We start from the raw sequence: 72,089 nt of genomic DNA on the forward strand, positions 1-72,089 counted from the left end.
CGGATGCACCGAGCCCGTTGACTCTCTCCTATGCCATCCTTCTTTTTAGCTGCGTCTTTTGCTCGACTTCTTGTGCTCCTAAGTTCCTACACACTTAGACACAAGACATCAAACTATAACATGATATAGCGCCTCATCCCTCGGATGCACCGAGCCCGTTGACTCTCTCCCATGTCATCCTTCTTTTTAGCTGCGTCTTTTGCTCGACTTCTTGTGCTCCTAAGTTCCTGCACACTTAGACACAAGACATCAAACCATGACATGACATAACTTAACTTGGTTGATCACATCGAAACCTCCACGGGGTACTTACAATCTCTCCCTTTTTGATGTAGATCAACCTAAATTAAATTAGGGTAAAACACGACAAAATGAATATGCAAAATAAATATGCAAGTTGTAAAACATTATATATGTAATATTTTAAAAAAATATACATCCCCCTTACACTTAACTTCTAACTCTCCTACTTTGATCATATTAAAAATAGGAGTTTTACTGAATTAAATTGAAATTAAAGTCTAAGGAATACTCGAATAGTGACTAACACTTTTAAAAAAAAATTAAAATTTATTTTTGAAATTCTGATTTTTTTAGAATAAAAAATAAATTTTTTTTTTTATTTGTTGACAAATTCTGAGATTTTTTATAAAGGTTAAATAGACATATTCAAAATAGTAATAAAATTTTCATGAAAAAATAAAATCAATTTAAGCAGTAATAAATTATTTACTATAGAAATATAATTTTTTCTTTAAAATTAGTTTTAAGGTTCAAAAAAATCTTGAGAAATTTTTTGAGATGGTAATAGAGTACGTATTTTTATAGAAAAATTAAATTTTTAAAAATTGAGTGTTCAAAAATTTTTAATATTAAAAAATAATCTTTAGAAAAATAATTTATAGAAAATTAAATATTGATCAACAAATTTCAAAAATATTTTTTTCGATAGAGAATACTATAAGTTTTTATCGAAAAATAAATTTTGTAAAAAGACATCTGTGAAATATTTTTTAATAAAAAAATATAATATTTGAAAACAAAACTATAAAAAATAATACAACGGTAAAAAAATTTAAATTTTTTTTTACAAATGGAAAATGAAATCCTCTTTTTCAAAAAATTAATACCTAGTTAATTTTGATCAGAAATTGTATGAAGAAATTTATTTTAGCACATTAGGTAATTAAAAGACAAATATTAAATCAAATTAAAATTAGAAATATGCACAATTTAAACTAAGCATGATTTTGGAATCCAATATAGGTTCCTTCCAACTGGATTGATCAAATATTTTATAGGAATGTATGTTTTTGTTACTTTTCTTATTTAACTCTTGTGAAATCTATAATATCAATTTTGTCCTTGATAATAACTAAAATTTGAGCATGCAGAATTTTTTTAATTTTCTATTTGTTCCTTTAAATTAGCATTTTCAATTTTCAACTTTTCAAGATCCTCTATCAAGCAAGATTTTACCAAGATTCTTTTTATTTCTAAATTCTCCTTTTTAAAATTTTAATTTTAGTTTTAAATTTACACATTGATTTAGAATTGATTTAATACCATAATATAGTTGATGATGCATATCTCACTTACCATGTCAGATCTGAAGCTTGATACTCCTCCTGCTTCGCTACATTCATCTGATGTTGCTCCTGCTTCATCGATGTTGGCTTCTGAGGTGCTTTATTCTTTGTGACTAGCCATTAGTGCTAATCCGGCATATGCTTCTATTTCTAACTCGGATGATGAGCTTTTGTCCCAAGTGATTTTGAGATTCTTGTGCTTGTTGTGCTTGGGTCCTTTGTTGTTTTCCTTTTTGAGCTCTGGGCAATCCTCCTTTATGTGTCCTTTTTGACACTGGTAGCATCGAACCTTTCTTCTATTTCTTGTATTTTTTATGCTATGCATTTCTTTAAATTTATTAGATTATGTTTTAAACTTCCTTACCATATAAATTTCTTGGTCTGCTTCGAGATCTGAGTTTGACTCAGGTTTGTTCTTATTGGTGGCTCTTAGTGCTAGGTTTTGCCTTGACTCTTTTGTTGTATCTGCACATATGGTTTTATGTAATTCTAAAGTCGAAAATGGTTCCTTTAGGGTACTTACTTCCAGGTCCTTCAATATGTAGTAGACGTCTATTATCGAAGTCCATTTTGGAGTTCTGGAAAAGCATTGAGTGCATAACATACCATGTCCCGATTGGTTACCGTTTCGCTAAGGTTGACCAGTCTGGTGATCAACTCCTTGATCTTCGCATGTAGTTGGCTACATTGTCACCTTTTTCTAGACAAATGTTTGTTAGCTTGTTTTGAAGAATGTCCCATCGTGCGAGCTTCACTTCAGATGTGCCTGCGTGGAGTTCTAGGAATTTCTCCTAGAGATCCTTGTACAATGTGTAGCTTTCAATGTGATTGACTTCTTGAGGCGGTAATACACTTAGTAAGTGATATTCCGCTTTACTATTGGTCACGAAGTTGCTTTGCTCCTTCTTCGTCCAAAGGTACTCTTCTTTCTCCACTCCTTGTTGATCCTTAGGAACTACAAAATCATACTTGATTATTAAAGGTATTTCAAAATTGATTTTTAGGAATACCTCCATTCAGTGTTTCCAGTATGCGAACTCCCCCTCGAACTTTGACGAGATGAGACTTGGTCTGGCCATCGATTTCTTTGCTTCGGTCGACGGTTGGTCCTTCTGAAGCGTCCTTGCTCTGATACCAGTTATTTGTCCCCTGGCGGCTGGCTGGGGGGGGGGAATAACCCTGAAAAATAAATGAATACCCTTCTCGAACTTATAGCTTGATTAAAATAAACACTTGTACAAAAAAATTAAGAAGCAAATTAATTAAAGACAGAGGCATAAAAATTTACTTGGTTTGCAATTAGAGGATTGATAATCCAAGGCAAGTAAGGCTAACTATAAAGATCTCCTTTGCGCGGAGTAGTCTATTACAATGTTGATAGTTCACACAGTAGTAGAACAGAAAAAGAACTTGTTTACAAGTGTTGTTTTTTAACTATTGAAATTAGAGTTGTATCTATAGCGCTGATCCGAGCGCCTAGAAGGGTTCTGGATGCCTGAGTGTGGATAAAATTTTATCCACGATGCAACGGATTGTGACAGCTCGACAAGTGATAGGTTTTGTGGTCCAGACGCCTAGACCAGGTCTGGGCACCCGGACCGGGCTGAACCAGCCCTCGACCATGGTGCAAGCACAGGGCACCCTGGTTAGCCCTGGGGTATGGGCGCCCAGACCAAAGTCAACAGACTTGTTGACTTTTTCATTCGGGCTCTTGCTCTGGCTCCGCTCGCTTAGATAATTTCAACCATCCGGAATAGGGTTCACCCGAATCAATTTTTCGACATTCTCAAGCAACCTTCTGCTCCGGCTTCTCGCCCCTTGGAAATGTCTCGTGCTTCCTTCTCGTCTGCCAACGTACTCTTCTGTAGCGCCTCTTCCCTCAGATTCATCGAGTCCATCGACTCTTTTTCATGCCGTCCTTCTCATTAGCTGTGTCTTTTGCTTGACTTCCTATGCTCCTAAGTTCCTGCATACTTAGACACAAGGTATCAAACCACGACAGAACCTAACTTGACTTGGTTGATCACATCAAAACCTCCACGGAGTACTTACACCTTTTTCATCCGAGGTGCCTCAAACACATTGGAGACGCCTTAGACACTGAAATTCGACAGATTTACTATGGCACCCGATGCACCCTCAATCACAAGTGAGGTGCCTCGGATCTTAAAGATTAACCTCCAAATTGACCTTCTTCGATTTCGCTTGCTTAGGTGATACTCTGGTCATCCGGAATTGAGTTCACCCAAATCCAACTCCGATCTTCCCCTTGAGCAAGCTTCCTCCCCGATTTCTCTTCTCTTGAATGTTACACATGTCCTTCTTGCCCATCGATGCACTCTTCTACAGCACCTTGTCCCTTGGATGCACTAAGCCCATCGACTCGCTTCCCGTGGCATCCTTGTCGCTAGTTGCATCTTCTACTCGACTTCTTGTGTTCTTAAGTTCCTGCACACTTAGACACAATGTATCAAAATTGTAGGACCTAACTTAACCTGGTTGATCATATCAAAAACTAATCCGGGGTACTTACAATCTCTCTCTTTTTAATGTGCATTAACTCATGTTAAGTTAGGCTAAACAAACAATAAAACATTTAAAGAAAATAAATTCGACAATAAGTACAAGAAATAATTTTGTAATAAGTACAAGTAAAATTTTGCAATTATATAATTACCTTCCCCTTAACTTATTCTCTTTATATCTTTGATCACATAAAAAAAAAAAACTATTAGAAAAATGGAAGACTAAGTAAAAAATATTGAAAAATATTCTTGGGAGTTTTAAAAGAGTTTTAGTAATATAACATTCTACCAATATTAATTTTCAAAAGGAATAATTTTTATCAATTACATCTCAGCTTTGGCAAAAATAACTTAAAAATTTTTATTTCAAAAAATGCTATTTTTTTTTTTTTAGTAAATGGCAAACATAAGTATTAGAAACATGACAAAATATTTCACGAATAAAGTATTAATATTTGAACCATAATAAACTTTTTGAATAAAAATAGTTATTTTTAAATTTAAATATTTAAAAATATATTTTTAATTAAAAAAATCTTGTTGATTTTTCTTAATGTGCAAAATATAACGTTCCTTAGTCTAAAAATCATGTTTTTTTAAAAATTTATCTCCGAAATTATTTTAAATTTTAAATTATATTTTTTTTATCAAAAAATTCATTAAAAATCAGATAATTATAAAAAAATCTGTAAAAATTTTATTCTAACAGAAAACCTAACTCTTTATTATAAAAAATAAAATAAAATAAAAATTATTTTTGAAATAATTTTAATTTAAAAAATGATTTTTATTATAAAATTCATAAAAAATAATATTAAGGTAAAAAAATTGAATTTTTTTTATTTTAACAGAAAATAATTTTAGTTTTCAAAGATAAAAAATTCAGGCAAAAATTTGAACATACGATATACAAAACAATTAATTTTATCCAACATATTAATAATTCAAGCAAAATAAATCTAAGCATATAAAATTAATTTTATCATGTAAACATGATTTATGAATTCAAAATAAATTTCTACCTACATAATTTATTAGAAATTTTCTCAAAATACTATCTTTTGATACTTTTATAATTTGACTCGTATGGTTCCTAATATGCCAATTAAGTTCACTATAATGTTTGAATTTTAGAATTGCATAATGTGAGCATGTAAATTTTTAAGACATTCTATATGTTTCTATTGGCGCAGCGTGACCGGTAAGAGGGGGGGGGGGGGGGGGGTTAATTGCCTATTAAGAAATAAAAAGAACTTTTTCTGAACTTTGGATTTCAATCAACAGCAAATTCACAATTATAATAAATAGAAATGAATAACTAATAAAATAAAAGAGACTAATTGATTTACTTGGTTACAACCTAGGTGGTTGTTAATCCAAGGCAAATAAACGCACTAAAAGTCTCATTCTTTGAAGGCGGAGAAGCCTCTTACACTCGTTAAAAGCTTAGAAAGTATGTAGAAAATAAATACAGAAGTTGTTAATTATTTCCTAGGTCCAGGGGTCTTTTTACACCCCCTGGTAAATCTTATCTGAGGCTGGAAGGCGCCTCGAACAAGCTGGAAGGCGCCTCCAGCAAGGTAAGTACGGATAAAATCGTATCCTCTTCCAACGGCAGAATATGTCTGGTTGAAGGCACCTTCTATAGGGCTGGAAGGCGCCTTCGTATTGTTCATCGAAGGTGTCTTCCAGCCATCGAAGGTGCCTTCCAGAGTGAAGGTGTGGAGGCGCGCGGAGACACCTTCAACTCCCTTTGAAGGCACCTCCAGCAGTATTTCCAACCTTCTTTTTGCTCTTCTGCTGCTTCGATCACCTGGGTGATCACAGCCATCCGGGATAGGGCTCACCCGAACCTATTTTTCGGCCTTCTCCTTGAGCAAGCTTCCGCTCCGGCTTCTCGTCCCTTGGAACGTCGTGCATGTTCTTTTCGTCCACCGGTGTACTCTTTCGCAGCACCTCATTCTTCAGATGCACCGAGCTCGTCGGCTCCCTTCCCGTGCCATCCTTTTTGCTAGTTGCGTCTTCCGCTCGACTTTTTGTGTTCCTAAGCTCCTGTACACTTAGATACAAGGATCAAACACAACATGACCTAACTTAACCTGGTTGATCAAATTAAAATAACCACGGGGTTCCAACAGTTTCAAATTCAAATTTTTATTTTTCATTTTGATATTCTTAATTTAAGTTTATATAAAGATTTAGATATTAATTTTATTCCTTCATAAAGTTAGTTAGGAGGAAGAAGGTATACTTAACTTATTATGTTGGTCTCAAAGTTTGACTCTCCCCCTTCATCGTTCCTTTCCTCTGAAGTAGCTCCCCCTTCATCGATGCCCTTCATTTGATGGCTCATCATTAATGCTAGTATGGCGTATTGCTCTGTCTTGGATTCGGATGATGACGTCTCATCTCAAGTTACTTTGAGGTTTCACTATTTCGACTTTCTTGATCCTTTGTGTTTGCCTTTAATTTCGGACAACTTTCTTTTATGTGTCTTTCATCATAACAGTTGTAGCCATGTACTCTTCTCTTGTTTCGTGGATGCTTCTTACCTCAAGACTTGTTGAATTTGTTAGTTTTAAAGAACTTTGAATTTTTTTTTACCACATAAGTTTTTTCATCTTCATTGAGGGATGTATCTAAATCTGGTTCGTCTTTCTTAGCTTTCAGGGCAATGTTGATGTTTGACTTTTCTATATCTTTAAGACTTGTACATCGAGACTCATGAAGTTCAAAAGTTAAAAAACATTCTCTAGCGTACTTACCTCAAGATCCTTGGAGATATAGTAGGAGTCTACTATAGATGTTCATGTCGATGTTATTAGCTAAGCATTTAGGGCATACCTCAGAGAATCTTGATTCGTTACCATTTCTCCGAGGTTAGTCAGTCCGGTAATCAACTCTTTAAGCTTCAAATGTAGTTGAGCAACTGACTCTCCTTTTTCTAATCATAGATTGCTGAGCTTGTTACGAAGCACATCTCTTTTCACCAAGTTGGTCTCTGAGGTCCCTTCATGCAACTCTAGAATTTTCCTAGAGTTCTTTCCCTGAGTTGTAAGGACCGATTCGATTGACATCTTGAGGTGGCAGTACACTAAGGAGGTGGAATTCGACCATACCATTTGCCACGAACTCGGTCTGTTGCTTTTTATTCTAGTGATACTCTTCCTTTTCTTCTCTATTCTCATCTATAGGCACTTCAAAATCATATTTCATAGTTAGTAAAATATCAAAATCAATTTTAAAGTATATCTCTATTTTTTGCTTCCATAGCGCGAACTCTCCCTCAAATGTTGGCAGGTAGATGCTAGATCCAGCCATCATCTTCTTGTTTTAGTTGACGGTTAGTCCTTCTGAGGTCTTGGGCTCTGATACCAATTGTTGGCCCGTGTTGGGCTGACTAGAGGGGATGAATAGCCTGAAAAGAAGTTAGAGATCTCTTGCTTTTCAAACTTAGCAAGGATACAATATTAATTAAACAATCAAAAGGAAATGCATAAAATAAGTAAAAGGATACAAAAATTACTTGGTTACAACCTAGGTGATTGTTAATCTAAGACAGGTGAAAGCGCACTAGAAATTCTCCTTTGTTAAATGTGTAGAGCCTCTTACAGATTTTGGAAGCTCACAAATTAGTTAGGAAATGATTACTATAATTGTTGTTGAATTCCTAGCTCCAGAAGACTTTTTATAGCCTCTAGAAAAAAAGTTACCGTTACTTAGAGGTGTCTCTAAAGCCATCTAGGGCACCTCTAACGTGGATGAAGTTTTATCCACGTTCCAATGGTCGACGAACAACTCTGACTGGTTGGAGGCACCTTCAATGTCATTAGAGGTGCCTCCGCGCCTCTGTTTGAGGCGCCTTCTGTTGGTGCAGAGCGCACTATAATCAAACCTGAGTTTTAATGTTATTAAAAGTTCAAGTTAAGTCATGTTGTGTCCATTACAATAGCTTATTGTTAGGGTTCTCGAGCGTTGCCCTTACACTGTACTACTACATGGGTCTGGTGCACCCTTATCAAGTCCAATTTATGGGTTTGGTCGTCTAGGGCACTAATTTACGTATATTCATATATTATATTACACATACAACATATGTCCACGATGACTAATATATATTATACTAGTGCACAGGTAAATTTTATTTATTTATTTAAGCAACCAGTTATACCAATCAGATTTTATCTTTAGGATTTAAAAATTGTGTTATAGTATTTAATTAAAAAAATTGAAGTTAAATTATTGTTTAGATGCTCAAGGGTTTAGGGTTTAGGGTTTAGGGTTTAGGGTTTAGGGTTTCTGTGCACATCTATTTTTTTTTTGATTTAAAATTTTTTCATACTTAATACTATAATTCAACCTTTAAATTCTAAAGGTAAAATCTTATTAATACAACTGAAAATTTTAAAAAAATTTATAAAGAAAACACCGTGAGTGCACTCATCTGCCCAAATTGGGTGCCAATAATCATACTGTAGTAGCTAGGGTTATAAAAACTATAGAGAATGCTGGTGAGTATTTTCTTAACCGGTTTAAAAAAATGTATTCGATTTGAATTTGAAATTATTAAATTTAAGTTTAACTTAACTATATTTGATAATTTTTTCAAGTTGAATTTAAATTTATAATATTTTAATTAATTGTTAGAGTCACTCATAAATCATAGTCTATTTATTTTTATATAATTTTAATTTGAATATATTCAATTTAAAATTTAAATAATTCTAATTGAATTTAAATTTAAATTATTTTAAATTATAATTTGATTCTCTGGAATATAAAATCGAGCACAAGCTTGAACTTGTTTTGAATCGTCCTCGAATTAAAATTATTTATATTTTTAAATTTTGAATCGATGTAAAAATTATATATATTTTTGAGCTCCAATTTAAATAATATTTTTATACGATTTACACCGGTCGTCGTCGTCGTCTTCTAGTTATTCAATTTTTAGAACGGAATAATTTGAAAGATTTGATCTCACGTCTTTTGTTTTACTGGTCGTAGAGATAAATTTGCACTTTAATTTAAAAGTGCAAATGACTCTATGCAGCCAGCGTTTTAAGTTTGTCATAATTAAAAATTAATTTTATTAATTGTGAAAACATCTAAACGGTTTAGTATGAGAACTTAAAAGGAGGCACGGAACGTCTTTTCGTCAAACAATTAGGCTGCATTTGGTAGGGCATAATCTGCCTGGTAATATAATCCTGATTATATTACAAGGTAGATTATTTTGTTTATTTCACTTTTAAACTTGTAATGTAATATAATCTGGATTACAAAATGTAGTAAAGTTTTGTAATCTGGATTACAAAGCAAATGCTATGTAATCCGATTACATTACGAGGTCACCATCCCACCAAAATTTAAATACCGAATATACCCTTAGTCCACCGTCGGCCCCCGCTCCCCACTGCCGACCGCCGCCGACCACCGCCGGCCGCTGACCACCGCCGGCCGCCGATCACCGACCACCGCTGGTCGCCGACCGTCGGCCGCTATCGGCCGCCGACCTCCGGCCGCCGGCCGGTGCCAGCCGGCGGCGGCGGCGGCCGGTAGCTGCCGCAAGCTCCGGCAGAAGTGCGGCGACCGTCAGTAGAGGTCGTAGGACATTTTTGTCATTTTATAATAATACAAATTACATTCCTGATAAAAAATAATAGATACCAAACAAAAGAATGTAATCATCTTTGTAATCAAATATTACATACATTATATTTCCAAACGTAGTAATGTAATCAAGATTACATTATATTACATTACAAATATGATTACATTACAAGCTAGATTACATTACACCCAATTAAACGTAGCTTTAGTTTCTGATAAGAATTAAGTTTCTGGCTCTTTCTTGGGCTGGAGCCCTTTAATAGCCGGGCCTAGAATGTGCCAATTCTTAGCTTTCTTGCCCCGTAAAGACGGAGGAAGGGCAGGCGGTGTAGTAGGAGGACGACGATGGCGTGTGCAGCGGTGGAGAAAAAGCAATCGGCCGAGGTAGAGGTGGAGGAAGAGATGTGCGCGCCGGTGGCGAAGGTCAGAGGGGGCGGAGGCGAGGGGCTGCGGCAGTACTACGTGCAGCACATCCATGATATCCAGCTCCATCTCAGGCAGAAGACGAACAATCTCCAGCGCCTCGAGGCCCAGAGGAACGATCAAAACTCTCGAGGTTAGGATTCCTAACCCCTCTATGTATGCCTTTGCACCATTTCCACGATGGCCTAATCCTGAGGTGGAACCTACTTTTCGCTACTCGATAGAATTGGCTCCCGATGCAGTTGTACTCTTTTGCTGCTGGAAATTTTAGTTTCTGATTCTTAACGCACATTTTAGCACGGAAAAAGACAGATCTTCTGTTTCTTTCTGCTTTGATCTGATGAAGAGCTTGCTGGTTGCAGTCAGAATGCTCCGAGAAGAGTTGCAGCTGCTTCAGGAGCCTGGTTCGTATGTTGGAGAGGTGGTGAAAGTTATGGGGAAATCGAAGGTCCTTGTCAAGGTAAGTCATTTACTTCATTCATTCTATTATCAATTAACAAGATTGGTTTGCTAGTTTCTTACAAGCAGTAAAGACATCTGTTCCTAACAAATCTTCTTTGTGCACTGTACTATTGCCTAGATCTTCTATCTAATTTCCACAATAGAAATTTGCTTTCGGTGTGGACAATTGTTGAGCCATAGTCAACTGCATGGCAAATTTCAAACTGTCTTATTTGTGTCCTTGTCTTTATTATCATTGAAGTCTTTCCTTCACTAGCATTTACAAATTAGGGATCCTGCATGGTGAGGGAGAGAGATTTATATCTTTATATCTCCATGGAAATATGTGTACATGCTATAGAGGATAAAATATCAGGCACAAATTTACTTCATACATATATATATTCCAACCTTAGATTAATGAAAAGACTGGAGTTGTTATTCTATCCAAGGAAGAATAAAAGACTAGTTAGAAAGTGGAACTACCTTATAGTATCTGGGCTTAGCATCTTATTTGTTGTTACTGTGATTAGCAAATTCCTTGAGTTTTGTGGCATAGCCATTGGGAAATGGCCTTAAGGATTTTCCAATATCTCAACTGTCCAAAAAGGATCTCTTATGATTCCTGCTGTATGTGAATTTATGTGGCTCGAATGTTGTGACTAAATTGGGTAATGGGTTAATGCTCTGATATAATCAAGTAGTCATGCATATTACCTCCAAATCCTTATGGATCATATTATTGAACATATTTGTAACAATTTGGGATTTTATAATATTGTTGAACCAGCTCGAGGAGTGTTAGACCTAGTTGTAAATAGATTTGAGCTCCTCTATGAACATACCAAACTTAGCAGTGTAAATATAAAGTGACAATGAGATAATGTAAATGCATAGTGATACCTTTAAAGATAGCCCAAATAATTTTCCCCATTAACCTTAACTGGTTAATCACATTTAAATTTATTTGGTTCAACCTGTGTTGAGCTTATAAATTTGGATTGGTTTAAATTGGTTTCTGCATAGGAATTTGGTTTATGACAATTTTCACCAACAAATTTTCATTTTATTTCAGTACAGATTGAATGAACACCTATGTATGTACATCAAATCTGTGTTTTGTTGTTTATTGTCTGTTTCATATGCTCATGATACCTATGGAAGACTGGAAATAGAGGTTCACAAACACTGGTTGAACTTGTTGAATCTTCTGTATGTTATAATTCCCTGATATCTGGATGAGTTGCAGGGCCCATGAGGATGACATCATTATCAGGTATCATTAAGTAGATAACCCTTGAAGTTAGGTTTTTTTTTTTTTGTGTGTGTTCTTGGGCGCACCCCCCTCAAGCAGAGACTGTACACCACTTTTCCTGGTTTTAAAAAAAAAAAGTAGTTTTTTTTTACTATTGCATTGGATTTCTCTCCCATAGAGATGAACAAATTTTTGTTTCTTTTATTTTCAACATTTGTCTTGTATCTTCTGTATGTTATAATTCCCTGATATCTGGATGAGTTGCAGGACCCATGAGGCTGACATCATTATCAGGTATCATTAAGTAGATAACCCTTGAAGTTGGGGTTTTTTTTGTGTGTGTGTGTGTTCTTGGGTGCTGCCCCCTCAAGCAGAGACTGTACACCACTTTTCCTGGTTTGTAAAAAACAAAGTTGGTTTTTTTTACTATTGCATTGGATTTCTCTCCCATAGAGATGAACAAATTTTTGTTTCTTTTATTTTGAACATTTGTCTTTTTTTGGTTTGCAACTAGGATAAAATTTATTTAAATATAGATGATGATATAGTATGAGATATAGTCTAATGGTGTGAGAGGATTCATATTGCCAACCCCACTTAGTGGAATAAAGTTTAGTTGTCGTTGTCGTCGTCTTTTATTTTGGTAAACAATATTTCTCTCAATTTGGAAAATCATTAGCTTATATCCCCTGGATTTTAACTTTAAACTTGGATATCTGATATCTTTTGATAACTTAAATGATTCAATTTCATCTTTGAAAAAAAGCAACTGCAACAGTTTAAGCTCTTTTTTGTATGTAGTTGAGGCATGAAACCTAGTGTAAGTAAGTAAGCTAAGTTGTTGGATGAGTTTTTATGCTTTTATCTCTGGCATTGACTTGGGTGAGATCTATAGAACTTTAAAAATCTTAAATGATTTTTGAAATATTAGCTTTAATTTATAACTAGTCCATGCTTGATTTTCTTGATGTATTTCTTTGTACATCAGAATTGGCTACTATAGTTCGAGTCAAATAGTTTGGTTGCTAATGCAAACAACATTCTGGTCACCTCAGGTTCATCCAGAAGGAAAATATGTTGTTGATATTGATAAGAGCATTGACATCACTAAGCTAACACCATCAACCAGAGTTGCTCTTCGCAATGACAGTTATGTCCTTCATCTTATCCTACCCAGCAAAGTAGACCCTCTAGTAAATCTGATGAAAGTTGAAAAAGTTCCTGATTCAACTTATGACATGATTGGTGGTCTTGATCAGCAAATCAAAGAGATTAAGGAGGTCAGTGAAGTTCCAGGTGCCCATGGCCTGTTTAGATTTATGATATTGCCTTGGTTTATTGAAGAATCGAGATCCTGTCTTTAATGCCTGCATCTCAATTCAGGTTATTGAGCTTCCAATCAAGCATCCTGAACTGTTTGAAAGCCTTGGAATTGCTCAACCAAAGGTATAATCACCTTATCCTTGCAGTATTAGAACTAAATGTTCATTCCTTTTGCAAAAGATCTTCATAAAATTATATATACCATACGGATGATGAACCATTTGCAGGGTGTCTTGCTTTACGGCCCACCTGGCACAGGGAAAACTTTATTGGCAAGGGCCGTTGCTCATCATACTGATTGCACCTTCATTAGGGTTTCTGGTTCTGAGTTGGTCCAGAAATACATTGGAGAAGGCTCTAGAATGGTTCGGGAACTGTTTGTTATGGCTAGGTATGTTATGTTCTTTGGCAATTGTACACCTGTTGAAGATAGGAATTGGCAATTTGTTATTGGCCTAGGAGTTCATATCTACTAATCTGAGAGCCCCCTTTGTTATTGGAAACATGTAATGTTCATGACAATAGAAATTTATATGGTTTATGATACTCATATTTTTGCTATAGGGAACATGCTCCATCAATTATATTCATGGACGAAATAGACAGTATTGGATCCGCTAGAATGGAGTCGGGCACCGGTAATGGTGACAGTGAAGTACAGCGGACAATGCTTGAGCTGCTTAACCAGCTTGATGGGTTTGAGGCATCAAACAAAATTAAGGTGCATTCATGATAGCATGTGAATGAGTTTCATTTGACCATATTGTTACAGATTTCCTTGGTTCGTTGTTTTATACCTTTATTAACAATATATTCCCCATTTCATTCAGGTTCTAATGGCCACTAACAGGATCGACATTCTAGACCAAGCACTCCTCAGACCTGGTAGAATTGACAGAAAAATCGAGTTCCCAAATCCCAACGAAGAGGTAGATAAATGATAAACATATTGTAACTCTGTATTATCATACATATGTGACTGAATACAATTTTATATAAAATATCAATTGCATTCCAGTCCCGCTTTGATATCTTAAAGATTCATTCGCGGAAGATGAACTTGATGCGTGGCATAGATCTTAAAAAGATTGCGGAAAAGATGAATGGAGCGTCTGGTGCAGAACTTAAGGTAATTATTATTTCTTTGTTGATGCCCCTTTTTAGTTTGGTTTCATATTGCACCCTTGTTTTATGCTGTGGCTCAACTTATATTGAATTTTTTCAATTATAATTGCAAAATTGCATATTATATCCTCAAGCCATCTGCTTACTCGTTTCTATCTTGAAAATGATTGGTGTTATACACAGATATATTTAAATGTAATCGAACAGAAGGGTTGATTTGATTATTTTTTCTGCAGGCTGTGTGCACAGAAGCAGGGATGTTTGCACTCAGGGAACGAAGAGTCCATGTTACACAGGAGGATTTTGAGATGGCAGTTGCTAAAGTCATGAAAAAAGACACTGAGAAGAACATGTCCCTCCGAAAATTATGGAAGTAGATGTTTCTTATTCATCGACTTATTTTATGTTTTAACTCAGACTTGGTTGATCGCAGAGCAGTGCTTTAAATTCTGCAAAGCCTGCAACTCCATCCTAATATGAATAAACGGTCAAAGGTGCTGAGCTACGTGATGCTTGTGGCTAAATGCATTTCATGTTCAAACCTTTTTTATACTTACATATGAGGATTTAGTCATGGCAGTAATTTTATACTTTCGTGTTCAAGTCTTGATTATATGATATTTTTTTTTCATTAAACATTATTAAAAAAGCATTTGTTCACAATAGTATGCATTCATTTCCACACATACAGTTCGTAGTTTTCCTACAGGTGACTAAGGCTTTGTCTGAATTTGTTCACAGAAGTGTGCATTCATTTCTACACACAGTTCATAGCTTTCCTACAGGTGACTAATTCTTTGTTTGACTATGTTAAAATGATTAATCATTTTAAGGTTCAAAATTGAATAAATTAAAATTTTGTGAATTAACTAAATTGACCTATCTTTTTAATAAATGTCGAATAAATAGAATTGGTTAATTTTATTTAATTGAATTTTTTCTCCTCTTATCAAGAGTGACTTTTGTGTTATTGGTTGTTTATGTAATTCTTATGAGCTTCCGATGAAATTTTACGTTGTTACCAATGCTATTCTTTATGCATCAAATTTTTTTTTTTATTTCTTTTTTTTTTTGTATTTTCAATTTGATTGATAAACAAATGGAGATTTTGCCACAAGTCGACTTTTTGAGTTTGAGCTCTCCAAAACTTCTGCAAACTGTGGGCGATCTGCTATTTGAAGTAGGATTGAGGATATAGAATTGAATTATTTGAAATTAAATAAATTGATTTTTTTTAAATAAATTAATTTAATTATTAAAATCGAATAAATAGAATCCGTATAAAATTACTCGGTCAATAATCAATAATTAAATTAATTATTTTTTAAAAAATTCTTATTTTTTAATTAAAATGTAATTAATCTAATAAAAAAAATATAATTTTATTGTTTAATAAAAAACAATTTAATATATTTAATAGATTTTTAAAATTTAAAATTATAAATTGAATTGATTTAATTAAAATAATTAATATTTTTTAAAAAAATATTTTTTAATACATCGAATTAAAATTTTAAATTAGTCGATTATTTTTTTTTATTTAATTGAAATTTTGCTCACGACTCTATCTTGATTGATTGATATGTTAAAAAATTATAAACTATTATCCTTTTAAAGTTATCTTAATGGTTAATATAGTTATTCTTAGATATAACTGAGTTAATTATTACATGACATATTTATATAATTGTGTAAGGATTGAATTCTAATAAAAATCAATGAATTATCTTCTAATGATTAATTTTGATTTTTTAATTTATTCTCTTCTAATAATGTAGCACAGTGATGAGAAAACTATTAGAATGATAAATTTCAGCTTGCCTCAACTTTTCTAAAAAAAAAGACAAACAAATTAAAAAATTTTAAAAATAATTATTCAATAAAATATAAAAAATAATCAATTTTTTATTATCAATTGACTGATTAAAATATCAATGACTTATGATCGTACTCATGGTGATAAAAGATGATTATGTTCGCCCCCAATGCTCCGTCAATCTGTCTCAGGGCTAATAGGAAATAGGTAAATCACGGACGACTATTAGCCTTTTGAATAGTGACTAGCACATAAGGGAAGTATTTATTCGGTTTTGTCGAGATTCGAACCCAGATCTCATGATGGTAACATCACATGTGCTAACTACTAGAAATTTATGATCATACTCAGATCCATCAATCTTTCCAAAATAATAGATAGAAATACCGCAAATAGGGCTATAGCGATCCCCATTAGTGGTGTAGTCCCCCAGCCCGGAGGCCGGAGCTACTTTACCATATTCCGAATTTAGTGGTTTCAATAAATTTCCTAGCATGGCGGAGACGTTAACCCCAGGCAATGACACCCCGGGGATCGACCCCTAGACCTTTCAGCCACAGAACCATGCACTCCCCATCTGTGCTACGTCTAGGGACAATAAATAATCTTATTATAGATCCATTATATTGTGGTGTTAATCATTCATTCATTCATTCTAATGACCTCAATTGAATTGTTCAAATCAATATCTTACACTCTAATTTTGAAACTGGATTAATAGAATTAATTGATATTTAAAAAAACTAAATTTTCTAAGTAAAGGACCAAACTTCAATTTTTGATGGATTCAATAGTTGATTTCATGATATTTTTCTTAGTCTAGTAGCCACCGAAATAATTTATTTCTTTTATAATTCTCAAATAAATTAAGTTATTTTTAGGATTTACATAGTTGTATTCGTGGTTTCGGTCTTAATGGGCCAAGGCTAGGCCCATCTCAAAACCTAACCTTTCATTATTTAATGAAGAGAGGAGTAAGAATGTTAGGAAGGGCAGCGGCCGTCGATCAGAGAACACATAGTCGGAGACGATGTGGAGAAGGATTTGCGTCGCCCCTTTGCGTTCTGCCCTCCGTCAGCCCCGTGCCTCCTCCGGCCCTGCCTCTTCCCATAGCGGCTCTGTTCTTGCTCCAGTTTCAGCGTCTTCATCCTTCCTCGACACGCGGTATAGCTTCAGCTCCGTCCCTGGTAATCCTTTGTTTCACGTACTCTTTCTTTTTGTTTTTTTTTTCTCTATGCGAGTGCGTTTTTTTCTTCCGGTCGTCGGATCGGACTTAGAATTCGATTTGAATCTGGTAGATCTTGGTTTATTCAGAGGATGGATCGTCGAGGAATAAAGTGGAGGACGTGATGCCGGTCGTCACTGGACTCGAGCGCGTGGAGTTAGAAGCAGAGCGCCAGGTCTGTTCTTCTTTTTGATCCCTTCATTTTGGCGTTGTTTGTATCTTTGTACGATTAAAGATCACTTTTTTTTTTTTCTGTGTCACGTTGATTTGGCTTAGGGAAAGAAGCTGTTTGAGATGGAGACGCCCGTTGGCCCCTTTGGTACTAAGGTAAGATTTCCTTTTCTTGTTGCCCCTTTGTAGATCTCTTCATTCTAATATTTTACGAACTTTTGAATCCTTGTTACAGAATAGACAATGAGCTGGTTGCCACTTGTCCTCTTACAATTTTCTTTTAAGGATCGATATGGGATTTATATTATTCCTACCTTTTGTAGTTTTGAAGTGTTTGAGGATCTATGTAACTTGGTAAATTGTGAATTTATTCTAATCAATTTTAGAAAGTAGAAACCGAAATCAATTGTTTATTTCATTGTTTTAAATAGATGGATTCAGCTTAGGTGATCCTTCTTAGGTGACTTTTAAAAAGAGAAGGACATGAAATGTCTAAGTGGCCCAGACGACTTGCCAAGGTGGTCCAAATGATTCACCAAGGCGTTCTAGGTGGGTCGAAAGAATTTGTTTGATTCTTTTGACAAATTGTTGATTCATTTATACTAAAAACTAATTGTTATCCTCTCCATTTGCTCACCCAACACTCATTGTTCACTCAAACCTCTCTCTACTTGATGCTGTTGGCCTACATTCAGTTTGGGCTATATTTTCTTTCTTCTTTTCCTTAGGTGTGTGTTCCCATTTGTGTTCTCTTTCTTCTCATTTATGGTTAAATTTTTCTTCACTTAATCTCAACATTCTTAAAATGATTTGTTCCCCAGATTTTGTGACTGTATTTCTTGGTTGTAATGTGCAATATAAATTGTCATTGTTGTGTTGTTAGTGCTTATCAATTATAACTTATTTATTTGTAATTTTGAACTTGCTTTGGTTGATTGAGAATGACACTTTAGGTCCTCGGCAAAGAGCTAGGCAATCAGTCGATCCTCTATTTCTTAGAACCACTTTGTAATTCCCTAGATTACCTGCATATATACTTGATTATTATGATTTCTTTAAACAGAATGTGTAGTTTAAAAGATATCATGGGTGACATGATTCATTCACATAACCCCTTAGGAAAATGTGTAATAGTCTATTATGATTTTTATTCCTTCAGTCTTATGCTTGTTTGGCTATTTTTGTTCTCGTTTTCTTTATCTACTACATTACCAAGCGAGTAATTGCTTTAGCACTAATGATTCATGTTCTTTTAATTGAAATTGCACATTATATACTTCATTTTAGTTCATTTATTTCTCTTGGATTTTCATTTGTAGTTGTATCTTCTCTACTATTCATGGTTGTTGAATGGAATTTTAACAACATTAAATGTTTCATAGGGCAATAAATATTGTTATCATGATGTGAGGCTAGAGGGGAAGTGAATAGCCTTCTCTTGAGCAGTGGAATATATCAAAACATAAATATTAAAGTATGAAACACAGGCAACGCTAACACTTAGTCTTTATATGGTTTGTAACCCTTGGTTACTACTCCACTACCTATACTCGTCAGTGAGTCACTTCCAGAATTCCTTTATCCTTTTCTTCTTGCATAAAGAATAACAAATACTAGAATAACTTTTTTTTTGTCTCACTTTCACTTTCTTTATTTGCTTGCCTTGGGTGCTAAAACTCCCTTTTTTCCTTCTATATGGTCTTTATGTCTTAACAATTACCTTCTTTATGCACCTGATTAGTTGTCTAATCACTGGTTCTGTTGACTATTTTTGTGTCTGCTTTAGCCTTCTGTCTGCCAATTAATGTGTTGATTGCACTTGCTTCTAATCAGTTGCTTGACTTCTCAACGGATTCTTGAGTAGATTGATCTTGCTTCCATTCAATTGATCTATTTAGCTTGTAGACTATCTAACAGCGTTGTAATTTTTGTTAGATCAATGACCTATTTCTAGCTTTTCTATTATTCCATCAATGGGCTACTACTATTCCCTAGTCGACTGTCTAGTCAATTGGCTTATAGACAAAAACATTTTGTTCATTAGCAAATTAGCTTGAGTTGACTACTTAATTGATTTAGCTACCAAACTGAATATAACCTTTAATCAATTGGATCATTGACTCCAACCAACAACCAACGACAGTGTTTTCTTAATTCAAGTCTAGCCAAAACTATAGATACTCTCTTGTCTCACATAGACTTCCCTGCCAAGAGGTTTTGATGCCCTCTCACCTTGCCAAAATGCCTTTCCTTCGAGACACACTCGTATATCTAATTTTCGTTTTTCTTTACCTATTAGACTTTGAGTTGCTAAGAGGCTTAACCTCTGGGACTAACTCTACAAGAGACTTTTTCTATGGGACTTCATCAATTACTGAGTATTAGTTAATCTTAACTTATCAACACTTTCACTTGCCCAATTAGGTCTGATCTATTGGGATTTCTCACTTGCCAAACATCTAGTTAATCTTTATCTACATAGACTTCTTATTTGTCAATACTTGTTGAACTTCCACTTGCCAACACTTGGACTTTTACCGTCGCTAACACTTAGTGGACTCTTACCATCTCCAACAGCTATTGGATTTCTTCCATTCCCTACACCTATTGGATTTCTTCCATTGTAACATGTACTGCTCTAATGTTGACATTTGTTGGACTTCTCCGCCACTAATCCTTGTTGAACTTGTACCATTGCCAACACTAGTTGTTGGCCTTCATTCATTGCCAACACCTGCTGGACTTCATCCCATGCCAATTCTTGTTGGACTTCAATCCAATGTCAAGTATGCTGTCAGTGTTGACCTACTTAACACCAAATAAACTTAAGATCTATCTTAAACTTTCGCCAAACATTAAAAAAGCATGCTTTTGCCCTTCTACTTCTTCTCAATGAATTCAAATATCAATTAGTCTGATATGCACACTTATTCTCTTATTGGTTGACTAATTGACACTGTACCTTATGGTTTAGCATTTGCTAAAGTTTGCAATTAAGTGCAAACAATATTAGCATATTATTTTATTCTATGACTAAATTTGACATAGTTATCATGAATCTTCAAATATAGTTAACAAAACAACAATGGTGGATGAGAGTGAACTTCTTGTGCGATTTATTGTATCTCGCAAGCTAATGATTGTTTCATGTGGTTCACTCTAAAGGTGCATTTACAAAAGAGGTAGGAGGGATGTGGAATTGTAGCAGTAGCACTATGTTTTGGTATTTGCCTTTGGCTAAAACCTCAGGAGTAAAAAATCAGGGACACTGAAACTTATTTTGAGAGTCATTCTCATTGTACACTTGCAAAAAAATCAAATTTGACACCATACAGATTGGAATATGTTTAAGATGCTTATGCTTCTGGTAAAGTATGAGAAGTGAGTACACAGATGTGACTCAATTCTATATTTCAATAAACCGAACCGATATCAATTGCTTGCAAACATCCTTGAATTTCCCTATGCCATCTGCACCAATGTCCTCGTTCCATCACTGCCCCTTTCTCACACGGACAGGATTGCCATGCAACACTAAATTTATATGTTGAGTTCAGATACCTTCAAAGAAAAGTTCATGTTGGAACTAGATTCTTACTTTCAGGATAAGGCCCATCTTGTACTCAGCGCTGCACTTGTTCTTGGGATGCTCCTGTAAAAGGTTTTTTTTGTGTAGTTGTAAGCAACCATAATTGACTTGATTAATATTAATATTGATTATAAGCGTAATATCTCTGGAAAGAAAGCACTTGAAAATGAATTTTCATTTAGATACTCTTCCTAGTAGGACAATTAGCATGCCATCAGTGTTGATCTTCTATTTACGCTTGTTCCCCCTCGTCCAATGCTGATGTTTGTTCTTCCTCTGATTGAATTAATACTTTGGGTCATACATTGTAGGAAGCTCCTGCTGTCATCCAATCCCACTACAACATGAGGATAGTTGGTTGTGTTGGTGATGAGGGCGGTAAGTTATTTTTTTATTATTGTTTCATCTACTCGTTCTAGAAGACCATGCGTCGTGCTAGATTCCACAACATTCCAACTGTTTATCTAGAGGATGAACACGAAGTCATGTGGTTTTGGCTGAAGAAAGACAAGCCGCACGTGTGCCCCATTTGCTCTCAATACTTTGTGGTAATTAAGATGCCTCTTTTAGACTTGACAAAAAGAAATAGATCAGGGTTGAATTTCACAACTGAAGGTTAATCTTCTTTTGCAGCTTGAAGTGATCGGCAAAGGAGGCGACCCATATCCTCCTAGCGACGATGATGATCACTAAAATGTGGATCTGAATTGTGCTGAAAATAAAAAAACAAACGAACCTGGGAGGCAGATCTCCTTGTGCTGTGTAGCTACATTCTTCTTCCTCTGGCTTGTGGATTTTGGTCTTCTTTGCTATTCTATAATCAAGTAGAGAAGTGACCACCCTTAACAATTATTGAGTTGTGGTTATCTTTTGGCCCTTGTTTTTTAGTTCCCAAATAATGAATGGCCACATTAAACTCGGCATTATTAATTTTATCATATTTTTAATCTTTCAATCCACTTTTTCCTGAGCTCAATATTGTTTTGTTTCTAGTAGTCTCGTGGATTATTTCTAATTTAGATGCAACGGAAGTATTAACGAGTTAAGGGGAGAACGGGGAGAAAATTCTGGATCAGAGGAAATATCTTGAATTTGTTTCAAATTGATATTGTTGCACTCTAGAGCTCTTTCTAAGTCGATCTAAAATCATAATAAATTACACCTGAGGCTTTCCAATTGGATATGTATCATTAGGGGTGAACAAAAGTTTATTAAATCGACTAAATTTAAAAATTATTATTTTGGAAAATAATTAATTTGATTTGATTTTAGTTTAATTTCTTTTATTGGATTAATTTGAAAAATTGAAATTTTAAATCAAATTTTCTTTAAATGTAAAATTCATAATCTAAGTAAATTCTAAATTCTTCGTCCGCTTGGTTTCTCCGCTTATTCGCTGCCGATCCCCTCCCCTTAGCGCCTATCTTGATCTACACCCCTTGCTTTCATCGATGGACCTCTGCGACTCCGCGTCTTCGTCAGTTTGCCTTACTCAGCTCACCCTTCTCCCGTCACTCTCGCTGGCGGCTTGAGCCCTGCTCTCGTCGGCTTTCTCACTGTCGCTCTCGCTGTTGATCTATCCTGCTCAGCCCTTCCTCCACTCGTTGTCTCGTCTCTTGCCCTCTGAATTTGTCCTTGTTTAATTTAACCCTATACGATCAGTCATGGTCCATAGAGAGCATACTAAACTAAACGATGGCTTGGAGAAGTTTTGTGTGTGAATTTATTTATTTTTTTTTTTTGAAAAAACGACAGACTATTCATCTTTTTTTTTTTAGTTGTTTATTTATTATAAAATAATGAATTTAAAAATTCATTCCCTAATTATTTTTTGAATAATTTTTTATTCGGATGGAATGCAACTCATTCCCTTACTAGACTCACTAGCAATCTCATATATCTATTGTCAATGGATTGAGAACTATCTATTTTAATCTCATAATATTAATATTATTATTATTATTATTATAACAATTTGCAAGCCGATATTGATCCTTTCCAATTACATTACTCCTATAACCACCGCATATTTATATCCAACTGTAAAGGGCCCTTTTCAGATAGCGTGAGGCCGTCTTACAAGGGCCACTAAGATACTAAGATGACAATATCCTTTTACTCTGATAGTATAATTGAATTGATATTCAAATGATAGACTTACATTGATAGATAAGGATTTTGAGTTATGGCAGTAACAAATAACTCTTTCATTTATGGGACCGCTTAGTACTTAATTTATTTTCCTTCGTTATCTCACCTTAAGGCAGCGATAAGAAACAGATATATCATATGTATTTTATTTATTTATTTATCAATAATGTTGCATTCCCAACCACTAGATCATGGAAGAATACAATTCCTCTCACTTAAAAAGCAAATTGATGATTTACTTTCTTTATTGGGTCACGACGCTTTGGACGAAGAATCACCATGGATATATATATATTCCAACGATATTATAACAATTATACCGTATTAAAATAAAATAATTTAATTTAATCAAAAATAATATATATAAAATACTTTTATATAAATGTTTTTTTTTATCAATTGGATCAAAATTGAATAAACCTAATTAAAATCACTTAAACACATTCAAAACCAACTTCAACTTGCTGTAGCAGTCCAACTTCAAATTGCTGTAGCAGTCGTTAAATAATTACTATAATAATTCTATCATGCTTTCAGGTGACCATCCTGCATTTTTTTTATAACAACATCAACTACAACCAATAGTAAACCCTAATCCTCCAGACAGACCAATGAAGGTCAAAAAACAACAAATTTCTTAAATTTACACAAAATCGGCAAACAGGTAGGATGAAGGGGTGCAACGAACCTGATTAATCTTCGCAGCCTGCATTGCAACCAAGTGTTGAGGTATCGCATGGGAGTGACAGGGTTGATATTTTGGATGAAACAATCTGTAAATGTCAATGAACACATTTGGCATCAACTTTGAACAATCATAATTGCTAGAAACACAGTAAAATTTTAGCAAATATATGAATCCAGAAAACAAACTTCTTTTAGAGAAAAGGAAGAATTGGCTGCAGATAAACCAAGTAATACATCATACAAGAATACATCCAGGGATAAATCCCCAAGCCAGGGCATGGACACTAAAACTGCCGGTCATATTACAATATCGATACATAATTTCATTTGCACTGCAAATGCAAAAGCATCCTCAATGAAAACATCTAAAGATTAGAACTGTCTTCAAGCAAACTCAACAGTGGAAAGGAGATTCAAGCACTAGGGACGGTACTATCAGGCAAACCATTGTTCGAGCAAAGCCAAATACTAGAGAGAACAAGCCAGAAAACTGCCCACAGATGCAGGTAATGAGCTTAGAAGCATTTCCGGTGGACAATTGCTGGACCAGATTCTTCGTACTCTCCCTTGGTAATCCACATCTGCAGGTTTACAAGATGCAGTCTTAGCGACCGAGTAAATATAAAATCTTTATTTGTAATAGAGATAATGTAATAGAAACTTCACCTGCTGGAAAGTACTGAGGGATGCAAGTATGGAGCCTCCAATCCAAACACTATACTTTCGTTCCGGTGGTGCTACCACCTTAATCTTCATGCTGCTTGGTGCAAGTGCTGTGATCTCCTTGCTCATACGATCAGCAATACCAGGGAACATAGTGGATCCACCGCTGAGCACAATGTTGCCATATAGATCTTTCCTGATATCCACATCGCACTTCATGATGGAGTTGTATGTTGTCTCATGAATTCCAGCAGCTTCCATGCCAATCAAGGATGGCTGGAAGAGGACCTCTGGGCATCTGAATCTCTCGGCACCGATGGTGATAACCTGCCCATCAGGAAGTTCGTAGCTTTTCTCCACGGCTGAGCTGGTCTTGGCAGTTTCCAGCTCTTGTTCATAGTCAAGAGCGACATAAGCAAGCTTCTCCTTAATGTCCCTTACAATTTCCCGCTCAGCAGTGGTGGTGAAAGAATAACCTCTCTCTGTGAGGATCTTCATCAGGCAGTCGGTGAGATCACGACCAGCAAGATCCAATCGAAGAATGGCATGAGGTAGAGCATATCCTTCATATATAGGCACAGTGTGGCTCACACCATCACCCGAATCAAGCACAATACCTGAGAACATGTGTCCAGGTGCATATCATAGTTGAAAAACAAAAATGTCCGAAAAAAGAAAATAACAATGAGAACATACTAACCAGTTGTACGACCACTGGCATAGAGGGAAAGGACAGCCTGAATAGCGACATACATAGCAGGTACATTAAAGGTCTCGAACATAATCTGGGTCATTTTTTCTCTGTTTGCCTTTGGATTAAGAGGTGCTTCAGTGAGCAATATAGGATGCTCCTCAGGAGCTACACGAAGCTCATTGTAGAAGGTATGATGCCAGATCTTTTCCATGTCATCCCAGTTGCTGACAATTCCATGCTCGATAGGATATTTCAATGTGAGAATACCTCTCTTGGACTGTGCTTCATCACCAACATAAGCATCTTTCTGGCCCATCCCAACCATAACTCCTGTGTGGCGAGGCCGGCCTACTATACTTGGGAAAACTGCCCTAGGTGCATCATCACCAGCAAATCCAGCCTTTTGACAATTAAAAGAGCCAATTCAATTTATAGATCAAATACTAAAGCCAGTTAAAGGATGGAATGTTCACTAGATGCAATAAGTAGAAAGCTAACCTTGACCATTCCAGTCCCATTGTCACACACAAGTGGCTGGATATCCTCGGCATCAGCCATTTTCTATGTATCTGTGGGAAAATGTCAAAAAAGGAGTATTGGAACCAGAAACAAAAGATTTTACTGGAAATCGTTTCACCATGCACATTTTACATGACTACAAATTGCTGGTCATGGTCATAGAATGTCCAAGTACATGAACATGCATTATCAGACAATGCATAAAATATTTGATGAAAAAACAGACTTACAAGTTTGGAACAGAAAAAATAGAGTGTCATGGGTTCATTTGCAGATGCTCAGCAATTAGATTGTACAATAGCACCCATCCTCAGGTTATCAATTCAATAGATAACTTTAGAGATCTATTTTTTTTTGCATCACTACTGTACTCAGACTGCATATTTATCTGAGAAACATATGCATTGATGTCTTATGCAGCAACGCTTCACAAAACTCTGACCAAAAAGTTTCATCAAAAATAAATTATGATGCATATTGTTCTCTTTCATCTTCTGAATGTTTATGATTCTTGCATAATTGTAATGTTGCGGCAATAATTGAATTTGTGAAAAATTCAAAAAACACATGTGGGATTAAATTGGTAACAATCTACTAACAACTAATATGAAACTGGAGATAGAAGGATGCAACAGAATAGTAATTTCTACAGGGGCTTGACAAATAAAACATATAGATAAGACACAGATATAAAAGAAATTATTAAGATTATTAGACATAACCAAAAGATTCAAGTGATGTGGAAGGGGACTAATAGTAATGAGTCCCAAAGTGGTCACGACCAGCAATGATCTTTCAAAATGGTGAATATATCATGATCTAATTCCGGAAAGCCTTTAGTATGGAAAAACTAGTGGCAGATACAAGAGGTGGATGACAGTGGCCTCTGGTCCCTTAATATTTTACCAACCCTTTATAATTTTAAATTTTAGTCTTGAAATTTTTTAAAAGTTACATTTTTCCATTCTTAGTTATAAGATATTAATATTTGCCCCTCCTATTCTAATTATGTCCTCTGCCACAAACTAGTACGACCTGGAATAATTCAAACTGATTGTTGGGATAAGAACTTTGAGGAATTGTGCTCAAGCATGCTAATTTCCAAAGGTAAATGCAAAAGAAAAAAAATTATTACACCATCATTGCCTAATAAACTTATTACAAATGTTCAACTCAAAGAAATAGAACCAGAAAATAATCATTTATGATACGAATAAATGAATTGAAAAAAACTAGAATATCAAAATACACTAACGCCAGTACCTGCTTACCTGCTTAAACAAATATCATAAATTCAAAAGTCAGTGATTGATGAATAAATAAGAAAATGTTTAAAACCCATGACAAATCATCTACAGGAAAGTCAAAGCACAATACAAATTCTCACTCCGAAAGATCAATTCTCCATAGGCATGGTTTAGAGTCTTTAGACATATGTCAAGCTAAATACTGGATCTGCTATCCAAAAGCAAAGGAAGTTAATTCTAGAGGGAATTTATGAAAGTTCCAGAAATAAATTTTAACCCCAAGGGTGTTCAATCTGAGCATAGGTTTATGTAAGCAACACAAGATCGGGTGATTCGGATCATACAGAAGCACTGTCAAAAACAAAGATAGAATTCAAGGGAAAATATGATCAAACGTAAAACCAAACAAGTTCCCTACCCAACCTTATAGTACGATTAACTGAATCCACACTCGACTGAGCTCCGACAACTGAGAAACAATACTCATGGTTTTACAACAACTCGAATCGAAGTAGCGTTCATTTCCATGTAACTTTACTCTACTAAAGAGACATCATAGATCAGTCGATCTAAGTCAAAAGTTAGCAAGGAAAAGAAAAAATCAGAACTTTCGGCAGTTAAAACACAAAGCATCCGCTCGGAATCACTAAAACTCAACTAAAAGGTCACTATCCTACTAGATCAGGCCAAGACATGGCATCCCGGATCTTCAGATTCACTGGCCTAAGCAGACAGCTCGCAGATCCGAGCAGCAACCAAAAAAAGGCAACCAAAAAGCTCAATAAGAACAGATCCAGAGTAAGCAGATCAAGAGCGAAGAGCAAACCTAGTCGAGGACAGCGATCCGCCAAGATTTGACCTGAGGAGAGATCGGGAGACGGCGATCTCTTCGCGACAGAGTAACGAAGAAGAAGGTGCCTTTTTACATCCTCTCACGACAGACGGAACCGGTCGAATTAGGCTGTTCTTGAACCGGACTTGATTGGGCCGGCCCATGCCAACGAGGTCACTCTTGCAGTCCAAATTTACGTTTCATTCGATGAAGATTTGCTTTACAAACACGTCCAAGGCAAGTGGGATGGGTCCCATTTTTCCAAACTTTATTTCTGTCAATTATGAAAACGGGTGGATGCATGTGCATATGACCAACCTACAGCTATTACATGACTAAATTATTCGAATTCGAATTCGAATTCGAACTCAGCCAAACCAACCGAAATCTCCATGCCTATTTAATGGACTCGATCATACCCTAATTAACTCTCGAACAAACCTTGAAAGACAATAGGTTACTTTAAATTCATTGGGGTCATATTTTAAAGGACCTTTTTTGTGCTTCACGTTTGGTCAGTTGGTTCAAGTTCAGTAATATCTGGTTGTTTATTATTATTATTATTATTATATTAATTATTGTGCACACATGTTGTGTGGATAATATAATACATGAATATATATAAATTAATAAATATTTATTGTCAAGTAAGTAAATAATATTATTTAATGATAGTATATTTTACTTTTTAAAAATTTTAATCCGAAAATAAAATAGAAATTAAGTTATTAATCATACCTCAGCTATGTAGCGAGAATATCTTATATGACCCGAAAAATTGATGAGATACAGAGATGGATAGATGTGATTGTGATTTTTTTTTGAAGAATCATTGAGATACATACAGATGGATGCGGTTGTATTAATACGTAGAAGAGCCGAAACAGATGGATTGATGCGTTATGATATAAAAAGGATAAGAAGCAAAAGTTGTAGTAAAAATTGGAGAAGGAGAGGGGAGGATAGAACGATGAAGAATTGATAAGGATTGAAGCGATAAGAAGAAGCAATGCAGATAATAGAAATTATGTAATGCATTTGTGATTTGATAATGATAAGAAGTTAAAATTACTGAATCAATTGAGAATTAATTATTAAATGTTCAGATTCTTAATTAAATAATCTAGATTCTTAATTAAATAGTAAATTATTATTATTATTTAGAATCAAATGCTCTCATCAAAAAAATACCAACAAATAGCAAAGAGTTGAATTAGTCCATAGATTTGAAGTTCTCATTAATATTCTCAACACCTATGGTTAAATATCTATTTTTAGGATAAGGAAGAGATTTTTAGTTACCTTGTACTCATTATATATATCACTTGATAGTGTATTTTCTTCTATATCTAAGAGGGACCGTTAACCATTTTACTTTATTTGAATAGTATGTTAGTCGACTGCATTAGGACAATTATTTGAGATAGGAGTGGAGCCCCAAACACTAATCGATGGAATAAATTTTAACCATTTGAAAAATTGCTAAGTGGCCATATTGAAAAGTGTGCATTAATTCTTAGTCTTGATTAGGGTTCAAACATCTAAATATGTCACCATTCTTATCTTTATATCATTTAATTATCGCCATTTAGTATCACTATCCATTAGGCTCATTCGTTGTCATTTATTATCATCTATTATTACAATAATTCATTACATTTAATTTTCATCTTATTTTATCATAAATCAAACCACTTTTAGCTACTACCTTTTAATCATTATTTATTTTAATCATTTATTTTTTTATTTTAATTATTATTTCCGCAATCACTTAAAAAGTGAATTACTGGAGCTACATTTTCATATTCTAAAAGATGTCATTTAATATATGAGATAAAGCTATTTATTATTCTATTTTAGATTTACATCTTACCAGGACTAATCTAAATATATAGAAAATAAATTAATAATAATAAAAGTCTCATGTTAAAAATATATAAAAAATATCATGGGATTATATGATGAAAAATATCTCTAATAATATAAATCATTTTGGATAGAGACTAAAAAAAATTCATAAGGTATAGGTGATTATATACCTAATTTTATCTTCGTAATTAATTCAACTTTTCAAATATGGACGACTTATAGAGATAGGATCGATTGTGTATAGACTTTCAACTAACCTAATCAACGAGGTTCAAATGTAAGTCGGTTCATTACTAATGGCCTATAATCCTGTTCGGGCGACCAAGAGTCAACGATGTTGACTTTTTCACTTTTGTTTTCTAGTTAAATTCTTTCATCTTGCCTTAGGTGCATAAGTTAAATTTTCGAATGAAAAAGTGACATTTTATAAAAAAAATATGTAAATTTTTAAAATCATTTTTGAAATATCCAACTTAATTTCAAGCTTGACTTTCTATAGGATATGAGCTTTCAATTGATTTGTGAAGTTAGATAAGAGTCTCCAGCTCAATTTTATGAATACTTAGCTGTTAACATATGGAAAATTTTCTAACTTGATCAATTTAAAAGTTTTTAGTTCCAAATCATGCTAATGAATTGATATAAACATCTGAAATTTAGAGGTTGTAACTCTAAGCATATCACACAATTCTATATTTCACAAACACAAATAAATTATATGTTAGATGTTTGTGAGATGTTGGATGCCTAGATTTATGGGTGTTTGTGAGATGTTGGATGTTTCACAAACATAACTTGAGATGCTTGTCTATGGTGGAATGTACACTAAGTTCATTTATGCATAAATTGAGTATGATAAGATTTTTGTGAAGGTAAGATATTATAATTTTGAAATCTTATTTGAAAATAATAAGCATGTAAATATGGTTTGACATGATCATAGTCTAACAGTTCAAAAATTAACTCCCCTCTAAGTTAGAGATTTAACAATTTTCAATTTAGCAATTGAGTCAGTATAGGAAATATTAGTATTTACCACATGTATATGTTGTTTAGGTACCCAATAGTAGTTATTTTCTACTTGATTAACTAAGCTTTGTAGGGACCTTTGTGCCCGCTAGGGGGGGGGGGGGGGGGGGTTAATAGCGGTTCTCGCTCACGTCTTGCGTCGTTTGCTTCGTCTTGATGATTTGCAGCGGAATACAACTCTAAGATAAACTATACAATGCTAACAAGTGGATTTACTTGGTATCCACCTCAAGAAGAGGTGACTAGTCCAAGGATCCACACACTCACGCACCCTCCACTATGAAAACACTCATTTACGGTAACTACCGAAGGCGGAGAAGCCTTACAAGCTCACAATACAACAAGAATACAAAGAGAAGCAAATACAAGGGAGATCTTACAAGATTAGTACAATAAACCCTAACCCTAGCTTCTTCCTCTTATTGTAACTCGCCTCTTGACTTGGATGTGCCTCCAAGAACCTTCAAGAACTGGCGGTGAGAATCAAGGAATCGCTGTGGAGCTTTGCTGTGAGCACTCGTAGAGAAGAAACGAAGAAGTGCCGAAGGAATCGCACGCCAACGGCTAAAACCTACGCCAACGGTCGAATCTCAATCGATTGGATTGCTCCCAATCGATTGGGCAGGCTTTGGATCGATCGACCAATCGATCCAGAGCACCTCTGTGCTCTCTGGAATCACCCTGAATCGATTGCCCGATCGATTCAAGGCTTATCGAGCGATTTCCAGCACTCCAATCGATCAGCCGATCAATTGGAGGTTTCAATCGATCAATTGATCGATTCAGAAGCTTACTGTTCGCTCAGAAACTCTCCCAATCGATTGGGAAAGTTTTGATCGATTACCCAATCGATCCAGAGTTTTTCTACACAAACTCGCGTCAACCAATCGATTGAACCCCCCCCCCCAATCGATTAGCCAATCGATTGAAACCTAAAAAACTATGTAGAGCTTGAAATTAGCTTTGTTTCGCATCTGAGATCACCTCATTCCGATATCCGAGTCAAAAGTTATGGCCTTCGGAAGTTTACTACGTCCGAACTTCCTAGTTTCATGCCAGCTCCCTATTGGACTTACGACCGCTAAGAGTTCGGTCAACTTTTGACCCATCTGGACTTTCTCTTTGTCAACTTCTCATTGGACTTCTAATCACCAAGTATGGTCCTCCATGACCCACTTAGACTTTCATCAGATGTCCTGTCATCCTTGAACCATCTGGATTTTTCGTGCCTAGCTTCTCACATGACTTCCCAATTACCTAGCTCCTCACCGGGACTTTCTCTTTTGCCAAGATTACATTTGGACTTTCAGTTGCCTGGCTCCTCACCAGGACTTCCCAAATGTCTGGCTCCTCACTTCTCCTTTGCCAAGATCACACTTGGACTTTCCATAGGCCTAACCTCCAGTTAGGACTTTCATACGCCTAACCTCCAGTTAGGACTTCCACCACTGCCTAAACTCCAGTTAGGACTTCACCACTGCCTAACTTCCAGTTAGGACTTCCCCAGTCAAGTCTCCTGTCATCCCTGACCTACTTGACTTGTCTTCTTATCAACCTGGTCAACCCTTTGACCATCTCCACAACCGGACGATTGCCCTAGCAATATCCATATATTGTCAAACATCAAAACTCAAATCCCGACTCAAGCTTGACTCGACTCAAGCTTAGTCAAACTGGTCAACCTTGACCAAGGGAAATTGCCCCAACAATCTCCCCTTTTTGATGTTTGACAATACTCTAAGTTAGGCTAAATCCCATAGTCTTAACTCCAACTTCATATTAAGGCTAAATCCCATAGCCTTAACATCATTCTTCATAACAAAGCTAAATCTCATAGCCTTAACTCCATGACAAAGCATAATTGAAGGTTTTCTTCATTCTCTCTATTTCCTTGGGATGAAGGCCTAACTTAACTGTAAAGTCCCCAAGTGCAATTAAGAAAATTATTCATAGAATTTTATAAGGTCACATGAATGTTAATTAAAGGATTAATCTATAAAATTTTCTATGAATTATAGAAAATTTTCAGGATTTTAAATAAATATGTATGACATGTTTTAAGGAGATATAACGGTTAAGATTAAGGGAGGCATATGATACCCAATAGGTAGGAGTTGATTAATCATAATTACCCTAAGTTAGCCTCTAATAACCTAGCTATAAGAGCTCACCGTCGCCGCCGATTCTTTCTTCCTCTCCACTCGCGATTTTTGATCCAGCGCTCCACTGCGCCGGGCGATCCGGCCAAGCGCCTCACCGCACGATCGCCGATCCAGCCCGACGGACCTCAGATCTCAGCTAGGCGTCACTCCACACAGAGCAGTCCCAGGTAAGCACTGCGATCGGATAAGGAATCGAGTGATTCCTCGCGTTGGCGGCGCGGATCTGGTGAGCTAGGGCATCCGGCAGAGGAACAAGAAGGAAGAAGGCAAGTATATCTAATTGTGTTGGCACGGGATCCTTAAGGTGTAGTAGATGAGCTCCAGTAGATTGTAAGGATCGCGACGCAAAGTATACGGAAATGGTTTGGTTTTAACCGAGGATTTCGTATTTCTTCTGAATCGGAGAATGCTTTTGTCGAGTTCATGCGTGAGATTTCTGATGTTCTTGAATGGGTTTCTCCTCGGTGGAGTAGTGAATTGGTTTGAGTTCGGATTCGATTTTCTCTGTAATGTATTGATTCGAATCGAAGTTTCCTTGAGGTACTGTTTGGACCGCCTAAATTCTAGATTTCATTGTCTGGTCGATGCATTCTGTTGTTGATAGAGCTCGATTTCCACTGGAACGTTTTCAATGTGAATTTTGCAAGGTTCGTTAGACTGAGAATAAGTTTAATTCGTTTTCTATCGGGTTGTTGCTGTTGGGAGTGTCTTGCGAGCTACCTGTTCGTTGATATGCTTGGCTGAGTTGCTGGTTGACGGAATGAGTCGAGATCTGTTTTTTTTGTGTTCGTCACTAATGATTTCATGATTTGTGTTGTTGAGTTGCTGCGGAATGTGACTTCAGTGTTGCTATGGTTTGATTTCATGAGGTTCGTGTGCTTGATAATGGTCATGTTGGGAAGTTTTGTTGTGTGTTTGGTAATGGTGTTGCTATGAATTTCCTTCTGGTTTGTACGAGAGAACTTGAATCTGAGAATTTCTGTGACATCTCTGGATTTACCTTGTGATTTCCGTGAAGTTTGGTTCAATGCCTAGTGAAGTTGTTTTACGGTATTTGCGTTTTACTTGGTTGCAATTCGATACTATTCCGTTCATGTGATGTTGTTCTTTGACGTCTATGTGATGATGCTCTACGGATGGTGAGATGTTGCTATTTTGATTCTTGGATTTGCTGGATCTGTTGGGGAACCGAATTGGAAGACTTTGATGCGTGCTTATGTTTTTTTTTATTTCTGTGGTTTCAATGGGTTTTGTTACACTGAATTACTGCGGATTGTTCTGGTGGCTTTAACTTGAAGTGTCCGGATGCTCTGGCTAGCTGAGGTTTTTGGGTGTTTAGTTTGGAAATTGATTCAATAGTGTTTAGGATTATTTTGATGACATTTTGTTCCACTGAATTTCTGCGTGTGAAGTCAACTCGGCCTTGTTCTGTTTTCTCGATTAGCTGTGAATTTTGGGGACTGATCCGGCAGATTTCAGTGCATTGCTATGGCAGTTTCAAGTTTTTTTAGTGGGTTCACTTTGATGTTATCGGGTCTATCGAATTGCTAGGAGTTGTGTGGATTTAACTCGAGGTTGTTCTGTTATTCCGATGAGCTGTGGATTTTGTTGAGAACTGTGTAACTAGACAGTCTGTTGCTGGATTGTTTTGTTGTGTTCTTGATGGTGTCTCAACGATTATCAGTTAGTTGTGGAGTTCGATACTGTTTTGTTTTCCGCTAGTAGTTAGATTCTCTAGTTTAGTTTGATAAATTCTTCTTTGTTGAATGAAGCTTAGATTGGAAATGTTATACCACGATTTCTGTGAATTTTGGACAGAATTATGATAGGGTAGGCTTGAGGTAGTATTTTGGTTTTACCTCATTTGTCATCGCATTACTGGATCCTTTCTTGACTAAAGGTTGTGTATGTTCTGTATTGTTACTCTTGTGTTTTTTAAATGACTGTAGTTCGGATTGGTGGGGATGTTTCATGATAGATTCCATTTTTTCTTTACTGGCTATGTATGACTGAAAGGAATGATACCGTTCATATATGATTGCAAAGAACAATACTGCTTATGTATCATTACAATGAATGATAAGGATAGTTAAGTTGATCCACTGTAGCTAATAAGATGAGTATGAGCATATGTGGTAGCAGTACGGGGTGGGTGACCCGGGATGAGCTCCGGGGAGGGTCCATCCAAACTTGACTGGTAATTTATTGTTAGCTTCGGCTATATGATTGGATGCATGTTCTCTAGTAGGGACGCCTCTAGGTTCATGAGACTGTTGACTGGCTCTAATTGTGGTTACCGGATATGTGACATATTCATTCTAGTAGCTATGTGGTATCATTGGTACAAGTTTATCTTTCTTATAATGTAATTAGGATCCGTTCTATTCCCTACTTGACTTTAGATGCTATCTCTACTACCTTATGGATGTCTTGTAATACATGATATATTTTATTTGCTGGGTTGTAGACTCATGATGCCTACATTACAAGTGAGGATGTGTCTCCGGATACGACAGATGACCTACGGACGGAGTAGACGAGAAGGCGAGATGGACACATGGTATTGTCCGTTGTTCGAGAGTGCAGAGCATACTGGATTACCGCGAGTGATTATCGTTTTTCCTTTATCATTCGGGTGGAAAATGTAGAGTTATTGTACCTGTTGATAAACATCTGTTGATACAGTCATGCCTATTGGTTATGAAAATTTTCTTGATGGTAACGCAATATGATCATTTAATTAGTTGTTGATGAGAGTGTTTTAAAATTTAAAAAAAAAATATTTGAGAGGTAGATGTGGGATGTTTCATTAACCTTCCATTCTCCATCTTTGTCACACATCAAAAACTGAAAACAAATTCTTCTCCATAAAAGTGAACCCCACAATGAAGAACACATACCCTTCATTGTCTCCAAAGTTCCCTCTTGAGCTCTACTTCACTTTACAATGCTCATCCTAGAGCAGTCCTTCATTTCGCCAATGAAAGTCTCATTCATTGTATCCAACGCTCCCCCTTGAGCAGTAGTCTTCGTTTCAATGCTCATCTAAGAGCATTTTTCACTTTACCAATGAAGGTCCGATCCCTTTCATTAACCCAATGCTCCCCCTTGAGCAGTAATCTACTCCACAATGCTCATCTGAGAGCATTTATCATCCTAGTAATGAAGATAACCAATCTTCCATTGCTCCCCAATACTCGATCCTGAGTATTAACTCATCACGAAGGTTTAACCCCCTTCCAAGGTCTTTGAAAAGATTTTTATGTTTTCAAAGAGTAACTCCCACTAAAAACATGGTCAAACTTCTATCATTACACTAACAATGACTTGGGGTTCCTAAATAATTAGGAAAATCAAAATTTGAAGTTTTGAGGTTCAAAATGCAATAATGAAACTAAACCTCAACCTAAACTTCACTTAAATCTACATTAACCAAACCATGCTTGTTTTCATCATAAAAACTCCCCCTAAGTGTATGCAAATATACTCCAAAGGGTTAGGAATGGTTAATGACACTTGAAACCCAAAATTTGAAGTTTTAAGGTTCCAAAAGTCAGAATTGAAACTAAACCTTATCCTAAACTTCACTTTAGTTTCTCTTAACCAATCCATGCTTGTTTTCAACAAGAAAACTCCCCTTAAGTGTCTACAAATGTATTCCAAGGGGTTTGGAATGGTTATTGGGACTCGAAGTGACTTAAAGTGCTGAAATCATGCTTTTCAGGCCAAAATCAGACTTCCCAATCGATTGAAGTTAGGACTCAATCGATTAAAATCACTTCAATCGATCCATTGATCGATTCCGCAAGCTACTGCTCGCAGAAATGCCCTCTGAATCGATCCAGCCTGGGTCAATCGATCGGTTGATCGATTCACTACCCTTCTGTTCACGGGAAATGACTTCCCAATCGATCGGCTGATCGATCGAACCCATCCCAATCGATTGGCTGATCGATTGGGTTTCTGATTTCCTGAAATTCAATTTCAGCGAAATTCAGAAACTCCCAAAAAATTCTACAAAATTTTAAAAATCATGAAAATTCATGTAAACATTATTTAGGATATACTTTATCAAGGAAAGATAGTCTTCACCAAAGTTTTTCAAAAGCATTTTAAAATCATTTTCACAACCAATATCTAACCATGTTCTTTGGGCTCAATGCACATGACTTATACATTAGCTTTCTCAATGATTGGAAGTCACATGACTATGTGCTTTGATGAACCTAAAATTTAACAAGATGCACTAGATCAACATCTTGAGTTTTGTTCACCATCCTAGCATCTCACTTGTATCTAATGTGGACTAAAACACATACAAGTCACCTTATGATTTTTTGTGAGATGTATATTTGGTTTTGCCCTAAACTAAGGGATCATACATATCTATCTAGGATGTCACTTGGTATCATCCCACTTGTTGTAATATTTACCATTCTTAGTAAATGTCTTTTGTCCTTAATTACAAGGAAATTAACATAATGCATGATGTGTTATGGCATACATCAAAATAAGTAATTTTCAAAACGAAAAGCAAGTTATAGTTACATGATATTTCCCTCCGGCTTCTCTTCCAAGCTCTCAGTCCGGCGGTGAGTAGTAGAGAAGAATCGTGTAAGCACTATATCTAGAGATTGTTGGAACTCCAAAGTTGTTTTGGTGTGATCAACAAGTTAAGTTAGGTCCTGTATGTTTCTAACCTTGTGTCTAAGTGTTCAGGAGCTTATGAGCACAGGTAGTCGAGCGGAAGATGCAGCTAGCGAGAAGGACGGCAGTTCGAGGGACGAGGTGCTGCGGAAGAGTACACCGGCGGATGAGAAGGAAGCGTGTGGTGGTTCTGAGGGACGAAAGCCGGAGCGGAAGATTGCTCGGGGAGCAAGAGACACAGCTAGCGAGAAGAATGGCACGCGGTGCGTCCAAGGGACGAAGATGTTGGTGCAATATCCCTTAGGTCAAGGTTGACTGGTTTGACCAAGCTTGAGTCTTGGTCATAGTTTCGATGTTTAACAATACATGTAGACACATGGACAATGCAGGTGTAGTTGTTCATATGGGGAGATTCTGATCAGGGACTGATCAGTGTAAATGAAGAAGAGTCAAGTAGGTCAAAGTGACCGGATACCTGACTGGAAGGAAATCCTGGTGAGTGAAGCCAGGTGAAAGTCCTAGTGAGTGAAGCTAGGCAGAATGGAAAACCCTGGTGAGTGAAGTCAGGTGAAAGTCCTAGTGAGTGAAGCTAGGCAGATGGAAATCCTGGTGAGTGAAGTCAGGTGAAAGTCCTAGTGAGTGAAGCTAGGCAGATGGAAAACCCTAGTGAGTGAAGCTAGGTGAAAGCCCTGGTGAGTGAAGCCAGGCAAGGGAAAATCCAGATGGATCAAGGATGATCGGATATCTGGTGTTGGGAAGTTTTGGCAGGTCAAGGGAGTGACCAGATGCTAGGTATGATGTACCAACAGGTCAAGGTTGACCGGATGTTAGTTTGAGAGGCTTGGGACTTGGTTTTGGGCAAAAACCAAGAGCTGGATCGATCAGTGGATCGATCCAGGCCTTTCCTAGCGAACAGAGAGCCTCTGAATCGATCAGTGGATCGATCCAGAGGTCCCAATCGATCAGCCGATCGATTGGGACGCTGCTGCTTCGTTCCATAGCACAGAGGCACTCTGGATCAATCTGTGAATCGATCCAAAGCCTCCCCGATCGATTGGGAGTTTTCGAATCGATCGGGATCCGACCGTTGCGTCGTATTTGAGCTGCAGGCGGACGTCTCCTTCAGCATCTCTTCACCGATTCATTTCAGACCTTCACCAGCTTCTCCACAGCTCTTCTCAAGCTCGAGATCGCCAGTTCTTGAAGGCTCTTGGAGGTTCTTCCAAGTCAAGAGGCGGATCAAAGCAAGAAGAAGAAACTAGGGTTAGGGTTTTTGCTCTCATTGTAAGCTTGTATTTCATTACCTTTCCATTTCTTCTTGTATTGAGTCTTGTAGGGCTTCTCCGCCCTTGGTAGTTACCATAAAGGAGAGTTTTATTAGTGGAGGGTGTGTGTGTAGGTGTGGATCCTTGGACTAGTCACCTCTTGTGAGGTGGATACCAAGTAAACCAACCTTGTTAGCGTTGTGTGGTTTGTTTCTGTATTTTCCGCTGCACATCTTGAAGAAACAAGCAACGACGAGCATCTAGCACGCGACGAGCTATTCACCCCCCCTCTAGTTACTTTTCGGTCCCAACAGAAGACTGCGGATGAGTACGCCGGCGGACGAGAATGAAACACACGGCGATTCCGAGGGACGAGAAGCCGGAGGGAAGCCCTCTCGAGAAGACCGGAAGTTGGGTTCGGGTGAGCCTTTTTCCGGATGGCAGAGATCACCCAAGTGAACGAATCCGGAATAGAAGACCCGGATCGAGCCGAACCGAACCGGAGCGGAGGTCCCGGACAAAAAAGTCAATCGCTATTGACTTTTGGCTCCGGGGCGCCCGGAGCAGCCCAGGGCGCCCGGAACCCTTCCGAGGTTTTGACCAGATCGAGATTTATCTCGATCTGAATGCTGGGGGATAAAATTTATCCCCCCAGGGCGCCCGGAACCCTTCTCCAGGCGCCCCGACCAAGGCTATAAATATAGCCTTGGTCCAGAAGCTTTTCATCAGTTTAGAAAATTGTAACAATGCTTGTGTGCTTTCCACTGTTTAGATTAGCTTCTTTCTTTTTATGTTTCAAAGCTGTAACAGGCTTCTTCGCCTGAAGGAGATTTATAGTGCGCTTCATCATTTCCTTGGATTAACAACCTCCTTGGTTGTAACCAAGTAAACAATTGTGCCTCTTTCTTTTCTGCTTTTAATTTACTGCTTTGATTATTTTACAAGTGTTAGTTTGAAAAGTCGGGAAGGGTTTTTTTCAGGGCTATTCAACCCCCCTTCTAGCCGGCCCAACGGTCCTACAAGTGGTATCAGAGCTGAGACGCTTCAGGAGGACTAACCACAGAACGAAGCAATGAGATGGCCGGATTTAACATCCACCCGCCAAAATTCGAGGGGGACTTTGCAAGCTGGAAGAAGCACATTGAGGTATTTTTCGGTACCGATTTCGATTTATTACTAACAATGGAACTCGGTTTTGAAGCTCCCAAGGGTAAAGCGAAATATCAATGGACAAAGAAAGAGCAGGTCGATTACGTGGCAAATAAGAAAGCAGAATTCCATCTGCTAAGCGTACTTCCTCCACAAGAAGTCAACCGGATCGGCACCTACAACTCGGCAAAGGAGCTTTGGGAAAAGTTACTTGAACTACACGAGGGAACATCCAAAGCCAAGCTTGCGAGACAGGATTTACTTCGTAACTGTTGGTGCGGGTAGCACTAACGGTCTAACCCAGGTTTTAATGAATGACAAATAGGTTAAGTTAGTTGTGTTGTTGTCTGACACTTTGATCAAGTGTGCAGGAAAAGTCCAGATAGGTCGACGGGCTGACCGGATAGCTGGCGAGAAGTCCAAGCGGGTCGACGGGCTGACCGGACGCTTGGCGAGAAGTCCAGCTAGGTCGACGGGCTGACCGGATAGCTGGCGAGAAGTCCAAGCGGGTCGACGGGCTGACCGGACGCTTGGCGAGAAGTCCAGACGGGTCGACGGGACGTCTGGCAGGGGAGGTAAGTCACTGGAAGGGAGTGACTGTGAGGACGCGTTCCCGGGAAGGGAACATTAGGCGTCGATCCGACTTAGATCCATTTCGGATATCTAAGTCGAGATCGTGACTAGATTCCGGTCTCGGAAAGACGGAATCTAAGTCATACTCTTTTTAATTATCTGTTAAACCTTAACTGTGCTGACAATCTGTTTTACAGGATATATATTTGCCTCGGACTAACTTTGTTTTGCAGGAAAAGGGAGTTTTCTGGAACAAGGTGGTCCGGGCGCCCGGAAGGGATCCGGGCGCCCGGAAGGCGAATTTTATCCAGCCAAGTCGTCGCCACGTGGAGCATCTTGGTTTGAGCAGTTACGTCACACTCCAGGCGCCCGGAAGGAATCCAGGCGCCCGGAACAACATATAAAAGAAGCCCCAGGCAGGAGCTTCAGGAATCAATCTTTACTGAGAACTCTTCTACTGCTGGTCTTGCTGCTCGACGTTCAAGTGCAACGTCAACAACGCTCCAACAAAAGTGCTCCTCCAGTGTTTATTTAATTTTTCTTTGTCGGTATTGCTTTAGTATTACTAGCATTTCCTGTACTTATTCTGTAGTCATATTTCGACTTGTTAGTGATTGCCCAACGAAAGTGGTCAAGGACCACGGGCCTTCGAGTAGGAGTCGTCACAGGCTCCGAACGAAGTAAAAATATCTGTGTCTACTTTATTTTTCCGCTGCGTTTATACTCGTCTTTTTCGAATCGATATTCACCCCCCCCCCTCTATCGAATCTAACGGTCCTACAAGTGGTATCAGAGCAGGTACCGCTCTGATTTGGTGCAACCACCAATCAGACAGGGGGTGAATTGTTTTTTTTAATAATTAATTTTAAAACTGGTGTTTCGTTAACTTAATATTTCACTAATCAATTTAAATTAGTGCAACACGAATCTAGATTTTTTTTTCATTTTTCTCTTCCCGCACTACTAATCCAAGACCAAGTCTTGGGATTTTTTTTGGTTATTTACCTGTGCACAGAATGTCGCAACAAGAAGGATTTTGCGACCTCCACTCTTCAACGGGGACGACTTCCCTTACTGGAAGAAGCGCATGGAGGTCTACCTCAAAACAGACTTTGACCACGAAACCTTACAAAATTCCAGTGGACAACGCCGGAATCTAGTGGATCCTGAAGACTGGAAAGCAGATCTCAAGAAAAAGCATCAACCGAAAATAAAGCGATCAACACTCTACAGTGCGGATTGACAAGAGAAGAATTGACCAGAGTCGGTCCACACAAAAACGCTAAAGAGCTATGGGACAAGTTGATCGAGCTGCACGAGGGAACGAGCGACGCTAAGGTAACAAAACGAGACCGCTTCTAAATAAAATTTTAATATAAAAATACGTAGGAACAGTGAATCAACTACACGCGAGGATCAAGGACATCCTCAACGGACTTCATGCAATAGGCCACCAAATGGAGAACAGAGACTTAATAAGGTGCGCTTTAAACGCTTTTTCACATAATAGTTTGTGGGCATCAATAGTGGATGCCTACAAAATTTCTAAGAATCTTTCTAACTTAAAATTAGACGATTTGTTTTGTGAATTAGAATTACACGAACAAACTAATCTTTGGAGCCGAGAAAGGTATATCACTATTTGCGGGTTCCTCGAAGAAAAGAAAAGCAAGCTGAACTTGAAGAAGACTCGATCAAGATTACGAAGACGAAGAACACGTGAACTTTGTAAGAAAAATGTTCACCAGGAGAAAGAGGAGCTTCAGCAAAAAGGATCTTCAAAAGATCAGCTCTCCCTCAGAACAAAAGAACGTGACTTGCTACGGCTGCAACAAAAAGGGACATTACAAGAACGAATGTCCAAAACTAAAGTTCGACAAACCAAAGCCAACAAAAAAGAAGGCACTCAAAGCAACGTGGGACGACTCCTCGAACGAATCGGAGGAAGAAGAGCAGAAACATCAGAGCCACCTCGCACTGATGGCCCGCGAAACCGAAACAGATAACGAGTCGGAAGATGAAGACGGGTCTGAACCCGAAACAAGCCACGAGTCCGTACTCGTTTCCGAAGGCCCGAATGAGGTATACTTTAATTTAAACAAAAAAATTTTTAGAATTATTTCCTATTTAAATAGTAAATTAACTAAATTAGAAAATGAAAATAAATCACTTCTTGAGGAAAATCAAAACCTCAAGGAACAATTAAAAAATTCGAATCCAACTCAAGATCTAACACTTGAAGATGAAAATCTATCGTTAAAAAATGATGTTAAAAATTTAAAAGAAATGCTAGAAAAATTTACAACAAGATCAAAAAATCTAGACTTAATCCTAAATAATCAAAAAGCATGTTATAATAAAACCGGACTAGGATATAAGTCGAATTCAAATAAAACCTTCAAATCATTAATAACCCAATACAAGTCAACCAATCTAGCTTGGGTTCCGAAAGCGTGTCTGACCACGCAAGTAGGACTTAATCAATATTATATACCTAAAGAAAAAATACATTATATAAAATTAAATAAACCAAACCAAAATCCACAATACAAACCTAAATCAAATTCAAAATCTAAACAGTTTAAAAAACAACAAAATTATCACCAAGTTAACTATAACTATAAAAAGAATCGACACAAGCCTAAAATCAAAACTTAAATTAATGGCCAATAATTCAGGGAGGCTCCGAATAGCTGGCACCTACTAACTTACCCGACAGGGTAACCCAAAACTAACAAACCCGACAGGGCAATTAGAATTAGAGACCAAGTTTAACTTGAATCATGGTATTGGTGAAATTTTTGGATGATAGTACGTTAGGGAAACTTGGGCATCGCATGTCTAGAAAGATATGGTTTCGATCTGGTGCATTTGGCCAAGTGGAACTGACCGAAGCTACCCTTAAACGAATCCTAACCAGTTAGACCAAGATTTAGTACTAAGTTCCGTGGATGGGACTATTCGGAAAACCTCGAAAGGTTGGTTACTTCTAATGATGTCCTTGTGACTCACCAAGCTTAGAAGTTTATCCGAAGAATGTCTATTTGTGGAAACCAAAGCTAAGTCTGAATCTAATACAAGTTAAATCAAAAGTCTGTAATCAAACCAATTTCATCTCACAAAATCATAGGATTCCCTGATTGATAATGTAGATCGGGTGAGATGAATAAGGCTTAAAAAATTACTTTCAAAATTTTAATTTTAACTTAAAAAAAATTAATTTCAAAATTTTTAATTTTAACTTAAAAATTAATTTCAAAATTTTTAATTTTAACTTAAAAATTAATTTCAAAATTTTAATTTTAAACTTAAAAATTAGTTTCAAAATTTTTTTAAATTAATTTCAAAATTTTAATTTTAACTTAAATTTTAATTTCAAAATTTTTTATTTTAACTTAAAAATTACTTTCAAAATTTTAATTTTAAAAATTATTTTCAAAATTTTAATTTTAAACTTAAAAATTATTTTCAAAATTTCATTTTAAACTTAAAAATTAATTTCAAAATTTTAATTTTTAAACTTAAAAAAAAAAAATTTACTTTCAAAATTTTAATTTTAAAACTTAAAAATTATTTTCAAAATTTTAAACTTAGAAATTATTTTCAAAATTTTATTTTAAACTTAAAAATTTATTTTCAAAATTTTAATTTTAAACTTAAAAATTTTTAATTCAAAATTTTAATTTTAATTTTAAAACTTAAAAATTATTTTCAAAATTTTAAACTTAGAAATTATTTTCAAAATTTTATTTTAAACTTAAAAATTTATTTTCAAAATTTTAATTTTAAACTTAAAAATCTTTAATTCAAAATTTTAATTTCAATTTTAAACTTAATTTCAAAATCTTAATTTTAAACCTAAATTAATGCATACTCAAAAGACTAACTTCAAAATCCTACTTACTGTAGGAAACCAAGTGGATTTTGGACAGTGGTTGCTCCAAACATATGACTGGAGATCACACCAAGTTCACTCAACTCACTTACAAAAGCCTAGGAACAGTTGCCTTTGGAAACAACGGCAAACTCAAGGTAATTGGTATAGGTAATATTGAATTAAAATTAGACTTTATAATTTCAAATGTCTTACTTGTTGAAAACTTTAAATATAATCTTCTAAGTATAAGTCAATTGTGTGATACTAGGTATAAGGTCAAGTTTCTATCTACAGAATGCTCAATCAAACATCTAGATAATCCTACCATAAGCCTAAAAGGTTTTAGAAAAGACAACATCTATGTCATCAACTTAACCATTTCTTCCATTAAGTGCTATTTAACACAAAAAGAAGAAACTTGGTTATGGCATAGGAGAATGTCTCACACCAACTTTAGAAATATAAGTAAACTAAATGGACTTGTAAAAGGCTTACCAAAGTTACCTAACTTAGATTCAACTATATGTAATGCTTGTCAACAAGGAAAATAAACTAAATCAACCCACAAACAAACAAATCAACCACAAACTAACTCAATCTTAGAACTTCTACATTTAGATCTTTTTGACTCCCATGGAGTCAAATCCATTAATGGAAACTTATATTGTTTAGTAATTATAGACGATTACTCTAGGTTTACTTGGGTAAAATTCTTAAAACATAAAGATGAAACTTTTGAAATTCTTACAAATTTTTGCAAACAGATTGAAAACGAAAAAGATATTAAAATTAAAAGAATTAGGAGTGACAATGGGGGAGAATTTAAAAATCACAACTTTAACAGTTTTTGTCTAGAAAACGGTTACCATCATGAGTTCTCATGCCTAAAACCCCCAACAAAATGGAATTGTAGAAAGAAAAATAGAACCTTACTTGAAGCTTCTAGAACAATGTTAAATGAGTATAACCTACCTAAATACTTTTGGGTGAAGCTGTTAGTACAGACTGCTATGTACAGAATAGAACAACAATAAATAAAACTCATAACAAAACTTTCTTGAAATATTTTATAATAAACAACCAAACATAAAATACTTTAAGGTATTTGGGTGCCCAGTTTTTATCTTAAATACAAGAGAACACTTAGGAAAATTCACCTCTAAAATTGAAAATGGAATTTTTGTAGGATATTCCCTAAATAGTAGAGGCTATAGAATTTATAATAAGGTTACCTTAAAAATTGAAGAAACTACTAATGTAAAATTTAAAGAAACTAAACAAGACATAGAACCTACACAACCACCGGAGTTTGTTCCAGAAATCAACCAAACTCTAAGTCATGAAGAAGAGGAACAACATCAAGAGAATCAACCTCCTAAAACAATAAGGGTAAACCCAAATCATCCAACTGATCAAATAATTGGTGACCCAGACTTAAGAGTTCAAACCAGATCATCTTTTAGAAACCTAAGTCAAATTTCATTAATTTCAAAAATAGAACCTAAAACTGTGGATGAATCCCTACTAGATCCAGATTGGATTATAGCTATGCAAGAAGAACTAGCCCAATTTGAGCGTAATGAGGTCTGGGACCTAGTCCCACCACCTAAGAATAAGAAAATAATAGAAACAAAATGGGTATTCAGAAACAAACTAAGTGAAACTGGGAAAATTACTAGAAATAAGGCTAGGCTGGTTGCCAAAGGATTTAGTCAAGTTGAAGGACTTGACTATGACGAAACATATGCCCCAGTAGCCAGATTAGAATTCATTAGAATGTTACTAAGTTATGCAGCCCATAAGGGATTTAAACTATACCAAATGGATGTTAAGTCTGCCTTTCTTAATGGACTAATCAAATCTTCTCCACCATCATCTATTCAGCTGGATTTGTGACTGACAGTCGAGTCCATATGCCATTTGGTCACATTCTGACAGCCTATATGTCCTCGTTGCACATTGATGTCACTAGGGGAGACGTTGCCCATATGACCGAGTTCGATGTTATAGCCGCTCGGAACTTTTCCCTAGCCGGCATCCATATAGATAGAGATGACGGGACTATGTCTTGGCGGAGGGGGGCACAGCACCAGCCCGATCCAGACGCACAGGTGGATGAGTTCATGCTCGCACTATTTCCAGAGGAAGCCGCACCGACTCCACCACCACCCCCAGCTCGAGCACCACGACACGCTCCCCGCACTCTAGCCGACCGTATGACCGGACTAGAGAGAGCTATGGCGAGTCTCCAGCAGGAGAACTCTGATTTTCATCGGGACATACGGCGAGAGGTTGCCGAGTTACGAGCTGCCGGAGACACCCGACACACTGAGCTGATGGCACTTCTTCGATCCTTGGGATCTGGACCACCCCCTTCATCATCTCAGTAGCTTTAGTGATGACCTACTTCTGTAGCTACACTACTTGTAAAATATTTTGGATTTATCTAGTGATATTTCAGACCTACATTGATTATGTTCTATCTCGGTAGACTAGAACTTTTCTAAAAACTAGTTTAAAAAAAAAAAAAATATATATATATATATATATATATATAATATTTTTTAAACTTATAAGTTAAAACTGTATGTTTTCAAAAACTTACCATTTTTAGATTTTCAAAAACAGTTTTGGCCTTAGACTAGTTTTGAATCCTTAGAAAGCATGTACCCATAGGACTAGTTTTTGAGCATCTCACCAACACCCTAGGTTTACCTTGCTTGTGTTTGACAAACATAGAAAGGGGTGAAATGCATAGGCCAACTGTCTGGACTTAAGATGCTTATTTCAGTGCATCAACATAAGTCTGGACGTTAAATACAATTCAGATATTAATCAGATTAAAGTTCATCAGTCAAGTCAAACACTGACTGGTTATAATTAACTTAATCTGACTAACCAAGTGAAAGCTACTATCTTCTGATAGTTAGTTAGTACCTAATTGGTTAGACAGCTGGTTAGAGTTAAGTTTCAAGTTCAGGGGGAGAATTAACTCAAATTTTGTGTGTTTGAAAAATGTTTTTTTAAAAACCTAACATATGTTTGAACATTGATTTACAAAAAGTTAAATTTAACTAAGTATTTGAAAAATGTGAAAGTTTAATCCCACCTAATTTTCAAACCTGATTTGAAAAATTAACTATTTCCAAAATTAGCCTTAAAAATTAATTTTGGCAAAAATTTTATTTCTTGAAAAGTTTAATTTTTGCTTTGTTTTAAAAATCGAAGTTGAAAAATTTACCTTTTTGAAAATTAAATGTTACTTAAACATAAAAAGTAAATTTGAAAAACCTGTCTTGAAAATTTCTACACGCTTGAAAAGTTAAACTTGATTAACTTTAACTTTTCAAAACTCAACTTGTCTACCCCAAGTCAACTTGACTATTTTTTAACTTGGTGTTAAAAATTGCACTTTTATCTTTCAAATTTTGAACCAAACTTAGTTATCTTTCAAAATTTGATTACCTGTTACAGTAACTCTTCACTATGATTATTTACCTTTGTTCATTTTTTGATGAATGCCAAAGGGGGAGGAGGGTTAGGTGGTTAAGTTAGCTAAACCAATTTGAAAATACAAACTAACAAACTTTAAAACCACATAAATGCATGTTGTTTCTTGCATATGTTTTCACTAACTTAACCAGGTTGTCATTCCATCAAAAAGGGGGAGATTGTTGGTGCGGGTAGCACTAACGGTCTAACCCAGGTTTTGATGAATGACAAATAGGTTAAGTTAGTTGTGTTGTTGTCTGACACTTTGATCAAGTGTGCAGGAAAAGTCCAGACAGGTCGACGGGCTGACCGGATGTCTGGCACGAAGTCCAGCTAGGTCGACGGGCTGATCGGATAGCTGGCGAGAAGTCCAAGTGGGTCGACGGGCTGACCGGACGCTTGGCGAGAAGTCCAGCTAGGTCGACGGGCTGACCGGATAGCTGGCGAGAAGTCCAAGCGGGTCGACGGGCTGACCGGACCCAGACGGGTCGACGGGCTGACCAGACGTCTGGCAGGTAAGCAAGGTAAGTCACTGGAAGGGAGTGACTATGAGGACGCGTTCCCGGGAAGGGAACATTAGGCGTCGATCCGACTTAGATCCATTTCGGATATCTAAGTCGAGATCGTGACTAGATTCCGGTCTCGGAAAGACGGAATCTAAGTCATACTCTTTTTAATTATCTGTTGAACCTTAACTGTGCTGACAATCTGTTTTACAGGATATACATTTGCCTCGGACTAACTTTGTTTTGCAGGAAAAGGGAGTTTTCTGGAACAAGGTGGTCCGGGCGCCCGGAGAGGATCCGGGCGCCCGGAAGGGATCCTGGTGCCCGGAAGGCGAATTTTATCCAGCCAAGTCGTCGCCACGTGGAGCATCTTAGTTTGAGCAGTTACGTCACACTCCAGGCGCCCGGAAGGAATCCAGGCGCCCGGAACAGCATATAAAAGAAGCCCCAGGCAGGAGCTTCAGGAATCAATCTTTACTGAGAACTCTTCTACTGCTGGTCTTGCTGCTCGACGTTCAAGTGCGACGTCAACAACACTCCGACAAAAGTGCTCCTCCGGTGTTTATTTAATTTTTCTTTGTCGGTATTGCTTTAGTATTACTAGCATTTCCTGTACTTATTCTGTAGTCATATTTCGACTTGTTAGTGATTGCCCAACGAAAGTGGTCAAGGACCACGGGCCTTCGAGTAGGAGTCGTCACAGGCTCCGAACGAAGTAAAAATATCTGTGTCTACTTTATTTTTCCGCTGCGTTTATACTCGTCTTTTTCGAATCGATATTCACTGCCCCCCTCTATCGAATCTAACGGTCCTACAGTAACCAGCTCACTAACCTTCGTTTTGAAGAAGGTGAAATAATTGCACATCTACACTCGAGGATCCAGGAGCTCATCACCGGACTTTCGAATCTCGGAGAAAAGTGTTGGATCCCGCAGGTGTTTTGATGTAATCAACCAAGTTGGTTAGGTCCTGCTTTGTGTTTAATCCCTGTGTCTGAGTGTGCAGGAGCTTAGGAGCGTAGGAAGTCGAGCGGAAGACGCAACTAGCGAGAAGGACGACACGGGAAAGGAGCCGATGGGCTCGGTGCGTCTGAAGAACGAGAGAGCTGCGGAAGAGTACACCGATGGGCGAGAAGAACGTGCATGGTGTTCGAGGGACGTTAAGCCGGGGAGGAAGGCTGTTCGAGGAAGGCCGGAAATTGGGTTCGGGTGAGCCCTATTTCGGTTGGCCGAAATCACCCAATCGCATGGAGCTACGGAAGTCAAAGCAAGGCGAAAGGATGCTAGAAATAGAGCTTAAGGCGTCTCAAGCTTGAAGGCGCCTTCGTCATCTTCCGAATCTGACATCGAAGCCTTCTCGGGGTTAGCGCTAATGACTAACCATCAGATTGAAGAAGAGTCAAGCTCGGAGATGAGCATAGATGAAGGGGGAGGAACATCAGAAGAGAAAAGCTGCAGTGAAGGGGAAGCCTTACCAAGTCAAGTAAGTAAGGTACATAATCTAACCCCGACTCAGTCTTTTCGCTTTATTAAGTTTCTTTCTAAAGACTTATTCAAATTAGAAAAAGAAAATGCTGAATTGAAATTGAACCTAGCAAAATCATGTCCACTAGAAATGTATGATAATCTAAAATTAGAAAATGAAAAATTAAAAGTTGAAATTGAGAAATTGAAAGATAATGCATGCTTAAATAAATTTCCAAAATCAAAAGTAAGAATTTATGGAAAATTGAATTGGTATATAAGAAAACATCAGAGCCAACTTAGAAGAATACCTAAAGGATATGTACCCCCTAAGTTTTTGACCAACCCTGTAGGAAGGAACCTTTATTGGGTTCCAAAATCTTTGCTAGTTTAAATTTTTTAGTTAAAAGCTTACAGTGAGAAAATTAAACATTGAGTTTCTTTATGGAAGCTGTAGGACCATTGGCCCGGCTAGAAGGGGGTTGTTGGATATCCTGCAAACATAAAAAGACAAACCCTCCTCGAACTCTTTAAGCTAACACTTGCATAAATAAACTAAGCAGTAAATTAAAAGCATAAAGAAAAAGGCGAGGAACAAAAGGTTTACTTGGTTATAACCGATGTGGTTGTTAATCCAAGGAAGATTAAGCTCACTAAAAATCTCCTTCAGGCGGAGAAGCCTCGTACAGCAATGTAGCGCAGAAAACAGAAGCTTAGACTAAAAGAGAGCGTGCAAGCACTGGATTTACAATCAGTGAGTTCGTTCCAAAGCTTCTGGACCAAGGCTATATTTATACCCTTGGTCGGGGCGCCTGGAAGGGTTCCGGGCGCCCTAGGGGGGATAAACCTTATCCCCCAATGTTCAGATCGAGTCAAAACTCGATCTGGTCAATTTCACTGCTCAGGGCGCCCCGGAGGGTTTCGGGCGCCCTGGAGGGCTCCGGGCGCCCTGGAGGGCTCCGGGCGCCCCGGAGCCCAAAGTCAACAACGTTGACTTTTTCACCTCCGGTTCAGCTCGTCTCGGTCCGGGTCTTGTTCGCTCCAGCTCCGCTAGCTTGGGTGATCTTGGCCATCCGGAATAGGGCTCACCTGAACCTAAGTTCCAGCCTTCTCCTCGAGCAGCCTTCCTTCCCGGTTTCTCGTCCCTCGAACGTCGCGCACGTTCTTCTCGTCCACCGGTGTACTCTTCCGCGGTCACCTCGTCCCTCGGACGCACCGAGCCCGTCGGCTCTCTCCCCGTGCCGTCCTTCTCGCTAGCCGCATCTTCCGCTCGACTTCCTGTGTTCCTAAGCTCCTGCACACTTAGACACAAGGGTTAAACAAACGCAGGACCTAACTTAACTTGTTGATCACATCAAAACACCTTGGGGTTCCAACAATCTCCCCCTTTTTGATGTGAGCAACCCAAGTTAAGTTAGGGTAACACATGTAATAAAAACAATTTATATTCAAATAAGTCCAAATATTTTTCAAGTGAAAAAATTATATTACCTCCCCCTAGACTTAACATACTTCTCCCCCTTTGATCACAATAAAAATGGGGTTTAAAAAAAACAATCTAAGGATTTGACACTTAGAAAAATTATAGAAATCTATTTCAATATTTTTCGGAGAAAAAAAATATTTCCAAGTTAAACAAAATTTCTAAGTAAAAGAATAACTCTTGAAAAATTTCTAAGTTTTTACCAGAAATAAATCTTTCTAAGCCCAAAAATTTATGCAAGAAAATTTAACAAAATTGATAGCATTAAAAAAAATTTCTATGCATTTATTTATTTATTTTATACTGATACTTATATCAGCAAGTTTTAAATTTCCATTTCAATTTTTCATAACTTCTCAAATTACACTTTTTCAAATTTAAAGCCACAGATATTAAACATGCAATAATTTGTATCATGTTAATTTCTATTATTTTTTGAATTGCAACTTCACAAAAATATTCAAATAGCATAGATTCTAACTTGATAAAATTTTTCGACAATATAAAAAATTCTTTCGGCAATGTGCAAAATTCGTTCGAAAGAATATTTTGTAATTTGTAAGAATTGTTTAACAATAAAAACTCTAATTTACAGGAATCTATTAACAATAGATTTCTTAATCCGAAACACCTTTTTGGTGACTTAATTTCTAAATCGTAAAATTCTTTCGAGAGAGTAATTTGTAATTCGAAAAATTCTTCTAATTTGCATAATTCTTTTGTCAAAATATTTTTAAATTTGCAAATTTCTTTTGATAATATTTCTAATTTGTAAGACAAATTTGACAATTGATTTTCTAATTCAAAAAACTTTTTCGGTAATTCAATTTTTAAATCGCAAAAATCTTTAGGCAATTTTTCTATTGAATTAACCGGTTGTTCAGAAGGTAGAGATCATACCTTACTTACCTCGTTGGCCGTTGGTTCTCCCCCTGTTGAATTAACTTCTTCCGAAGATTCTCCCCCGTCATCGATCTCGGGATGTACTTCGGCTGTTGGGGTTGTCTCGATAATTTCTTCCGTCTCGGATTCTTCTGATGACGGCTCGATGTCTATTGAGGGGACGACTTCAATCGGTTCTTCGTAGAGTTTTAAGAACTTTTCCCAAAGTTCTTTTGCGCTGTTGTATTTGCCAACTCTATCAAAGTCTTCGTTTGGTATTGCGGTTAAAATGTGAAACTCTGCCCACCCGTTTGCCATTGACTCGTCACGTTGCTTCTTGTTCCATAGGCGTAGATCGAGTTCTTCTCCATTCGTTGTCTTTGGTGTTTCATAACCTGTTTTCATTATTAGAGAAATACCAATATCAGAGTTAAGAAATGCCGTCATTCGTTGCTTCCAAGAAGCAAGCTCCCCCTCGAATGCTGGTGGGTAGTCGCTAGCTCCAGCCATTGTTTTGTTGCTTCAGACGGCGGTTAGTCCTTCTGAGGCGTACTCGGCTCTGATACCACTTGTAGGACCGTTGGCCCGGCTAGGAGGGGGTTGTTGGATATCCTGCAAACATAAAAAAGACAAACTCTCCTCGAACTCTTTAAGCTAACACTTGCATAAATAAACTAAGCAGTAAATTAAAAGCATAAAGAAAAAGGCGAGGCACAAAAGGTTTACTTGGTTATTCTTTAATTTTCTTAAAAAATATTTGAATAGATACATCCATCTGTACTGCACAGGATCTGTTATTTGTGACTCATATGGTAAATATACACTCACTGGTAGATGTTCTATTGAATCAAACAAACTGGGTGGAAATATGCACTCCAGCTTACATAATATAAGAGGAATACATGTTTCTAGCCGAAGCATATCATCCATTATAATATACCTAGTTATCAAATCTCTAAAAAATAGACTCAATTTTATGAGTGTTTGCCAAACATTTTGAGAAAGTAAGTCATAAAAATCTATTGGAATAAGTATTTGCATAAATATATGACATTCATGACTTTTCATTCCAAACATCTTTAATCTGTTCATATCCATGTATTGAGCTATATTTGAGACATATGGATCTGGGAATTTGATTTCTTTCAACCAATTACATAAAGCTTGTTTACCATCTTTGTCCAATGTATAACAAGTCTTTGAACATCTATTGGTTGTTTCATCCTGATGCAATTTTGGTCTGTTGACTAGTTCTTTTAATTCCTCACATGATTTTACAGTGTTTTTAGTTTTTCGAGGCACGTTCATCACAGTGTTGAAGATATTATAAAAAAAATCTCAATATGCATGACATTTAATTTAAATTATATCGAATAAGTAGATACTTCCAATATGGTAGCTCCCATAAAATACTCCTTTTCTTCTAACCAAAGTTGCACATCCTAACAATATATTTATTTATCTCATCAGAACCAGATTAAGAAATCCATAATTGTCTATTTGTTCAATGATTTGTTTATCTGAAGCATGGACTAGAGGAAATTTTATAACTACAATATTTTTTAGATTTTTTTTTATTTTACTTGAAAGGGTGATCAACTGGTAAATTTTGATGATTATCAAACTAAGATATTTTCCCACTAAAAGGTAATAAAAATGCATCAAACTCTGTCATACAGTGTGGACATGCTAATTTGCCAACCGTACTCCATCCCGGAACATTGAGTATACTGAAAAATCATTAATCGTCCATAATAATACAGCATACAATCTAAAATTAGTTTTACTTGCAATATCATAAGTCACCGACCCTACATTCCATAATTCATTCAACTCGGCAATGAGATGTTACAAGAAAATATCTATCTTCTCTTTGTATTTGTTGGACCAAGAATTAGCACAGTAAGGAACATAAATTTATCTTTTATGCACATCCATGGTGGTAAATTATACGATGTTAATATAACTGGCCAAAATGAATATTGTTGCCCCAACTGACCAAATGGTTGAAATTCATATGTGAAAAGTCTCAATCTCACATTACGTTGTTCCATTGCAAAAGAGGAAAATACAACATCAAGATATTTTCATACAAGGGAATCACAAGGATGATACATTATACCTCCTTCGTGCTCATGTTCATGATGTCACATCATATAGCAAGTTGTAGCAACAGATGCATACAACAAGCATTGAAGTTTAGCAGTTAAAGAAAAATAATACATCACTTTCTATGCAATTTTTTTTTCTTTTGCCCTAGTATGTGAGTAGCATGCTTATGATGAGGGGGTGTACAGATTTTACATTCACTTAGATCATTGTCTTCATTGCAAAATATCATGCAGTTGTTTATACAACAATTAATCTTCTCTATAAGCAAATCTAAACCTCTTGAAGGATCGAAAAGAAACGATAGAGGGAGGGGGGGGTGAATATCATTCATTTAAAAATCTCTTCCTTTTCGCAAAAAGAGATCAAAGTAAAGCCTCCCTTGTGGTGGTCATGGCAACAAGCGAGAGCACACTCTTGTTGGCGATGGAAGAGAGAGGAGAGGGAGAGGAGGATTGAGTTTTCCAAAAACCAATCAACCAAATAATGAAACTTGTATCTAATTCTCTCTCAATTGCATCTATATATAATCCTCTTTAATAAGTTAGATTAGAAAGCTCAAATCTAATACATTATCTCTTAATAAAAAATTAGTTCATTTCCCCCTTGGTTTGATTCACAACTAAACCAAGTTGGTTTATGACTAATTCATGAAACCAAATATGATTCAACTCTACCATAAGACATGTAGCACATCTAGGCTTCCTTTATGACAAATATTTCCATATTTGTCTTATGTATGATTTAACCAAACATTTATTTCTAGATCTAAGAATCCTATTCTTTAACTTATTTTACGTATTTTAGAGACTCGTTAGTGCGTGTGACCTAATAAGTTCTTGATTTATCTTGATCGCCCATAATTAACTACTTAATTATAGAGCGATCATGAGTGACACCTAGTAGTACATCATGATCCCTAATTAGTCAAAAAATCATAGTTGATATTAGAACTAATTCTAAACCCTTCAGCAGCTACAGTGAGTCGTGTCTTATTCCTTTCACTTATCTTATACTCATTTGGTTTAGGACATGGTCTATATATCTGTCTCCACTAGACTGACTATATCACATCTAGCCCAAGTAATACTTTCTCATTTTACGGATTCAGATTACTCATACATATGTCTAAGATTCTCGCACTCTTAACATATGATGCTTTGACTAAAAACTTTGAGTAATAATTCTAATGAGTGGGCATAGGATATACGTCTCCTCGCAAGGAGCGGTGAATCCTCTATAGGCTATCCAAACATCTTTAGGCAATTTGACTTATACCCAATCATCTTGGGTCCACACCTCAATGAAGTGCTTACTTAAGATGTCAAAGTATAAGTCTCTATGACCAAGATGACTTATATACCTCAAGTCGAAGGAAACTTGCAGTCGAGCTGCAGTAAGAGCTTCACAGACATATCCATATATATAGATAACCATATGAAGTCTTACAGCGAGTCACTCCAATGAACTAGTTACCATAACTAGCATCTACGTTTAACTCTCGACATCCCAATATCTCCAGCCTGTGAGAAAATAGCTACTTAGCGAACCAAGGAGTATAACACGTGCTAGTCTTACAGAATTAATGATATCCGAATGCATCAATTCGATTACTATGAAAATTCTAATACATTCATAATTGCATATGCAGAGATAATCATTAGTTGTAATCCAATCATAATTTCTCTCATGCTATGAATTGTATTACGGACATTCAGTAAATGAGTTTAAGACAATCAAACATATAATATGCACTCAAATTGTGAATCCATAATTAATAAAACTCGTAAGGTGATTTATCTTAGGGAATCCCTCAAAATCTAACAAGGTTAACTACTCTTCTAATTAGAGTTGACACATTCTAAACTCATTTAGTGCGTAGAGAACACACTTTTAGGAACCCAAAATCTATTGGTGCTCCTTGGGTATTCTAGGTACTCACTAGGGATAACTTCCCTAGATATCTTCCTAATGACTTTTCTAGACTTCTTAGAAGCTTTAGTCATACTAGTCTCCTCAAGATCAACTCTAGAGATAACTTTTCTTGTAGCATTTGCTTGACTCCTAGATCTAGGGTTAGTTCCATAGCTATATAGAACTCTATGGTAAGAGGACACATTGTCCTTAAACATAGGTTTAGTATACCTTTCTTGTCCATAAATGACTCTTGTCTTCCTAACCCGATTTGACATTATTTGTCATTTTTTCTAGGATCTTTTTCAATTTTTCAAGTCTTGACCTCAAAACTTAATTGAAAACCTTAAATCCTTAAATTTTGATTTTTTTATGATTGTTTTGAATATGTTTCCTTTTAGGCACATATTTAGATTGTTTTAGATTCTTACCTAAGTCATTTTCTATCTTCCTATCTTTAGGTAAAGTTGTTTTAGCATGATATGATTTATAAACATCCTTAGAGTATGCTTTCTATTTTCATGATAAATAGCACCAAAATCATAAAAATCATTTCTAGCATGTTTTTTATCATGATATGAATGAATGCAATTAACTAATGTTACCTTAGATTTGCTCTTAGAAGCTCCCCTTGATTTGAGCATCCTCCTTTGTTCTTAGTTGGAATCATCCCTCTTGGACATTGATTTCGATAATATACCTTTTGATAGTAAGAAAAGTACATAATATATTCCTTGCCCTTTCGTATCACAGAGTCAACCTCTTTTAGCTTGTCTTTCATTTTGGGTGTCACTTTACCCTTTTTCTTCAGTAATCTTGGACACTTGCTCTTAGAGTGCCAATTATCTCTACACTCAAAATATATGATATATTTTTTATTTTTAAAAATAGAAATAATTATATTATCATAATTTGTAGAGGTGACTCATGCTCCTTCATTGATTTTGGATGTAAACATTTCTTCTTGTTTTCTAGTGTTAATGAACTACGCTCCCTTTCAATCCTTGAGGTGGATGCCTCTTCAATTTTATCCTCAGATATTGAGTATCTCTCAACCTCCAAAACCTCTTATTCTTGATCTAATGAGTTTTTCTCTTTGAATTTGACTTCATTTTACATTGAGATAGAATGTTGATGTAGTTTTGCCAACTTGTTCCATAATTCCTTGGCATCTTGATATTCTATTATCTTGTACAAGAGATTGTTAGGAAAGAAATTAACCAACAATTTGGTTACTTTATCATTTGCCTCAGATCTCTTGACTTTCTCTTCGGCCCATTTATTTTTCTGAAGAGGATCTCCCTTTTTATCTTTGGGAGCTTCAAATCCTTCTATGAAAGAAAATCATTGCTCTATGTCTATCATCAAGAAATTTTCTAATCTTGATTTCCAAAGATCAAAGCTTCTCATTCTAAATGATGGAGATGCTCGGATGTCAAATCCTAATCCATCTCGGAAATTTATTTTTGAACTTGAGCTCCTTTGAAAATAAGTCTTTGACTTGTTGAAACTTAGGGCTCTTCTTCTTCCTCCTCAAGCTCTTTGCTCTTTCCGGTGGTTAGTCTAATAAAGAGCGATCTCGCTCTGATACTACTTGTTATGACATATATGAGCTAGAGGGGAGTGGGGGTGAATAGCTCGCTTTGCTTCTTCGAACTTGATTTACAACGGAAACTTGAAGCGAAGACTCTATAATACTAACACCTTCGATTTTACTTGGTATTCACCTTCTTGATGTGATTAATCCAAGGGGCATCTGCTCACTCACAGTTTCACTATGAAAATCTTCTTCTCGAAGGTAGAGAAGGCTCATACAATCTCGAACACGAAAAATACAACAAGAAATGAAAGCAAATACAATGAATACAAATAACTTTATATGAATCTTGCTTTGAGCATTTTCTTATTGCTTGGAAATGTCTCTTAATCGGTACGAAATGCAGTAGTACTTCACTTCAAACTTCTCAAGAACTGGCTACTTAAAAATATCTCAAAACCTCCTTTTCCAGGATTTCTCTCAGACTCGAAAATGCCTCTCAATCGATTGGTCTTAACTTTAATTAATTGGCACGTCAGATCGACCATTCAAAACATGCAGAATAACTTTTTTTTTTGCTCGTCTAATTGATTGATGAGCCATGTCAATCGATTGACAGTTTCTAGTCGATTGACACAATCGATTCAAAAGCTTTCTGTTCTCACGAAAAGTACTCCAATCGATTGAGTCAATCGATTGAAACTGCTAAATCGATTAAGTCAATTGATTCAGTGACCTTCTATTCTCTTCGTGAAAACATAACTACTCGATTCGCCGGCCAATCAATTCTAACCTTTCTGTGCTCTTGCAAAAAATAATGAGTTGGAGGATAGATTTCTCAGCCTCAATCACACCAAATAAATCAAATTACTATAACTAGAAATTTCATTTTGCCCTAAATCGGACAAAATGAGTCTAAATCAACCCTAGTTTGATTCGTGCGGCCTTAATCATCACGTCTGCATGATAGGTTCCGCCAAATCCAACCCAATTTTAGCTAGACCTTCAAAACCTATTTTGGTGGTGCAATTTTAGGTAATTCCTTATCTATTTTTTAAAAATAATTTAGGATGTAAACAATTAAATGAGATAAAATTCAATATCGAAGCAATTTGAATAGAGTACTTCATAGTCAATTGGATTAGGCCAACCCTTTGGAAAAGAAAATTCAATCAACTTGATGTATGGTTTCGGCAACGGAGCATCTATTTGAACTCCATTTGACAATAAAGTCTTCTAGTCAATTAGATGATTGAGAAATAAATTTAAACAGTTGAATAATCAATTAGAAAATTTTATATGTAGTAAAAAAGATAATTCACTATTAATACAGGTGATTAAATATAAAAATATATATATTCGAATACATTAAATTTTGATCCTGAAATTTTATATGATAATATTTTATATTTTAATCATCGTACCATCTTGAAGGGATAATCAGAAGATTTAATAGTTTGAGTATATAATTGTTGGAGTCCAACATTCACATTTGTTGACTCGAATGGCATTTTAGTCAATTGGGGTGGTAGAAAAAGTGAATGTTTCATAAAAAAATTAAAAAAAAAAAATTTAATGCCGACATCATCTAGTCAGGGCCTCTTGCTAATAGTTGGCGCCACAGCAAGGTTGTGAGAAAGATTTGAATTAACATTCAAGGAAAAGGCTAAACAAGAGGGGCAATCCACCATGAGGTTGGCAGAGCCGAATAAAATATTATCTAACGGTGCCCTCTCATGTTTGTTTGAATGGAGATGAGAAAAGGTTTTGAAGTTCTAGTGGATAAAAATGATAAGGAAATTAAAATGTATAAAAAAGAAAGAACAAAACATAATAAACTCTATGAAAAACTCTAATCTGTTGGATCTCGGGGTAGTTTTGATGTGATCAACCAAGTTGGTTAGATCTTGCTGTGTTTGATCCCTGTGTCTGAGTGTGCAGGAGCTTAGGAGCACAGGAAGTCGAGCGGAAGACGCAGCTAGCGAGAAGGACGGCACGGGAAGGGAGTCGACGGGCTCGGTGCGTCCGAAGGACGAGAGAGCTGCGGAAGAGTACTCCGGTGGGCGTGAAGAGCGTGAGCGACGTTCGAGGGACGTTAAGCCGGGACGGAAGGCTGCTCGAGGAGAAGGCCGGGAATTGGGTTCGGGTGAGCCCTATTCCGGTTGGCCGCAATCACCCAAAAGAACGGAGCTTCGGAAGCCAAAGCGAAGAAGAAAAGGAGTCAAAAGAAACTGAAAATTACTGTAGCAGAAGTTACTGTAGCTTGAAGGCGCCCTTAAAGGCGCCTTGAGCAGGCCAGTTTGACCGTTTGCGCTGCGGATAAAGTTTTATTCGCAGATCGAGTTGGAGGCGCCTTGAACCCTGTTGGAGGCGCCTTGGACTCTCGGGATAAGATTTCCAGGGCCTATATAAAGGCCCCTGGAGCTAGGAATTCAACAACAACTCAAGCAATCAATCTATAAGCAATTCCTAAGCAACTAGTGAGCTTCAAAAGTGTAAAAGGCTTCTCCGCCTTCAGAGAAGGAGATTTTTCTTACTGCGCTCTTTTCTACTGTCCTGGATTAACAACCTCCTTGGTTGTAACCAGGTTAAATCCCTAAGTCTTTTCTGTTCCTATTTCTTTTTCTGTTTCATTAATTTAGTTGTTGTTATTTGATTGTTGATTTAAATTCTGAGTTGAAATCCGAGGAGGGTATAGTTTATTTTTGTTTTCAGCAATTCACCCCCCTCTTGCCGGTCTCCGCTGCACCAACAAGTGGTATCAGAGCCTGATCGCCTCAGAAGGACTAACCGCCAACTGAAGCACTACGATCAAGACAATGGCCGGCGCGAACATCCATCCCCCGAAGTTCGACGGAGATTTCGCTACATGGAAGCGAAAAATGGAGGTATTCTTCAAAACCGAGTTTGATATCTTACTAACAATGAAATACAGTTTTTCAGCTCCTAAAGACAAAGAAGAGTTCCAATGGACGAAGAAGGAGCAGGCAGATTTTGTGGCGAACGGAAAAGCTGAGTTTCACTTGCTCAGCGTTCTTCCGCACCAAGAGGTAAGTCGGATCGGAAGCTACGACTCTTCAAAAGACCTCTGGGAGAAATTCCTAGAGCTCCACGAAGGCACCTCGGAAGCAAAGCTAGCGAGGCGCGACATTCTTCGAACACAACTAACAAATCTCCGAATGAACACCGGCGAGAAGATAGCGCAACTCCAAGCACGGATCAAGGAGTTGATAACGCAACTGACGAATCTCGGCGAAACGGTAACGAACCGAGAATCCATCCGATACGCGCTCAACGCCTTCCCGAGGACTCCGGAATGGGCGTCCTTAGTAGATGCTTACTACATCTCTAAGGACCTTGAGGTAAGTACCTTAGAAAGTTTGTTTTCTACCTTTGAACTTCACGAGTCTCGGATTGCAGAGCCTAAAGAAGTAGTGAAGTCAAACCTCGACGTCGCCCTACAAGCAAGGAGGGACGATCCCGATTCCGAAGCTTCGATCGACGAATCCGAAGCGGCATTACTGGTAAGACGGTTTAATAAATTTGTAAATTCTAACAAATTTAGATTGCAGTCGAAAAAGCTCCAGCGAAAGAAAAGGGTGGTTCGTTGCTACAATTGCAACGAAGAAGGACATATCAAAGATGACTGTCCAAAACTGAAGAGCAAAAGTAATGAAAGGAGCAAGAAGCCCACTCGACCCAAACACAATCTAAAGGCCACGTGGGATGATTCGTCGTCCTCCAACTCCGAAGTCGAAGAATTCTCGGGACTAGCACTGATGGCCAACCATCAGCTAGAAGAAACGTCCAGCTCAGAAATGAGCATAGATGAAGGGGGAGGAACATCAGAAGGAGAAAGCAATGATGAAGGGGGAGCATCGCAAGATGAGGTAAGTAAGGTACGTTCCCTAAACTCTAAACAGTCCTTTGAGTTTATTAAAGCTTTGTCTAAAGAATTAGATCAATTAGAAAAAGAAAATGAAAATTTAAAATCTGAAAATAAAAATCTAAAATTAGAAATTGAGAAGTTAAGAAATAATACATGTTTAAATAGATTGCCAAATTAAAAAATTAAAGTTTATGGAAAATTGAACTGGTACATTAGAAACTATCAGGGTCAACTTAGAAGAATACCCAAAAATTATGTACCCCCTAAGTATCTGAATAACCCTGTAGGTAGGAACCTCTATTGGGTTCCAAAATCTGTGCTTAATTAATTTTTCAAAAATTAAAAGCGTACAATGAGAAAATTAAACATTGAAATTCTCTATGGAAGCTTTGTCTAAGGAAGTGGTTGTTGCTCCAATAACCAAGAAGGCCTAGTGCCTCGCCACGACCTGGAAGCTAAAATATTGAAAGAAAATGTTTAATTAACTTTCTGAAAAAGCATTAAACAAAAATTAAATAATGCTTTGAAAGTTTATCAAATATTTGTTAAAATAAACAACAATTCCTTAGAATTTTTTTGGGTTAGAAATTTTCTTCTGGAAAATTCTAAAAGTTCATTCACTTGACTTAGAAATTTTTTTTTGGTAACATTTGAATATTTACTTAGGATTTTTTATACTTAGAATTTTTTTTTGAAAAATTTATTTTAACTTAGCAATTTTTTTCAAAAATTCATTTTTAACTTAAAAAATTTTCAAAAAACTTCAATCTTACTTGAATATTCTTAAGACCCCATTTTTGCTGTGATCAAAGGGGGAGAGAAAAATACAAGTTTAGGGGGAGTTAGAGAAAACTTAAAATTTATTTTTTTAAAAAAAGTGTTGCAATTTTACTAATTGCAAAAATTATTCTTAACTTGTTAGTTTAGTAATTTTTCTTTAAAATTACTGTTTTTTGTCTATTTTTAACCCTAACTTGAACTTGGGTTGATTCACATCAAAAAGGGGGAGATTGTTGGACCCCGTAGTAGTTTTGATGTGATCAACCAAATTGGTTAGGTCCTGCTGTGTTTGATCCCTGTGTCTGAGTGTGCAGGAGCTTAGGAGCACAGGAAGTCGAGCGGAATACGCAGCTAGCGAGAAGGACGGTACGGGAAGGGAGCCGACGGGCTCGGTGCGTCCGAAGGACGAGAGAGCTGCGGAAGAGTACTCCGGTAGGCGTGAAGAGCGTGCGCGGCGTTCGAGGGACGTTAAGCCGGGATGGAAGGCTGCTCGAGGAGAAGGCCGGGAATTGGGTTCGGGTGAGCCCTATTCCGGTTGGCCGCAATCACCCAAAAGAACGGAGCTTTGGAAGCCAAAGCGAAGAAGAAAAGGAGACAAAAGAAACTGGAAATTACTGTAGCAGAAAGTTACTGTAGCAAAGTTACTGTAACTTGAAGGCGCCTTACAAGCTTGAAGGCGCCTTCAAGCTTGTTCAAGGCGCCTTGAGCAGGCCAGTTTGACCGTTTGCGCTGCGGATAAAGTTTTATCCGCAGATCGAGTTAGAGGCGCCTTGAACCCTGTTGGAGGCGCCTTGGACTCTCGGGATAAGATTTTCAGGGCTTATATAAAGGCCCCTGGAGCTAGGAATTCAACAACAACTCAAGCAATCAATCTGTAAGCAATTCCTAGGCAACTAGTGAGCTTCAAAAGTGTAAAAGGCTTCTCCATCTTCAGAGAAGGAGATTTTTCTTACTGCGCTCTTTTCTACTGTCCTGGATTAACAACCTCCTTGGTTGTAACCAGGTTAAATCCCTGAGTCTTTTCTGTTCCTATTTCTTTTTCTGTTTCATTAATTTAGTTTAGTTGCTGTTATTTGATTGCTGATTTAAATTCTGAGTTGAAATCCGAGGAGGGTATAGTTTGTTTTTGTTTTTAGCAATTCACCCCTCTCTTGCCGGTCTCCGCTGTACCAACATAATCATCTTGCGATTTGTTTTTATATATTATAAGGAAATTGAAATGTATAAAAAAAGAAAGAAAAAATATAATAAACTCTATGAAAAACTATAATCACCTTGAGATTTGTTTTTATATATTATATGGCCCATTCAAATCTTTTACCTACGACCTCCATGTTATTCGCATGACTCTCTAACAGGCCAATAAACATTTTACTCTTTTTGCTCACTACATGAATTGATTTATTAACAAATGATTTATCTCTCTAAGCACATCATATTGCTCTTTTGGCTGCAATAAAAAAGAATATATCACATACCTTTTCATGGATTATTGTATCAAAATCTAAGTGTAGTAATTATAGTATTGTAATAAAAGATAATTATATTCATTTTAGATATTTTTCATAGTCCATCTCTATATTATGTGAAGGAAGATAAATTACCTGATCAATTTATACACGACAATCAAATAATTAAGAGGTGGGAGGAACAAATCTATGTATCTTAGTATTTTATTAAGAATCTCTCCCCTTTACAAACTACTTTGTGAAACCCAAAATGAATTTACGTTAATGTACTTTTTTCTATTCACATTGAAAATAATTTTAAGATTTATTAATAATTTCCACAAATGTATCAATTAGTGATCTAGAGTTCGAGACTAAGCTGCGATATATATTATAATTTTTTTCTCATTAATCAATCAAGGATCTAGAGTTCGAGACTCAGATGCGACGTATTATTGAGAATTTTTCTCATTAATCAATTAGAAATCTAGAGTTTTCTTTAGTCCCACATTTTAGAATTGACAACATTACAACTTCTATAAATTCCTTGGCCTTGCGATATTAGAAAGTATATTTTTCTTGACTTTTTGGCTAAGATTAAGTATAATATTAAATTAATTTTTTATAAGGAAGATTATGTTATAGTAGTTTGCCCCACCTCAAGTTTTTATAAATACCTTTAGAGTGCTAGAGGTATATAAAATTATAAAAATATTATAGTCTTACTCTAATAAAAAAAATATTTTTCATAAATACCTTTATTATAAAAATATTATAGTCTTACCCTAATAAAAAAAATATTTTTCATAAATACCTTTATTATAAAAATATTATAGTCTTACCCTAATAAAAAAAATACAAATAGGGACAATTTTCAAAAATTAAAACTATTTTTTATAGATAAATTCTTCTTCTATCAAATCTCTCTATATTGTCTCACATAATACGAGAGACCTAGCTCACCATGCACGATCACTAGTTGTAAGAGATATTCAAAGGACTAAATTGCACAACAATTATTCGTAATTAAAGCCCAAAAACCCATATGACAGCCCAACTACATGAATGAGAACATCATTATTTGGCCTTAATTCTTAAAAAGAGTAATAAAAGTGAACAAAAACTGATGCAGAAATAGAGCTCCAACCAGTCAAGTTGAATCAAGCATAGTGATCTTTAATTTGTTTGATTAAGTAATTGATAAAATCAATTAAGTTTGCTCAAACTTAACTTATTTTTATTATGAGGTTCGTTGGTAGATGTTAACTTAATTTCAATTCAAGCGTATCTAATTGTTGGAAAATTTTATTATTTATTTGATTAATTACTAAATTTAATAACATAAGTTGATTTTATTTATTTTAAAAGTTTATTTATGTATTTATCAGGTTGATGAGTCTGATTCACGAGTTTTGTTCTTAAATATTATTGACGAAGAAAGCATTCAACATTCTTATTTATGAATATTCACGTTTTTTTTAATGGGTAATATTAAATGGTCAAAATCTGGCCAACTAGAATCAATACATGTAAGTGTACACATGGATATTTTAGTAATATCATCTGTGTACATTAATTACATGTATGTACATGCATACATTCTAATTAGAGAATAAAAAATTCTAACTAATCAAATTCTGGTCAACAAGAATTATCATTTTTTTAATTAACATTAAGCCGACAGGTGTTGTTTGATTCAACAAGTGTTGCCACGTGCTGCGATGGTATATTGTTGAGTTGGGTCACGTGTGAGTCGGTGCATTAATCAATCACACGGCTCCGTCTGGGCTGGGTGGTCTTCTGCTCTGAGTGGGAAGATCGTGGCGATTTCTTCTCCGCGTTATCCTCCCAAGACGCGGACGCCTCGTCGGCCAGCCCCATCTCGTGAATGCTGTCGCACTCAATTTATTATTATTATTCCAAGTGGATCTTTAAAGTCAATAATTCCCAAAGTATCCTTTTAGAATTTTACCCAATTGAGCTTCTAGAATCTCATAATACTAAATTCGTCAAAGGATCATATTTTTAGCCAATTAAATTACCAAAATGCCCTTCCACCTCAAGCTTCTGTTGAATTATTTCCACTTTGGAGGCTTGTGTTAGTTTCGTCCGAAGCACTATCTTGTTGGCCCCCGCGCTAAAGTTGGATAGGGTGATCAAAATGTTCTTTTCTGATTCAATGATGAAGTCAGAAATTGAACTCAATTCGAAATAAAAAAAGAACTCAGATTAATAGTGGACTGATGGTAGAATTTAATCCTAAACTAATAAGAAAAATTAACATAAAAAATTAGGGATGAAAAAAATTAAATAATTAAAAAAATTAAAATAGTATGCTATGGCCCACGGGCTATAGTCCGGATACATAAATGCGCGGCAAATTGCTTTTTCCCCGTCAACACGCACCCCTCCATTTCCTCCTCTCTCTCCCGCCAAAACGACGCATGTAACCTTTGTTTTGTTTTGTTTTTTTTTCTGATTTTTTTTTTTATTTTTTTTTTCGGAACTATATAAGTATGATGAGAGTTAATTTTTTTTTTCTGATTTTTTTTTAATTTTTAATTAATTTTATTTTAAAATTTTTTTATTCATAGTTATATATTTTATTTTTTTTTTAAATTTCATTTTTAAAATTAATTTTATTTTAAATTTTTTTCATTCATACTTATATATTTTAAATTTTTTATTTAGTTTATATATTTTAAAATTTTTATTTAGTTTAAATTTTTAATCAATTTTATTTATTATTTTTCATTAATATTTATATATATTTTTAATTTTATTTAATTTTATTTAGTTTTATTTTTTAATTAATTTTGTTTATTATTTTTTCATTAATACTTATATTTTTTAAATTTTTTTTAAATTTTTATTTAGTTTTATTTTTAATTAATTTTATTTATTATTTTTTTAATTTTTAAATATTTATTTAATTTTATTTCTTTAATCAATTATGTTTATTATTTTTTTATCAAATTTTTTAATTTTTTTTATTTTATATAATTTTTAAATTACTCCTTCCTTTAAATTACATTCCTAATTTGACACTTAAATTACCCGCATCCAACTATTAACACATATCATAATCTTCTCTCCCTTTAAATCATCCCTCCCTCCAACCATTGACATAAAACACATGTCAGAATCTCTCATCCTCTTTAAATTACCCATCATCCAACCATTGACACCTGTCAAAACACTCCCTCCATTTAAATTCGTCATTCTTCAACCATTGACACCTGTCAAAACACCCCCTCCCTTTAAATTACCCCTCTTCAATGCTTGACATATGTCAGAACCTCCCCTCCCTTTAAATTACCCCACTTCTAACCCTTGACACATGTCAAAATCTTTTATCCCTTTAAATGACCCCCCTTCCAACCCTTGACACATGTCAAAATCTCTCATCACTTTAAATGGTCCCCCTTTCAACACTTGACATATGTTAAAATCTCTCATCCCTTTAAATTACCCCCACTTCCAACTCTTGACACATGTCAGAACTTCTCACTTTCTTTAAATTACCCATCATTCAATCCTTGACACATGTCAAAACCTCCCCTCCCTTTAAATTGCCCACCCTTCAACTCTTGACACATGTCAGAACCTCCACGCCCCTTAAATTACCCACCCTTAAACTCTTGACACATGTCAGAACCTCCCCTCCCCTTAAATTACCCACCCTTCAACTTTTGACACGTGTCAAAACATCTCCCTTTAAATCCTCCTCTCACACTTCATTTTTAGTCACTCTTCATTCACACCTCCCTTCACTGATATCTCCCTCTCAGATTCTCCTTCGCTCTTCCTGAAAATATGGATGACTATTTGGGCTTATTTTCAGATAGTTGGTCAATTGAGAATGATGTTCCTAGTCAAGATATCTCCAACAACAATCGCGATTATACAATCGAATTTACCACAGATCAGGTTAGTTATTATCATTGTTTTATGAATATTCATTATTTATTTTATAAGTAGAGAAATTATATTAAGATTGATAATGTCATACTTATACATCTTTGTTATATTTTTTTATATAGATATTTAAAAGTAGAGAAGATATGATAAATTGTGTAAAGACAGTTGGTTTGAAGAATGGTATTGTAGTGGTTATTAAAAATTCTGCTAATTTAAAAGGTGGCAAGCTACCAAAGTGTCATCTTATGTGTGAAAGAGGTGGAAAGTATAAACCGCCACGATATCTAGTTGATGGGCAATCCTTAAAAAGAAATACTGGGACTAAAAAATGTGAATGTCCATTTGAGCTGCGAGGTATACCAATACCTCCAGATGGTGTGATGTGGGGTTTAAGGGTTGTTTGTGGTTTTCATAATCATCAATTAGCAGAATATATTGATGGACATGAGTACCCGAGTAGGTTAAAACCAAAAGAAAAAGAATTTGTGCTTGACATGGCCAACAGCACCACACCTCGTGAAATTCTTAGTATTTTGAAGGAAAGAGACCCATCAAACACTACGGGGATCAAAAGCATTTATAATGCTATTTTCACAAATAAATCCGCTAAACGGGGTGGCCTAAATTCTATTCAGTATGTCTTGGACCAATTAATCAAGAAAGAATACCTCCATAAATACCGTACAAATCCAAACACCAACGAAATCACAGATATTATTTGGGTTCATCCAAAAAGTCTAGAGCTGTCTGTCAACTTTTCATCTGTGTTGATCATTGATGCCACATACAAGACCAATGAGTATCGGATACCACTATTGGAGGTTGTGGGTATCACATCCACAATGTGAACTTACTCACTTATGTTTGCATATCTTAGTAATGAGAAGACAGAGCAACTGACATGGGCATTAGGTACCTTAAAGAAGTGGATGGTTGAAAAGAATGCATCGTTGCCATTGGTATTTGTTTCAGATCGGGATTTGTCGCTTATTAATGCAATTGAAACATGTTTTCCTAATGCACGTCACATCCTTTGTATTTGGCACATAAACCAATGCGTAATGAAGAAATGTGCCCCTATGCTCGGTCTGGAGTGGCAACATTTTTATGCATCATGGCACTCACTCATTAATTCATTGACACAATGGTCTTATCAGCATAAGTGGGATGTCATGCGTAATGAGTATCAACGATTCGAGGGTGCTCTAAATTATCTTTGGAATACATGGTTACACCCTTACAAAGAGCGGTTTGTTTCAACATGAGTTGATACATGTATGCACCTCGGGAGCAATTCAAATCAAAGGTATAGTCATTTAATAGTTTTATTATTTAAATTTTGTTCATTATTGTAGTATTTCAATTCTTTTCAGTATTTAAACACAATGCATTTTTTTTATTACAGGGCAGAATCTGTACATGCGAGATTGAAGTTATATTTGGGAGATACCATGTCATCCCTACAGACATCTTTTGAAAAAATACATAAGATGTTGAGAATTCAGTTAGGGGATATTAAGAAGTCGTTTGAGAGATCTCTCAACATTCTACGTCATCAACATTTACATAATGACATTTTTAGTCAAATAAGGTGTCAGATTGCATTAGAGGCAATGGAATTGATTTCTAGTCAGCTAAAATGCATTGATGAAGTATCTCACCAGCTAGTCGGCAAATGCAACTATTCTATCAAATTTGTATACGGATTGTCATACGAGCATGATCTTGCACATTATCGTTACTTTTCAATTCCAATTCCGCTTCAGAGTATCAACGCTCATTGAAGGAGATTGTCGATGCACGTACATCAGTTTAATGGCGAGAGAGCATAACCTAACAAGACATTCCACGTTGTTGAGATATTAGATGGGATGGATCCATATATACGAGAACATATGATAGACAAGTTTTTCGATATGATAGATTCATCTCAAAGTACAGTTCGAGACCCTTCATACAAGTATACAACACGTAACATAGAGGTCGACCTACGGGTAGAGATGAGCAAAGTGGACGTCGCATATCTTCTTTCGGAGAAGCATCCACTTCAGGATCTAGGGTTTCTCAACCGATTGCAACATCTCAAGGGAAGACGTGGAAGAGGGTCAAAGGTTCTCAATACTCAAACGACCCATGATCACTCTCCAGTTCCACCCATCCGTGATACTTATATTGAGAAATTACCTGTGCCTCTGCAGCGTTATATTTCTCACACTGTTGATGTTCAACCTGATGGTCATTGTGGATTCAGGGCAATAGCTGCACTAATTGGGTATGGTGAAGAAGGTTGGGTTCAAGTACGATTTGAGTTTATAGAAGAGATTCAACAAAATAAGGATCTATATGATCAACTTTATCCAGATCCAAATTTGGTAACCAATCTATTATTCTCATTGAATTATTTCGAGCAGTGGGCACCAGAAATATATTGGATGGACGCTATGCCTTTGGGAATTGTCATCGCATCAAGGTACAATCTTGTACTTCATACATTTGGTGAGAATATTGGGAGTTGTTGTACTCACTTGCCATTAAGAACTCCTCCAGTTCCAAACCAAGAGCGTCGAGAAATAGCTATTGCTCATATTGGCAATCACTTCGTACAAGTTTTCTTATATCCTCATTATCCTGTACCACCCATTCCAACTTGGTGGTGGCAACATTCATCGTATGAAGCTAAAGGATGGGTCACTCGTTACAGGACACGCGCTCATTTGTGGTACGAAATAATAGGTGCACCACCACCAAATGCATCGGGAGCAGAATTTGGAGGCAATATTGATTAAGATTTCTATTTTTATATGTTTTTATGTTTTTTTTTGTATTATTACATGTACTCTTCATTTGGAAAAAATATATTTGTTCCTAAGTTATGAATGTGTTTATTATTAATTGGTAGTATTTTTTTTAATTTTAAATATAAACTAAAAATAAATAAAAGATTATAAACATATAAAAAAATTATTGAAAAAAATAAAACTGAAAAAAATTTGATAAAGAAATTGATTAAAAAAATTAATAAAAAATTAAAATTTAAAAAAATCAATTGAAAAAATATAAGTATTATGAAAAAAATAATAAATTAAATTATTTAAAAAATAAAAATAAATAAAATTTATATAAAATTGAAAAATAAAGTATTGATAAAAAATAATAAATTAAATTAATTAAAAAAGTAAAATTAAATAAAATTAAAAATATAATTGTATGAGAGTTATTTTTAAATAAAATTAATTAAAAATTTAAAATAAAATCAGAATTAAATGAAATTAAAAAAAATAAAAAAACAAAAAAGGGGAGGTGGAGGGGGTACATGCGACTTTTGGCTGGAGAGAGAGGGGAGGTGGGTTGACCGGGGGGGAAGCAGCCCTCAAATGCGCGGCTCCGTCCTTGAATCCATGCTCGAGCATTTTCCGATAATAATAATTGGAATTGCTGATCAAGAAAGTCAATGCCTCAGAGGAGGCGAGTGAGCCGTTAATGGCGATGATATGGGAATCAAAGAAGGGTGGAGGGGAGTTTGAGGATTACTAACTGTAAGGGGCTTTTTTAGGTAATTGCTCCTTTTTTTTTTTTTGTTTCGGTCCCATTAGTTTGTTATACACCTTCGGTACGTTGATTTCGACGTACTTTGATAGTATTTTTTTAATTAATAAAATATTTTATTTTTTTTATTTATCTCAAAACCATTCGAGTGTCCCTATAATCTAACGACATCTCCAATACAAATTTTTTAAAAGGTTCGTAAAGTTAAAAGAACTCAGCAAAACAATTTGGATGAGTGTGGAGATAAATTTTGAAATTTTTAGTTCAAGAGTAGGTTTTTAAATTTGCTTTTTTCTCTTTGCTTATTCCTGATAAATCAGTGTGTATATATAGATATAGGAGAATTCATTTGGAAAATAATGAACACATTTGACATCTCTTCATATGCAAAGAATTCTCGATGTGAAAACACAAAGACAAAGGACTGATCTTTGAATAGGAAAAAAAAATAGATCTGCATGGTCTCAAATGAATTAGCTTATTCAAAAAAAATCTTGTTCTTTGAAAAATCTATCTGGTATCTGTTATTGTATGGTTCCTCTCTACAAGAACTCCTCATCCTCTTGAAGCTCATCTTCTTCATGATAAATACTCCGCTTGTCTCGAAATAATCCAGCCTGATAGGGAAATCCCAATTGGGCCTTTCAATATAATCAAATA

At 36.2% G+C, this 72,089-nt stretch overlaps 3 protein-coding genes across 3 annotated transcripts; 2 read left to right on the plus strand and 1 right to left on the minus strand.

The window, feature by feature from the left end:
• The first annotated feature begins 10,018 nt into the window (after window positions 1–10,018).
• Window positions 10,019–14,884, plus strand: LOC122047485 (26S proteasome regulatory subunit 8 homolog A-like). The gene is made up of 9 exons (XM_042608822.1): window positions 10,019–10,283; window positions 10,513–10,610; window positions 12,902–13,126; window positions 13,230–13,292; window positions 13,397–13,560; window positions 13,734–13,890; window positions 14,000–14,098; window positions 14,188–14,298; window positions 14,531–14,884. Exons 1-9 carry the CDS (start codon window positions 10,073–10,075, stop codon window positions 14,669–14,671), a joined length of 1,269 nt encoding a protein of 422 aa, XP_042464756.1. The 5' UTR covers window positions 10,019–10,072; the 3' UTR covers window positions 14,672–14,884.
• Window positions 14,885–17,097: 2,213 nt separating this feature from the next.
• Window positions 17,098–22,054, plus strand: LOC122047486 (putative cytochrome c oxidase subunit 5b-like). The gene is made up of 6 exons (XM_042608823.1): window positions 17,098–17,297; window positions 17,425–17,510; window positions 17,612–17,662; window positions 21,407–21,473; window positions 21,564–21,643; window positions 21,729–22,054. Exons 1-6 carry the CDS (start codon window positions 17,141–17,143, stop codon window positions 21,786–21,788), a joined length of 501 nt encoding a protein of 166 aa, XP_042464757.1. The 5' UTR covers window positions 17,098–17,140; the 3' UTR covers window positions 21,789–22,054.
• A 2,047-nt stretch (window positions 22,055–24,101) lies between these two features.
• Window positions 24,102–28,034, minus strand: LOC122047487 (actin-101-like). The gene is made up of 5 exons (XM_042608824.1): window positions 27,883–28,034; window positions 25,789–25,859; window positions 25,297–25,690; window positions 24,600–25,213; window positions 24,102–24,514 (listed from the first exon to the last, which is right to left on the minus strand). The coding sequence occupies exons 2-5, from the start codon at window positions 25,846–25,848 to the stop codon at window positions 24,449–24,451; spliced, it is 1,134 nt and encodes a 377-aa protein (XP_042464758.1). The 5' UTR covers window positions 25,849–25,859; window positions 27,883–28,034; the 3' UTR covers window positions 24,102–24,448.
• Between the last annotated feature and the right edge of the window lie 44,055 nt (window positions 28,035–72,089).

This window comes from Zingiber officinale, chromosome 2B (genome assembly GCF_018446385.1).
Source record: "Zingiber officinale cultivar Zhangliang chromosome 2B, Zo_v1.1, whole genome shotgun sequence".
Lineage (NCBI taxonomy): Eukaryota > Viridiplantae > Streptophyta > Magnoliopsida > Zingiberales > Zingiberaceae > Zingiber > Zingiber officinale.

Bases quoted from the DNA above. Each gene is read 5' to 3' on its own strand.
- LOC122047485 (XM_042608822.1), top strand. From the start codon at position 10,073: ATGGCGTGTGCAGCGGTGGAGAAAAAGCAATCGGCCGAGGTAGAGGTG. The intron at 13,293-13,396 runs GTATAATCACCT...AACCATTTGCAG, and splicing joins TTGGAATTGCTCAACCAAAG to GGTGTCTTGCTTTACGGCCC. The intron at 14,299-14,530 runs GTAATTATTATT...TTTTTTCTGCAG, and splicing joins CGTCTGGTGCAGAACTTAAG to GCTGTGTGCACAGAAGCAGG.
- LOC122047486 (XM_042608823.1), top strand. From the start codon at position 17,141: ATGTGGAGAAGGATTTGCGTCGCCCCTTTGCGTTCTGCCCTCCGTCAG. The intron at 17,663-21,406 runs GTAAGATTTCCT...CATACATTGTAG, and splicing joins TTGGCCCCTTTGGTACTAAG to GAAGCTCCTGCTGTCATCCA. The intron at 21,474-21,563 runs GTAAGTTATTTT...CTGTTTATCTAG, and splicing joins TTGTGTTGGTGATGAGGGCG to AGGATGAACACGAAGTCATG.
- LOC122047487 (XM_042608824.1), bottom strand. From the start codon at position 25,848: ATGGCTGATGCCGAGGATATCCAGCCACTTGTGTGTGACAATGGGACT. The intron at 25,214-25,296 runs GTTAGTATGTTC...ACATGTTCTCAG, and splicing joins TGCCAGTGGTCGTACAACTG to GTATTGTGCTTGATTCGGGT. The intron at 24,515-24,599 runs GTGAAGTTTCTA...GTAAACCTGCAG, and splicing joins CCCTCAGTACTTTCCAGCAG to ATGTGGATTACCAAGGGAGA.